At 36.6% G+C, this 72,089-nt stretch overlaps 1 protein-coding gene and 1 long non-coding RNA gene across 2 annotated transcripts; both read right to left on the bottom strand.

The window, feature by feature from the left end:
• Nucleotides 1-3,213: 3,213 nt before the first annotated feature.
• Nucleotides 3,214-3,682, bottom strand: LOC130236690 (uncharacterized). The gene is made up of 3 exons (XR_008838479.1): nt 3,600-3,682; nt 3,381-3,455; nt 3,214-3,287 (listed from the first exon to the last, which is right to left on the bottom strand). It is a non-coding gene; the product is annotated as an uncharacterized LOC130236690 (long non-coding RNA).
• Nucleotides 3,683-5,996: 2,314 nt separating this feature from the next.
• LOC130236769 (HMG box transcription factor BBX-like) lies at nt 5,997-31,413 on the bottom strand. Its single transcript, XM_056467525.1, is given in 8 exon segments — nt 5,997-6,016; nt 9,806-9,874; nt 10,946-11,150; nt 13,238-13,276; nt 13,278-13,496; nt 15,457-15,628; nt 26,349-26,430; nt 31,099-31,413. Coding segments are annotated over 6 exon segments (711 nt in total). The 5' UTR covers nt 15,616-15,628; nt 26,349-26,430; nt 31,099-31,413.
• Between the last annotated feature and the right edge of the window lie 40,676 nt (nt 31,414-72,089).

Raw genomic sequence — 72,089 nt, forward strand, 5'->3', positions numbered from 1 at the left:
TATATATATATATAATATATATATATATATATATATATATATATATATATATAAATATATACATATATATACACACACATATATATACACACATACATATATTATATATTATAATATATATATATATAACACACATACATATATAATATATATATATATATATATATATATATGTTATTTTAATGTAAGAAAATCTAATAATAATTGTAATTATTATCAATAGTTATTTTAACAATCACGTAGTTAGTTACTATATTGTGTTCCATAAATATGATCTGAATCTTCTCGTTCAGTGCAAGTCGATCTGTTTTTTAATCTATGTTGCAGTTTATAACATTGCTCAGTTTTTTTTTTCTTTTTTAAATCATTACAAAATCAAAGTATATATAGCAATAGTGATGTTTGCCCTATTTATAAGCTCTAATAAGTAATTGTCTTTCATTTTTGTAGTATATAAGAAATTAATTTCTTACCGCTGAATTGTAGTTTAGAGGGCCATGAAACAAATACTTGGTTTAAAATCATGTTAGGCCTATTAAATCTATCCAAAATATCTGAGAAACAAAATTAATATATTTCAGTCTATTTAGAAAGTCTAGATGGTGATTGTTTTGTTGAATTGATGGACATTGAAAGTATATAGATTAGACAAATATGTTATTGCTGAATTATTTCATATTATTATTATTATTGTTATTATTATTATTATTATTCATTCATTCATTCATTCATTCATTCATTCATTCATTCATTCGTTCGTTCGTTCATTTTCCTTAGGCTCTCTTTTAGAAGTTGCCACAGCGGAATGAACCACCAACTATTCTAGCATATGTTTTACACAGTGGATGCACTTCCAGCCGCAATCCAGTACGAGGAAAATGTTATTATTATTATAATTTTTTAAAAACATATTCTGGTATTATAAGTTTATATATTATTCTTGGGCGACACAGTGGCGCAGTAGGTAATGCTGTCGCCTCACAGCAGGAAGGTCGCTGGTTCGAGCCTCAACTGGGTCAGTTGGCGTTTCTGTGTGGAGTTTGCATGTTCTCCCTGCGTTCGCGTGGGTTTCCTCCGGGTGCTCCGGTTTCCCCCACAGCCCAAAGACATGCGGTACAGGTGAATTTGGTAGGCTAAATTGTCCGTAATTTATGTGTGTTGCAAGAGTGTATGGATGTTTCACAAAGATGGGTTGCAGTTGGAAGCCGAAAAGAAAATGAATGAATGAATATTATTCTTGTTATATTATTTTTTGCTAAACTGAACATTTTAATCTTTGTTAATTTGTATGAAAATGTTTCAAATAAAAATAGTTTTTGCAAAATTGTAAAATAACAAAAAAATTATAATAATAATATCATGTTTATAAGTTATAGCAAAGATTTTTAGGCGCTGCGTAATATTATTGTGCCCACTGAAGCCATGGTACAGCAGCAAAGATCCTTGGAATTAAAGAATAAAAGTATACTACCTCGCCATATCTAGCATAACTTTTAATTTTGTTCTTAGTACATCACTTAAACTACAAAAGAGTCAAGCTTATAATAGTAAAGTTATCCAAGCTCTTTGGTCATTCTTGAGTGAGGTGCTAATGGTCTAATCCAATTCAATCAACTATGCTAAGCTAAGCTAAAAATACTTCTGCCAGACCCAGAGATCGGCTGAATGGATTAAAAAATGGTAAAGCTCAAACCCTTACCTCTATGGGTATCAAAAAGAGTGTTTCTTTGATACTAGGTGGAAACGATAATGATCACACAATTCCAATTATAAACAGCAAATCTAATTTTGTTATTTTATATTTATTTATTTATTTTTCCAGTTTCATGGCATCTGACTGTATATAGTTTTATTTGTGTGTACGTAGCATAATTTGAATAAATATTGATCCTTAAAAAAGCTACTGGTCAGCTCACGATTCAGCAAACATTTGAAAAACATACACCAAGATCCCAGCATGCTATAGACCTGAACAGTGCAGTTGCTTACTTATATCCAAAGAAAAGAAAGGTATCCAAAGATGCCTTATCAAGTTGTGAAGAAATCTGTGTTGTTGAAACTAACGAAGACAGCAGAAGTCAATTATTTATTTGAATTCTTTAGCCTGACATGTTTACTGTAAATGTTTTAAATGTTCATTTATTTATTTTCCTTTGGCTTAGTCCCTCATTTATTTTGGGTTGCCACAGCGGAATGAACCGCCAACTATTCCGGCAAATGTTTTATGCAGCGGATGCCCTTCCAGTCACAACCCAGTACAGGGAAATGTTTTAAGTGTTTCTTAAATTAAAATCTGTTGTGTTTTTGTTGTTCCTTTTCAAAGATATATACATTAGATATCGCATACGGACCCTGGGCATGCGTCAATAGCGCCGCCACATTTTTACAGTGCTCCCAGGACAAATGTCATTCAACCGCACTAGTCAAGACTAAAGCCAATCTAAAGATGCTGGACTTTAGCGCTGTACAGCACCAACTCGCACTAAATACCAGGTTTATGCTAGTTTTGTTGAATAAAATAAGAAAATAATGTAAATGAAATAAGACGACATGATGCTGCGGTGCTAGAAACTTGAATTTTTGTCAGCTAACGTTAAGTAAATGAGTCGTTAATAACGAGGATTCATTTACTAACGAATCAATCCCTCAGAATTAGAAGTGAAAACAGGAGAGGGGGTGTGTTTCAGGACATGGTTTAGATCAAATTTAAACAGGGAGGGTGGATAATAAATTTCCATGCACACAAACACACACTCTTTGTCGGCAATGCCCATGCACTGACTGATCTATTGATGTAGAAAAGTGATGTAAAATTATAATTTTCGTAATTTAAAAAAATATTTGCATCCTGACCACCGGGAAAACTCACGATCTTATATATAGGTATATATGTGTGTATAGCTATAGCTCTGGATGGCCAGTTATCGACTGCACCTTGGCCCCACGTTCATTTCAAAGGAGCGCTACCCTGTACTAAAATGGCGGCACTACTGTTCCTTCCAATAGACAACAATAGCGTAGGCGACATCTAATGTAAATATCTATGGTTGCTTTTTTACTCAGACATTTTAAAAAGAACATATTTTAGAGCAGTAATCACAATATCGTGAAACCGTTATCATACCATCACAATCTTAAACCCTAATCACAGCTGACCCCTTTTGATTGGATCACAAAAAAACCCATGTTAGTTCAGTTTAGTACTGTACCTCAGCCAGCTGAAACAGGGGTGATTTAACACAACTCTTGGGCAGGTCTGGTGAGCTTGGCTGAGACGGTCCAGAAGCCTAAGGAGGACATTAAAGTGAACATAATCAGTGTTCAGATGTATTGTAAAGAACGAACTAGAAAAACTAAATAACAATTTGACTGTCCCTCACCTCTACATGTGTAAGTGAGCTTGTGTCCTCTGCGTTCTTACTTCCTCCAGCTGACTGTGCTGGACTGGAAGAAATCTGAGAAGAAGAAGTCCAACGAAACACGTTCAGATCATTAAGCAAATCATTTACACGTTCACAGGCAACCATCCGTATCTGAGACATCTCAGCGCTAAGTAGGGTTTTATGAGTCTGACTGACAAGTTTTTTAGGTAATCTCACCTCAGCCAGCTGGAAAAGGGCTGATTTCCCAGTGTGCTTAGCAACATCTGTGCATCCAGTCTGGGAAGAGCTGGAGGAAATCTGAAAGCATTCAAAACAAAAAATGAAATCAGTGGAGTAGAACAAGCCATAAACAAACAATCTTAAATCAACATTCGCCTTGAAGTGACCGCTAACATTTACAACTCAACACCTCCCTCTGTTGACAGTTTGATGGAAAAGCCACAGGTAGAGTCAATAAAATAAAAAATATATATAGCCATCAATTATGTCGTCTAAACAGGAAGTGACAGATAATGTGACTGGAAATGAGCTGTACTTGAAAACTAGGCATCAGCAGTGGAAAAACAGGCGAATAATTATGTCACCATTGTGTTTAATCAAATCCAATGACTTGGGCTATTTTAGTAGTAAAAATTTTAAATAAACGTAATTATAGATTTAATAATTTTCAGATTTATAAAAATATATATTTATAGTTAAGTAAAGTGTCTAGTTCACATGTTTTGACTTATAATGGTCTATCGTAATTCAGTGTCAAACATTTTTAAATAAAAATAAAACAACCTGCTGATTTTGACTTACTAAAATCTATACAGGAAAAAGTGATCAAACTAAATATTCTATTTTAAATTATTGAAATAATTTAGTGGTTTGGAGTATATAAAAAATATACAAATAATTAAAAATAAAATAATATTCAATTCAATTCAATTCATCTTTATTTCTATAGCGCTTTTACAATGTAGATTGTGTAAAAGCAGTTTTAACATAGAAGATTGTAGTAAATTAAAACTGTGTCAGTCCAGTTTTTAGAGTTGAAGTTTAGTTTAGTTTAGTTCAGTCTGGGTTAATTTTCACTACTGAAAGTCCAAACACTGAAGAGCAAATCAATTGATTTTCAAATAGATTTTTTTACATATATATAAATAAAAATTAATTTAAAGTAAAAATTAATTGGTCTTAAGAGCTGCAATAAATATATACTATTATTATATTATTAAATTATTTCTTCTAAATATGTCTAGCAGGATTTTTGGGGATATAAACAATTGCTAGACATTGTTACATGATGCCATTTTAGCAGGAATTTTCAGATACATTATAATGTTAAAAGAAAAGTTAAAACTACTGCCTGTTTTGACTTCTTAAAATATATACAGGAAAATGTGATCAAACCACAAAATTATTTCAATAATTTAAAATAGAATATTTAGCTTGGGAGTATAACAAAATTCACAAATTATTTTAAATAAAATGAGTATATAATAAAAAAATTAATTGGTCTTTACAGCTACCACTTAAATATACAGTTGAAGTCAGAAGTATGAGCCCCCATTTGAATTCTTTTTTCTTTTTAAATATTTTCCAAATGATGTTTAACAGAGCAAAGAATTTTCACAGTATGTCTGATAATCTTTTTTCTTCTGGAGAAAGTTTTATTTGTTTTATTTGGCTAGAATAAAAGCAGTTTTTTAATTTTTTTTTAATTATTTAAAGGTCAAAATTATTAGCCCCTTTAAGCGATATATATTTTTTTCCGAATAGTCTACAGAACAAACCATCATTATAAATATACTGACATGCCTAATCACCCTAACCTGCCTAGTTAACCTAATTAACTAATAAATGTAAGTGTAAGCCTTTAAATGTCACTTTAAGCTGTATAGAAGTGTCTTGACAGATATCTAGTAAAATATTATTTACTGTCATCATGGCAAAGATAAAAGAAATCAGTTATTAGAAATGAGTTATTAAAACTATTATGTTTAGAAATGTGCCTAAAAAAAAATCAGAACCAGCGACCTTCTTGCTTTGAGGCAATCGTGCTACCCACGGTGCCACCGTGACGCCCATATTTATTTATTATTATATCATTAAATTATTTCTTCTAAATATGTCAAACGAAGAATTATGGACATTTAAATAATTGTAATACATAGTTACACAATGACATTTTAGCAGTGAGGTTTTCTGCAATAATAATGACTGATATTTTGCTCAAGACAACCTTATAATGTTTAGGGGAAAATACTAAAAGCTGTATCAGAATGTTATTGTATTGATACTTGAACCATTTCTTTTTGTCTTTGAACTGAACATGGTTTTCAACTATTATATATAGCTTCATAGCGTACAAATTTAAAAACAAAAGCTATACATTGTAGCCCAGGAATAGAAGCTTAACACACGGATTTTGACCTCTTTAAAAATAATTTTTATGTGTTTATTATGAATATAAAAACATAAATCAATTTACTGATATCTGATAAACAATAATCTATATATTTGTCATTTTAAAAAATATATTTATGATATGCTATTTAATTAAATGTACAATTTTTGTTTTCAATTTCAATTTATTTCTTAGTGTAATGTATTCTTGTTATGTCAAAGCTATATCTTCTTCATTACACCTGAAAAGGGAATTGCAATTTTAATAATTTAATGAACTTAAACTGTGAAAACTGGACTGAGACAGTTTAAATTTACTAGAACTTCTATGCGAAGCTGCTTTGATACAATCTACATTGTAAAAAGCGCTAATAAAAAATAAAAATGAATTGAATAATTTAATTATAATATAATTTTTATTGAACCTTTTCAATATACAGTGGTCAGCATAATTGAGTACACCATATTTGAAAATTAACATTTTTATCAATTTCTCAGTGAATATAGGCAATGCATTTTGGTGCATTTAAACAAACAGATTATTTAACAGATATATTTATTAAAATAACATTTTAGTCCACCAAACATATTTAGAAATGAAAGATAATACAATTAAATTCAACCTAAATATTTTTTTTTAAATTACAACCTACAAAATTTCAACAATATTTGATTTTTCCTCCTTTTTTAAATTTGTATTTAATATTTTTCTATAACATATAAATTTGGGTGTACTAGATTTTGGACCATTATGGTAAGTTATTTTGTTAAATCAGCTTCAGATTTAGCTTTAGTACTGACTAATCTAATGTAAATGCACAAATATAATATTGTATAGCTTCCTTTTAAAAATATGAGTATAAAAGATAGATTTGTGAGGGGTGTACTTATATATGCTGAGCATATACATATATATATACATACAACATGTGACATTATTTAACATTATAATGTTTTAGGGTACCTCTATCCTATATAAAAGTCCAACATTGTCTCAACATTGACTTAAACCGTAACATAAGGTTTTCAAAGTAAAAAACACAGCAAATTTTCTTTGTGCACCAATGCCAGGCATGAACCTGTGTGTGAGATAGCATTCAACAACAGAGAGATTCCAAAGATAACTCCTGGTTACACATCACATGCAGCCAACAGGTAAAGCTCCTTTAAACAGATGATGTAATGTGATTTGTCCGCAAAACATGGAGGCGCTGCCTTTTGTTTTGTATAAACCTCCGTGGCCCTCTTCAGTGACAATGCACTGCGCCCAAGGCAATTAGGATCACTTAGTGGCAGGAAATGGAATTTACAGAGGATTAACAGGGGTGAGAGTCTGAGGAACCCGCAGAAACACACACAAACAGCTCAGATCCCTCAATCACACACACATACTGGCACACAAAACGCCTCGAAGCTCCACGATTTATCAAGTATGTGCACCTCCTAATGGCACGCAAACCCAGTTTGGGGCCCAAAAACAGTGGTTTGAGTCTGTTTAGTCACAGGCCGCTGCTGTATCTGTGGAGATGGGCCTGTCACAGTCTATTTACGTGAGCACTGATCATGTGCTCATTATATCAGAGGTCTGCCGTGAGTACAGAATGATGCAGATTTGTCTCAATCACATCCAGATATGAGGACATGGATCTAGACTAATAACTGTTATTCTCATCTGGAGCTCTCTCTGTGTGTTCCTGGCTTTAAAAAAGCCATTTGACTAGAGCGTTGGCTGTGTTCCTGCTGCAAAAATCTACAATTACAAATTAATACATTTGAAATGTTATTTTTGTGGTGTATTTGCAATTTCTAGATGCTGTTCTGATTTTCATTGTAGCTGCAGGAATATTCCAATTTATTATGAATAACTGATTATGGACAATTATACAATAAATACTTTCATATGTCGGCTTCTATTATTGTGTGATTAAATCATTTAAAAATGCACATTTTGAGATTTGATAATTATTTATTTTAACATTGTTTTTATCTTCTCATGAGATTAAACATAATATAACATATGAGAAACAAGTACGGACATGAAATATCCAAAATCATGCAACCTGCAAAGATATTGACCAATACAGACTTTCTAATACCAACAGTCTTTTATGTATTATCTATTCTGTGCTGTTCAGAATAGTCAATATGGCAAATCTAATAGTCATCAAAATTTGGCAATATGTCGCACACAGGGTTCCCACACTTTGGTTATCTTCAAATTCAAGCACTTTCCTGGTCCAGTACCCACAAATTCAAGGACTAAGCGTGCCCTAAAGTTTCTAAACAGACAAAAACTGTTAAAACAAGTCACGTGCGATTAAACTCCCGTCATGCTGACAGTTCCACAGTCCTGCCTCAGCTGTCTTACATCGTCATTTTAATTTATGACGATGAGCAATAACACATTACAAGCGAAAACTGCACTTTCATTTTGAATGGTGACACCCACAGACATAGCCGCCAAATATAAAATCTTTCTCAAAGTCTTAAAGGTAAGACTTTCTCAAAGGTACATAGCTCAAGTTTGTAAAAAATCTATCTATTAAATCAATTAATTTATAAAAAAAAAAACGTTGGCTAGAATTATGCATTATAGGCTTAAATTCTAGAGAGAAATAACAAATGAAGCGAGACTGCAGTCAGATCCTGAAGCTGATCAATGTTTATCTTTCTTTTGAGGTGCCAGTGCAGAAATAAACAAAACAGGCCTAATACAATACTACATTAATACTAATACAATATTATAAGATTAAATAGGGCGACGCGGTGACGCAGTAGGTAGTGTTTGTCGCATTTGCGTGGGTTTCCTCTGGGTGCTCCGGTTTCCCCCACAGTCCAAAGACAAGCGGTATAGGTGAATTGGGTAAGCTAAAATGGTCCGTAGTGTATGTGTGTAAATGAGAGTGTATGGGTGTTTCCCAGTGATGGGTTGCAGCTGGAAGGGCATCCGCTGCGTAAATCATGTGCTGGATAAGTTGGCGGTTCATTCCGCTGTGGCGACCCCAGTTTAATAAAGGGACTAAGCCGGGAAAAAAAAGGAATGAATAAATGAATGAAGATTAAAATATGGCAAAATTATGAGATGGTAATTTCGGTCAATTTTCCTAACGGATAACAGCACTCAGTAATATTTCAACATGCTTTCACTTTCGTTTTAGACATGAATCGCACAATTACAGGTAGGAAAGACATTTCGCCCTACTCATAATTCTTACTTCATAGAGCCGTGTATATGGCTATTACATATCCATAATACACTGTTATATATCCTTGTTCATTAGTTCGTTGGATCGTTTTACTTTCTCACTACAATCGGTCCACTCCAGAGTTTGTTTGAATCGAGCTGATTTAAGTTCATTAAGGCAATCTCAGACCGATTGATTTGGCGTGGATCCGAGAGCGATTGCAGGTTTCATATATGCCAAACAAACCGAGCTAACTGGGCAAACGTGACAGGTTCTGAAACAAACGTCTATGTGTGAAGCACCCTTAATGTGGAACATTTTAAATGTGAGCAAAGTTACATTGTGTTACCTTGTTCGATACATTGTTGCACGTTACACATGTCAAACACAATGGAAAGAAGCTTTTTTTTAAATTTATGTTTGGCCATATCAAACAGTTCTGATATCCTATTTGCCGTCTTATATCTATACTTTGCATACAATTTAATATATGAACAGGCTTTTAAATTTTTATTGCCTCATAGGTTTACATTATCTTAACAAGCAAATGTAACTAATGTAAATCAAGCAAGCTAGTATGCACAGGCCACAAAATGTAGGCAAAAATCACACACATAAGCAGACCGAGGGAACAACGTGGATTTTTTCCCCAGAACCCTTCCTGCTCAAAACTAATTCAATCACTTTAAAGAACCTCTACCTGTGCATGTTCCATTTAAAAAATTTCAAGGGCCTTTTTTTAGATTCACTTAATTTTAAGTACCAAGGACCAGTGGGACCCCTGCACAGTCTTAAGTTTGTATTCAAAAAGGGTGTTTTATATGCATTAAATTGATGTTGCTGTACCTCTCTGGCGGGTCAGTGCGTGTTCCCCAGCTAACAGCAGCATGCTTAGACCACCCATTTTATTGGGATCTATAATCACAGAGAGAAAAAAAGGATTTATAAAGATACAAATAATAAATATTAATTCATCAATCTCTGGCTAAACAAGGTGCCTGCAAAATACTCGCAACAAAAGCAAATACAGAAATTAACACTGCAAATAGCACAGACAACAACGAAAATGTGTCAGGGGACCCCAAAAAGTTTATAGATTGTTTATTCGATTTAAAGAAGGCACTCTCACTGCAGAGTCATCTAAATCAATCTAACATTATACATTTATTCCAAATATAAAAATCTTTCCAGATATTAAGTCATCTGGTGAAATTGTATTCATAAAACAATTTTTTTCACTAAAACAAATATTGCAATGTTAGATTTTTCCAATATTGTGCAAGCCCTAGTAAAAAGCTTAACAAGTCTAGCCTTTTTTACAGAAAATTTAAAGAAATAAATAAAGGATAAAATGTATACTGTTTTAATGTCAAATTCCACATAAACTCACATTTTTTTCTTTGCTATCACAGAAATACATTACATTTTAAAAACATTTTTACAATATTTTAAAGTATTACAGTTTTTCTGTATCTTTAAAATCTTTAAATGAATAAATACAGACTCAGGGGCTATTCACACAGAATGCATCTTGTATTTCAAAACGTGAGACTCTGAGCTTAGGAATGTTTTTTAAAAATTGTCTCCTCCGCCATGTTGCTGTCAATAAAACACTTGTCATGCTAACTTGCTATTGCAAACAGAAGCCTCAAAATGCTTGCCCTGCCTCTGAGTTCTCCTAATGATCCACTGTTTTGGAACTCACATTGAGGACCGGTGCTGTGTGTAAAAGTTTAAATTCTTTTAACTTGACACAGCATCTAAAAAATGTGGTGCTCTTGTGTGAGGCCAAAAGACACAGGCCCATGTCCAACAAGTGTATTTAATTGAAATAACAACAGAATAGCAGCGTATTCAAAACTGAAAAACATGTTCTGCTTGAATTTTCCCTCAGAAATTGAAAAAAAACATTCAAATGTGTACATATATAGATTACGGTACAATTGTTGTGGTTGGGGCAATATTAAGAGCTCGTTTTGTTCCTACCAGCCATGGCGAAGTTGAGCTGAGGTGTGCTGTCCAGTTTTTGGGCTGTTTTTTTGGCAACTGATGGGTCCTTGTTTGGGTTGGAGGGAAGAGACCAGACCTTCTTGCGGGAATTACTAACGGAATGAGAAGGACTCTTTACTGGCTTGTTGGTGGCGGGACACCATTTGTATCCGGGGTTAGCCTTCATGAATGCATCCTTGTACTGTAAAAGACAGAATATAATATCAAACATTGCATTCTTCTAACAGTGTTTCTAACAATTCATTGAATTATTTCCATTTAGCACAGTTTTTCCTCTAGCACCATGCTAAAGTATTTTTTAGCTACAGTCAAACCAAAAATTATTCAGACACCAGGTATAATTTTGGATATTTTTTAAATAGTGGTGCAGGACACTGTGCTTCATGTATGTGAGGATAGCAGATTAAAGTAAACCATGACATAACTAAACATTATTCATACAGTGCAGTGTTCATTTTGTCAAGGAAAATAAGGGGAAAATGTGTTTGGTGATGACCTTTATCCAAAGCTAAGACGAAACGTGGGTGGAACGACATGATATTGTAAGATACTAACAGTGTCTACATCAATATGCAATATTGTTGACGATTAAAGTTAATACTAAAATGTAACCAACATTAAATTTTGTTATAATCTGCTGTGTTGTACAGTTCATTAATTAGATAAGTGGATCACAGTGTGCGCATTTATAGCTTTCTATTACATTACTTGCACAGCAGACCTGTCAAGTTTCTGTTTGTTTCAAGCTAGACTCAAAAATGATGCTTGTTCAAACTACTTATTTAAAATGAGCTGAATCGGCACAATTTTTGAGGGCTTTTTGGGACAACTTAATTGTTTAATTTTCAATCCACATAAGGAATTGTGTGGAACCCAGCATTTTTCAGCCTTTACTTACTTCCTTTTTTACATGACAAATTTAAAAAAGTCCCATGAAAGTTTTATAGATGTTAATATTAAAGACATCTATAAGATTGTGTGCACCAAAACAGTGACAAATTTCTTTTATCTTGCATTAACTAGATATCAACATACGAAGCTTGCAGTGGCTCACTTCCACATAAATGGCTCAACATTTTTTTGACATCACCCTCATACTTCAGTTGTCACCAACTCTTCTGACGAATCAAATACTCTCCAAGTATCTGTCATTTGCTTTTCATATGATGTGCTTGAGTTAATCACTCTCAATGGCAGAGCTGTGATAAAACAAAACGCTATTGGATGGTTTTTAAAAAGGGGATCAGCTGCTATGTGTCCTGCCCCTGTTTTCATTTTTAAGTTGAGATTACATCAAACATCTGATCAAAAACACATTTTTCAAAGCACTTCATGGGACCTTTAACCCTAATACAGTAGACTAAAATCCAAACAGAATTGAAGGATCTGCTGCAGTGAATCTAGAAAAATATTGATGTTCAGTTTTGCATCAATATGGTTTGACAGCAACCCAAGAAACTACAGGCTGTCATTGAGGCTAATGGTGGCACAAAAATTGATAGTTGCGTAAATAGTTGTCTGCATCATTTTTGGTTGACTGTAATCCATTACATACTAGTGGTGGAAATACTATACTTGAACGAAACAACATGCAGCCTTCCACACGAACGCAGGTTCACCGCCGTTTGAACTTTATTTTGTCAAAGAGAGTCAGCCAGTTAGAGCACACCATACAATACTTTTGAGCAGCAATGCTAGCCAATCACATTTACGCAAAACTGGAAAAGCAATGTAACTGGCTATTGTCCTCTGTGATGCGGTGATGCAGACATGTTTTGTGGAATGAACGTTGTAGTAGTACGGAGCCATGATCAATATGTTGACAATGCATTTGTTTTACACTAAAATTAGTCAGTGGTAATATATGTTGCATGGTTTTGCAACGTGTTATGAGCTGTTCGAATAGCATGTGTACATATTTTTCCTGCAAATAAATAGCAAATTGTGGTGTGTTGCAAAATGTTTGCATTTGGTGTTTTATTGATGACGTCACCAGTGACTAGTCAACTTTATTACTAAAAAAGACTTTAAATAATGTAAAATCGTTCAACCCCTATTACATACTGTACCTTTCTATCAAAGTAATCTTACATTATCATTTGTTCTGACAGTTTAACTGCAAAAAATGAGCTCTTGTCATATTCTATTACCATTCTCTAATCTCTAGCAATGACTGTAATAATGTGAGAATGGTGTCAGAATAATTTTTCGTTTCGCTGTATGTTAGCTAATCATTCAATCGAGTCGTGTGTGTTGATTAGTTCTTACCTCCTTGGCCATGTCTGTGTATTTCTGCTTTTCTTTGGGGGTCCAGTACGGCCCACCAGTCGGCCAGGATTTTAGTGGCTCCTCGGTTGTCTAATCGTGGATGTTCCTGACGGACCAGCGAGCGATGGCGTTTGCAGAATAGCAGAAAGGCGTTCATGGGCCGCCGAGCCCGCTGTTCAGAGGAGTATTCTTCACTGTCATCCTCCATCCCGCCACACTCTCCCTCCTGAACACTGCTCTCCGCACATAACACCGGCTCCTGAGGGGAAGATGAGTGTGGAAAGGTGGAAAGAGAAATATGGAGATATAGTCAGTGGAAAAAGCCCCACTCAGAGCAAAACAGGCAAAAAATGTTTAGGTTTATTTGACAGAGAATGCACATTAATAATACAGAATATACAGTGTGTCAGAATTAGTCAATGGCTATTTCTCATATATAAATCTGGAAATATGTGCAAATGACAGTTCATATTTGAATTTCACATATATAAAATATGTCATTTATGCAACATATATTTTAATATATTGCAAAATTGGCCACTTATATCTATATATATATATATAGATACTGATATACAACGTTAACTGTAATTGAAATAGGTGTTCATATATGGCCATTTATAAACATATACTGTATAATTCTACCTAATATATTTAACATATAAATATATTTCAAAATTTTAATACAAGAAGTCTTGTGGTGTAAAGATGAATATACAATTGTGGATGGAAAGCATCGTCAATGCACTGAACTGCATCGAACTGAACTGTATTGATAACTTGATAATCGTAAACGAACAAAACCCAACTGAACAACGTAAGATTACAAACTCACAAACCCCCTGCTGTTGGAAAACCGTAAAATGATGACAGTAATTATTATATAATATAATAATATGTTTGATAAAGACTGGACATTTTCAAAGTGGAACTAAATGGCACTGACCATTTGCCCAACACAGTTTTTGATCAACCTCAGCATGATTTTAGATTTCTGTATGCATGTAGGTCTCGAATAGATGACACTAAAAGAGCATTAAATTGATCGAAAGTAACAATAAAACAATTATGTTACAAAAAAAAAATCTGTTGGAAGCAGATGCTATTGATTTAAACTTTCTGCTTATCAAACAAAACTGATCAAAACACAACTGACAAAAATAAAAAAAAATGTGTTTACAGAAGCAAATCAGCATTTTAGTTTGATTCAATTTCCAAAGAATGTGATCCTGAGACTGACATAACTATGCTAAAAAAAAATCAACTCAAAAAATTATAATTTATTAAATTTGTAACAATTTCTCACAATTGTCCCACACAACTGATTAATCATGAAGATATTAAAGTTAACTCATTAGTTTTTATAAACTTAAGTGGTTTAAACATACTGTAAAACAATTAAATTGTCCCAAAAAACCCCAAGAATTGTGTTGTTTAGATGATTTTTAGTAAGTAGTTTGAACAAACAGCAAACATCACTTTATTGAGTGTACTTCTGTTCTTACAGTATTTTTGATCAAATAATGCCTCCTCTGTGACTAAAACCCCTGAAAAAGCATTCAGACCCCAAACTTTTGAATGATAGCGAAACGTTTAACTCTTCAAAAAGCTAATCCCCAATTAATTATGTAATAATGTAAAGATATTCTGGACATGGTATACAAGAAGAATTTGGTTAAAAGTGTTGTGAGTTTTAACATGTTTGCATGGACTGTTGCCAATTAAGCAAAAGCAAAAATGTGTCGAGTAGTAAAAATTGCCAGTGCAATTGTAGGTTAAGCACAAAGATAACCAAGTGAAATTTATTCAATCGGAATTAAACATTATTGAAGAATGTTCCCATCCCTTCAATATAAAAGTTCAGCTTTTGCCTTTAAAAAGACGTTTTAGGCAACCACAAGTGAAGAAAAATGTGTATCAAATGTCCTTTGTGATGGCTGCCAATAGAATTTTAAATACTGGGTTTTAAATATGTATAGGGTGTAATTGAGTTTTTAATGTAATTTTTGTAATGACATTGAACGTATTTGTGTAGCCTGTTTTTCTGTGACGTGTGATGTGAACGCTGATGTTGTTTGTGTGAATCCAAAGATAATTTCCACTTTACAACATAGAAAGTAAAGTAAAGTAATCTTTATAGGCTTTCAGTCCTTAAACACTCCCGTAATGAACACAACTCTAATGGTAGAGTTACTGCAAAGAACGTATATGACAGTCACCTTCTCCAGCTCCTCTTCGTCCTCCTCCTCCTCTTCCTCAGAGAAGTCTGGAGCTTTCTTGGCCAGCAGCGGGTGCCACTGCAGACACTTGCGTTTGGGTCTCTTCCCGCTGACCTCACCCTCCCCCGGAGGCTCTTTCCCTCCACCTCCACCCTTCATTCTGCTGCTGACCCTGAAGAGGACACAGGCCAGAGGTCAAACACGCCGCTTAATGCTATTTAACATCACATAATAGACTAGAGGAGAGGAAGAGGCTGTGACACATTGATAATTGCACTGCCAAGTAGTTCATTTAAAGGTGAAATGTGTAATTGGTTACAAGGGAAGAAAGAAACAGAATGGCAGCTACAGACCGTGAAGGTAATTTAAAGGGTATTTAGTATCAATAAAATAATCTCTACTTATTTTAAGATAGTCTAACTTGACATAGTTCATTAATTAACATCAGACATATTTAAAAAAAATGAAAAAATTATTAAAAAACGAAATCACGACAAAATAATGAAGCTAATTGACATAGAAAGACAATCAAAAAACAAACTACCTAAACAATACTATCTAAAATCTTTCCATTTGAATTGGGTTATATATAGAAATCTCACATCCTATAGGCTCAACTGATGAGAGATTTCTATATAAAACCGATTCAGAATTTTAATGCAACATTTAAACAATATTCAAAGTCCACAAATGCAAATGTTTATTGCCTTATTTACCATTTTTTCAGCTAGTTGCCAAGTAAATGTTTCATTCATTCATTTTTCTTCGGCTTAGTCCCTTATTCAGGGGTGGCACAGCTCAATGAACCCCCAACTTTTTCGGCATATTTTTAACACTGTGGTGGCTCTTCCAGCCGCAACCCAGTATTGGGAAACACCCATACACTCTCATTCACACACACTCATACACAACGGACAATTTAGATCATCCAATTTACCTATAGCGCATGTCTTTGGACTGTGGGGGAAACCTGAGCACCCAGAGGAAATCCACGTAAACACAGGGGAGAACATGCAAGCTCCACACAGAAATGCAAACTGGCCTAGCCTGGACTCAAACCAACAACCTTCTTGCTGTGAGATGACAGTGCTACCCTGCTGAGCCACCATGCCACCAAGTAAATATTTCATTATTTTTATTTAGTTTAAATTGAAACTGAACATAAACTAAACAAAAATAAATGTTGATAATTACATACATAAACTCTAAATTGGTCCCAAGACATTCAAAGTCCTTAAAAAGAACCAAAAATATTGTCAAAGCATTTACTGTGACTTTAACTGCAATCATATGAAGCTCCAAGAACACTTTTGTGTGCCAGAAAACTGTTAAAAACAACTTTCTTTGCATTTACTATGGCCATTAGAATCAGAATTAGCAGTGCTGCATTGCCCTTCATGAACACACAGTCCAATTTAACGTGGAAGACGTTCATTCATTCATTCACTTATTTTCCTTTGACTTAGTTCCTTATTTATCAGGAGTCGACACAGCTAAATGAACGGCATATGTTTTACGCAGTGAATGCCCTTCCAGTACTGGGAAACGTGGAATATATATGTAAACAAGTTAATTTTCACAGTTGTTTTGGCACAGAAAAGTTTTCTTGGAGCTTTCCATGATTACAGTTGAACCACTGAAGTCACATGAAATGTTTGCAACCCAAGCTCATTGTGGATACGTACACAGGTCTACATTTCTGGGCACCACAAAATATGTAACCAGAGCTACGTCTGCTTGTGGTTTTGTTTTCGCTAATACACCAGATGTTGCTGTGCAGTTTTGATGATCTATAAATATTTCTGTTATCTGTGCATCCTTTTCGTGTACAAATCTCCCAGTGGTCGCAATATAGATTTCAGCCGATCAGCTTGCAGTCGACTGACTGACCTAGCCACACTCTTCCCTGAACCGAACTGATAGTGTTTTCAAAAGCAATCTAGAAAAGAAAAGCTGTCGCAGTGGTGTGATTTTACCAGGTTTTCAGCCTGTTATTTTTTTATTTTGTTTACCTGGTTTCTAAAACCGTTCTTCACCAAACTGGAACCCTTTAGCAGTCCACTCCGTTAAACATCCCAAGTCCAATGTCATACGTGATGAGCTACTGAGCACACTGGTAACACAGGAAGAGCTGTCCATATGGACTCAAGCAGTCAGGGGTAGCGCGAAAAGGAACAAAAGCTGGTCTGCGGCGTCATACTGCCACACAGCATTCATTTTACACATAAAATGCAGCCAGACGTAGCCCGTGTACATATTTGTGGTTTCCCAGAAATGTAAACCTGGGTATGTATCCACAATGAGCCTGTGTTAAATGTTTTTGGTTCCGTTTCTGGACTTTGAACATCTCAGGACCACTGCTGTCTATGGAGGAAGAGAAAGCTCTTGGGTTTCTTCTAAGATATCTTAATTTGTGCTCCAATAATGAAAGAAGGTCTCAGAGGATTGGAACAACATGAAGGTTAGAAATTAATAACAGCGTTTTGATTGAATTAAATCTTTAACGACTACAATTGTGACAACACCATAATAACATATTTATGACAAGGCCATAAATCAAGTGTGGTAAATCTAAGCATCAGCAGCTGTAATGCAGTGAACAAGCAGCCCTAAAACGGAGTTGATTCAGCGCAGAATCAATATCCAGTGCGTATTGTTAGTTTAAGGTAAGTGGTTGTGCTGTGGAGTGCAGTGTTCGCTGAGGGAGTGCAGACAGAGGCTTCCTTGTCCATCTCAGCACTGCTGTCCTGCGTCTGCAGCACCGGTGCAGATCTACTGTACTGTACATGTCACCTTCACACACTGCCCTCCCCTACAGGACCAGAACACACATCACACATACTGTACATACATCCATGCACATTTGCACACATACAGTCACATCACCATGTAATCCTCATTCCCAGCTAAGCTGTTTCAGGACTTATGCCCTTCACTTATTGTGCAGTATATTTTAAATAGGATGTATAGGAAGGATTCTGAATGGATGTGGATTTCGCAGAACAGTGTATGTGGATGCTGAATTAGCAGCAGACATCTTCTGGAAGGTTGTTCATAGCTGGTGTGTGCTGCCCTCTTGCTGTTAATTCAGTTACAGGACTGTTATGAACAAATGCTGCATTTAGATGAGGTCTAGTGTGTTCAGTCATTGTTGTTAACTCAAAAAAGGTTAATAGAAGATGGTAAATGTGAATTTTCATGGCAAGGGTCCAAAATATAAACATTATATAAGAATATGTTTATTCTCATGTTTCATGTTTAAGAGACCACTTGAAAACTCAGTTAAGGAATGAGCTTCGAGATATACTACTAAACTACATATGGAATCTGTACCATCTATCGCTATAAAGTCTGTCTATTTAGAACAGTACACGCGTTTTTTAATGACTGATTAAGGTTTATATTATTTCAAGTATCTTTTTGTGTGTGTTTTTGTGTGTTGTGATATGTTTTTTCTCTGTAACGTTGTCATATGCTGCCTGTCTTGACCAGGATTCCCTAGTAGAAGAGATAATATATCTCAGTAGGACCTTCCTGGTTAAATAAGTAAAAAATAAAATAAAATAAATGTGCTTACTATAGCAATCCCAATTAATTATGCAGAATTACATTAAACTAACTCCAAACCTAACTCGCATTTTAACCCTAATATAGTACGTACAGTTGCAGTCAGAATTATTAGCCCTGCTTTGAAATTTATTTTCTTTTTTTAAATATTTCCCAAATGATGTTTAAGAGAGCAAGGAAATTTTCACAGTATGTCTGACAATAATTTTTCTTCTGGAGAAAGTCTTATTTGTTTCATTTCGACTAGAATAAAAGCAAGTTTTTAATTTTTTAAAAACCATTTTAAGGTGAAAAATATCAGCCCATTTAAGCTATATTTTTCAATAGTCTACAAAACAAACCATCATTATACAATAACTTGCCTAATTACCCTAACCTGCCTATTTAACCTAACTAACCTAGTTAAGCCTTTAAATGTCACTTTAAGCAGTATAGAAGTGTCTTGAAAAATATCTTGTCAAATGTTATTTACTGTCATTATGGCAGATAAAATAAATCTGTTATTAGAAATGAGTTATTAAAACTATTATGCTTAGAAATGTGTTGAAAAAAATCTCTCCGGTAAACAGAAATAAACAGGGGGGCTAATAATTCTGATTGCAACTGCACATGTAATCAATACATTTTACTCAGTAGTTAAATGAACAAGTGCATCTTAAAATAAAGTGTTATAAAAATTATTTGAATTTTTTCCTTTTAAAAAAAACTGTCAAAATAACAAATGTTTGTTTTTTTTATTCCATGTATCAAATATGAATTATTATTGATTTTGTATTGTCTAAAAATGAATATAAATGCATCGCAAAGCATGGAATATTTTTGTTATATTGACCAATAGTCATTTAGTCATTAAAATGATAACAATTACATTTTAAAATGAGAAGAAATGCCATCAGTACTTGGCAGAACAAAACAAAAATTGTTTCTTTTACTTAAACACATGACTATAAATAGTAAATACAGCCAAAATGAGAATTTGCAACAAGTTTTTTTTATCTGTATATCTGTATACAACATAAACCATCAACATTTACAGAAATCATTTTTAATTCTGTAATCATATAATCAGGCGACACGGTGGCTCAGTAGTTAGCACTGTTGCCTCACAGCAAATAGCTCGCTGATCCACTGTGTAAAACATACAGTATAGTGCATGTCTATGGACTGTGGGGAAAACCAGAGCACCCGGAGGAAACCCACACGAACACGGATAGAACAAGAATGGAAAGACTTTCTTGCAACAGTGCTAACTACTGAGTCACCGTGTTGCCCGATTATATGATTACAGATTTTCAAATTATTTTTTAGAATAAAGGTGCTGCAGGTGGAACTATTTGCAGGTCAGCTGAGCAAAACCAATGGGGATTACAGGACAGCAGTTCTCTTTTTATGACTGGTCACTACATGCACTAATGGGGAATCAGTTTGAGTGGTAATAGACCCTCTTAGTGAGTGACAACATAACAAAGAACAATAAAACAGACATTACAGGAGCTTATATTTTCAAAAGAGAATGAATGACACTTTCACATGAAGTGATTGTATTTTCAATTTACAAATTAATAAACCCCACACTTAATCAACCAAAATAGTGTATAATATGTTATAACGGTAACACTTTACAATAAGATTGTGTTAGTTAATGTATTTACTAACATGAACAAACAATGAACAAATCATTTATTACAGTATTTGTTAGAGATGTGAACCTACACTAGTCTTATCGTTTGGTTTGGTTACGATTATCATGCCATCGTTTCGGTTCAATTCAATATCTCGGTGCATTGACGGTGCATTGACGGTGCTTTCCAAACAAAGTTTTATATTTTCTTCACAGCAGCAATTCTTGTATTAAAATGTATACATATATTTATATTTATATACTATTTGTAATACAATTTTGTCCTTTAATACAAACAGTTAGATATATAAACTGTACCTTTAAACAACATGAGGATTTATAGCAAATAAACAAATATAAATATCTCGCTAGCTTTCTGAGCCTTGCCTTGCCAGTTCTTTCTTACACCCCTTTGATTGGTCACGCGCTCAACAGAAAGGGCTGCGATTGGCTCTTACGCGCTGGTGCTCTTCACAGATGAGTGACACTGATAAACGGCAGTGGCGATCACAGTTGATCCATGATAGACACGGTGTGAAAACTCGCTCTGCTGCAGACACGCGCTCGTGTCTGTATCCAGAAGTATCGATGTAACAGCCGAGAGGAGAGGAAAAGTCATGCCAGCAGGTCAAATGGGCCACAGTGAGAGAGAGAAATTGTTTACTTTCATTCTCTCAATCGCAGTGAAATAGGGGCTTCTGCTGTAAGTGTCAGTGAAAGACTGTCCAGCAAACACACACACAGTGAAATTGTTTTTGCGTTTTTAAGTAGTAGGAGCGTTGTAAATACTCGTGCTCGCCTCCCTCACCATAGTAAGCTACCGCGACATAGCACATATGAGATAAATGACGACAGTACACAATAACCGGTTATGATTATTACTGAACCGATACGAATTGTCCGCGTCTGGATCACGGTGCACCGAAAAAACTAATAATTCTGACACCCCTAGTATTTGTTCATGTTAGTTAACGAAAACAAAGTTGTTCATTGTTAGTTCATGTTAACTCACGATGCATTAACTAATGTTAACGAGCATGAATTTGCATTTTAATAATGCATTAGTAAATGTTCAACTATGATTAATAAATGCTGTACAAATATTGTTCATTAGTTTGTTAGTAAATGCATTAACTAATGAAACCTTATTATAAACTGTGGCCGCTCTAACTGTAAGAATTGAAAACTTGAATTGTTTTCAATTGTTAAATGTAATGTAATTGGTTAATTAATTGTTAATTAAAATGTAATTAATTAGATTTTTCAAACTTAATTTATAAAAGTTTTCAGTAACAGGAAGAAATTTAGGTTAATAAAAAAATGTTTTCAGTATATTCATGGATGCACAATGTAATTACCCATTAACACTGCTATTAAAGGAATGTAGTAGCAACCAGTCGATAACCACAGAAAAATTATTTTGGTTTGGCACTGTGGTACGTGAAAAAGATTTCAACAGTCAATGGCTATATTTTTAAAATCTACTGATAATGACACATATGGTTATAAATCGTACAGACATTTGATCATTTACTATTTGATTATAGTTTGAGTAAATTGATTCTACTGTTAGCTATCTTTATGCCTCTCTACTGTAAATACCAATAACATTAGTGTCTAAGAAAATCATGAAAAGTAATAACTTAGTTTGCAGTTCAGTTAAAAGGATTTTCACCCAAAGCTGAAAATTCTGTGATCATTTACTCTCCCTCAAGTTTCACTTTCTGTTTTACTTTCTCTTTTCTGCTGAACATCTTCTTTTCTGTTCAACGAGAGACAGACTCAAACAGGTTTAGAACAAGTTAAGGATGAATAATGGTGAAACATTTGTAATTTTTGGGTGAACTAACTCGTTAACACGGAGAACATAAATCAGACATTTTGAAAAAGACCCTTCCTGCATGTTTTATGTCTGCATAAATTGCATTGCTTATTCTCATGCACATGCATGGGAAAACGAATGTAACAATCTATGTAATTTTATCTATGACTAAACAAATAGGATACAATATCTGAACGCAAGTCTTGTGCAGGGTTTATTCATTCATTTTCCTTCGGCTTAGTTCCTTATTTATCAGAGATCGCCACAGCTGAATGAACCGGCAACTATTCCAGCATACATTTTACGCAGAAGATGCCCTTCCAGCCGCAACCCAGTACTGGGGAGCACCCATACACACACACACACACACACACACACACACAAACACACACAAACACACACACGCACGCACGCACGCACCACACGAACACACGCACCACACGAACACAGGGAAAACATGCAAACTCCACACAGAAATGCCAACTGACCCAGCCGGGACTCGAACCAGCAACCTTCTTGCTGTGAGGTGACAGTGCTACCCACTGACCCACCATGCCACTTGCATGGGATTATTCATAACTTCATCATGAATTTAGCCTAAACTGCTCTATTTGAATAACAAACAGTGCTGATAATGACAAACCGTGCTGATAATGACAAACAGGTATATGCAACTGAGATAAGGAAACTTGTGGCACCAGATCATTCAAGATCAAAAAAATAAAAAAATCATAGTGTAAGGAAGATAAGGCACATAAACAGAATGGTGGAACTTTTACAAATGGGATGTAACATTGTTCCTCATTGAAATGTCTAACTTTCACAATCTGATCTGTCAATTCTTGTTATTCTTACATGTTTTACTAGCAAAAACATTGTAAATTATAGTAAGTAAATTGGCCTTCTTGTAAATCAAACAGTAGAGGATGGTGTTAACAATGCCAAGGTTGAGGGTTCAACTCCGATGGATTTCCAGAAACGATAAAACCAGTAACTTCAATGCAATGTAAGTGGCTTTAGATAAAAGTGTATGCCCAAATTCAGAAACGTAAATATCAATGTAAAAATAAAAAAAAAGGTCATATTTCTTTATAGCAGAGATGCCCAAAACTAGGGCCCGCAGGCCAAAGATGGCCCATGCTAACCTTTTATTTAATTTTTGGTTTGTTTTACTGCTGAGCTACAAAACGCAAACTGAAATTAAGTGTTTCAATTAAATGTTGTAAATGAATCTGATTTATTTTAATGTAAATACTGTCACTCGACTGATAGAGCACAATAGATCAAATCAAGGCAAGGCAGGTTGACTAGTGTATTTAGCATAAAACTCCATTTTTTTATATTGTCCGAACTGCTTAATAGTATTACAATTATTCATATTTTCTTAAATTTACTTAAAAATTAACTACTTTATTTTTGCCATTTTCTATGTCTGTCACATTTTATTACAACTGTTGTGTTCGGATTTAAAACAAACTCTCCATTTTTTAATGGAAATAATTTTGATTTGCTTATAAGTATATGAAAATAGAAAGTAAATCAAAAAATGTATTATATTCTTGTATTAGCTGTATGAACTTTGCACCTTAAAGCCACAGTTTTGATTTTAATAAATGTGATTATTGACCACAAAACCAGGCTTAAGTTGCATTGCACATGTATATTTTTTACCAATAACCAAAAAATAAATTGTATAGGTCAAAAGTATTTTTGTTTTTTTGCCAAAAATCATTAGAATCTTGAGTAAAGATCATGTTTCATGCAGATTTTGTAAATTTCCAGCTATAAATATATCAAAACTCCAACCAAGCCTCATTATTGACATGTACCCCTGTATCCATTTTTGATCGTACAGAGTGCGAAATACGTCCCAGGAGGTACATTTTTTGCAGTTTTTGTTTTCGCGAATTCAACAGAGGTACGCTTTTGGAGATCTCATATTTCTCTCGCGAGTGCCATTCACACCTATTGTTCTCACATAAATCCATCAGAGGCCGCTGTTGACTGACTGACAACTGACTGACCAACCCACCCCCTTCCCTGAACCCAACTGGTAGTGTTTTCAAAAGCCATCGAGAAAAAGAAAAAGCTGCCTGATTTTGACCATGTTTTCAGATCTCACCACATTCTCACTCTTACCATGCTATTTATTTGTTAATTTAATTTTTGGCTTTTGTTTTAGTTTTACCAGCTTTGTGGAACCATTATTTGCTGGACTTGAACCCTCCCACCCCTTATTCTACATCTTGAGTTTGCCGATATACGCAGTGAGCCACTGGGCAAACTGGTAGCAGCAGAAAAGCCATCCACATGGAGGTATAGCGGTCAGCTGGTAGTGCAAAAAGAAACAGAAGCCGTCGGCGGCGTCATGACACCCCGTAGCATTTGTTTGAAGACGAAATACAGTCATACGTACCTCTGGCTAAATATTTCATGCTCTCCAGAAATGTTTACTGAGTACGTGTTCACAATGACCCTCAATTTCTCATTTGTAATATGCATTACTAAAAAAAAAAAAAAAAAAAAAAAAAAAAAAAAAAAAAAAAAAAAAAAAAAAGCGTAAACTGGATACCACAGTATGGGTTAAAAAAATAAATATACTATTGAACTCCAATTGAAAAACAACAAATCATTATTATCTGATTTTGTTTTGATAGCATACAAAACAATTATGATTTTGATTTGATGTTTTGAATGTACTTATAATTAATGTCTTTGAATCCTTAATGTAATTTTAGTATTTATTTTTCTGTTATATTTTTTCTTTTCTACAATTTTCTAGATTCCTTAATTGGGTTGTTTTGTGTATCCAATGTGGAAAACACTATAAACTATACACCTGTATGTAAATTTGGAAACTGCTATAAAAATAACTAAACAAAATAAAGAACTCCACTTGGACATCTTGGATTTTCTAAGTATTTTGTTTTTTTAACCATGACATTTTTCAACATCGTCCTTATCAAAGTGAACATCAATGGAAAGCCTATGTATTCAGCATTTACTATTACTGTTTTATGGCCACAAGGGTCACAAAATAGACAAGTTTTTATCTTTTAAATTACAACATGGGTCAGTGATAGCACGATCGCCTCACTGCAAGAAGGTCACTGGTTCGAGTCCCAGCTGGGTCAGTTGGCATTTCTGTGTGGAGTTTGCGTTGTTTTCCTCCGGGTGCTCCGGATTCCCCCACAGTCCAAAGACATGCGGCATAGGTGAATTGAATCAACTAAATTGGTCGTAGTGTATGAGTGTGAATGAGCGTATGGATGTTTCCCAGTCCTGGGTTGCAGCTGAAAGGGCATCAGCTGTATAAAACATATGCTGGATAAGTTGGCAGTTCATTCCACTGTGGTGACCCCTGATGAATAAAGGGACTAAGCCGAAGGAAAATGAATGAATGAATGAGTCAATGCTATTTATATAGTAATTTTTCATCAATTCTGTTTTTATATATTCATGACAATGTCACAAAGCCTGGCTCACATTTACCAAAGACAATGTGGTATTTTTAGCCTATTCTTCACAGATTACAATGGAAGGGTTAAAAGAATAACATACTATGCATTTCATAATACGCAGTCCTAAGATGATCAAAAATGCAGTTGGTTACCGATGCAGTCATTCAGGAAAGTAGACCGTGTTTGAACAGACTGGCTCTTTGCATGATAAAAGGTTGAAGAATGAATATGTGTTTTATCTGGGATTGAGCACAACCCAATAAGCAGGTGATTATGTACAGGCACAAGCTTAAAATCTGTGATGTAATGAGCATTTGATCCACGATGTTAAGGCATCAGATTCCAATTAGGCTGCAAATTTAAAAGATATAACAACCGATGGAGGGGGAAAACACATGGCATGAAGTGAAGGCGTACTTACAGAGCCACAGAATATGGAAATACGGTATTTGAAAGATGAGGATGGATCTGTCAGTCAGGCTGTATCATGCGATGAAGATGACCTACAAAGTGAAACAAAAAAAAAACACACTGTGCCCTCAGTACAGGAATAAATCGTCAAAAGCAAAGCCAAATGCACCACATTACGCTGTCCCCAGTCTGACCTCTTCGGTCAGTGACATTTTAACTGTGTTTGTGGATTAGTTACTGGCATATGTGCTAACTAAGGTGGCACCTTCAGTAGTGACGAAAAGCAATCAAGTTAAGACATCGCTTCGTTCACAGCATCCAGTGACTTCATTAAAGCCACTTCAGATATGGCAAGCTGTTTTAACATTTATACTTTACCTTAGTTAATGAAATCTATGGTCCCATTCACAAGTTAAAATATGATCATATTTTGATTTTCAGATTATACAGTACAGTTCAATAGTGACAAGCAACTATTAGTGAATAAAACAAAGTAATATTCTTTCTTGCCAAACTTGAAAAATATAATAAAGCTCCACAATATATTGTTTTAGCATCGATATCGCAACATGGACATCTGCAGGAGTCACATCTTCACACGTTTTTTATGATGAGTCTGGATTATAGTTGATTAGCACACATTTCAGAAAACATAAGCTTTGTGGAGTCACTGCAAAGTTTAAGTACAATAGAGTAAAAGTTTATCATTTGCATGTGTTTTTAAGTCCTGTGACTGTACACATTTCAAGAGAGTTCTGAGCATTCAAGCTTTTGAAATGGTACACTTTGTTACTTTATTATAGATTAAATATTAATTAATGTCAGATTTTTCAGGCCTGTCATAATATAATTTTGTTGTACGATATATTGCACTAAAATATATTGTGATGAACGATATTTCATTTCATATTAAGAGCATTTCATGCCACTCAATATATAATGGCAGAATGACAAATATCACCACAATGCAAGTACACTCCTCCAAAAAACACATATTTTTTTCTTAATAATATTTAATTTAGTTATAGTCATTTTAACAATTTAATAATTAGGCATTGGAATCAGAATGTGAAAACTCTTATCCTAAATAAATAATAATAATAAATGTTGCAAGGTCAAAAGTAACAGAGGCTGCAATATCTGCGACCAGAGCTATTGTACTTTCAGTTGTCAGACACCCATATGAAAATATACTAAAGTAATTTAAAGTAAATACTATAGTGTTTTTTTGCCATTCTGACACCTCCAATAGAGATAGAGATGTTGCACAATCAACTAAAACGTTGCTAGACTTGGTTGATATGTACGGGCGATATATAATGAATCACCAAAAATGATTAAGCTCATGTCCATGTGTCGTGCAATAAGTTGATATATTGATTATTGTGACAGGTCTAGCAGTGTGAAACTGAAATTCTTGACCCATAAACTAAACTGTAAGGCATAAATGAGAAATCTTTTGATTGTATTCATTCATATTAACATTAATACATTTTTTTAGGCTTAACCTTTTTTCCCTCGTCACAAACAAAAGCGACTCTGCATTTGTCTGTTCAATTTCTTTTTTAAATACTAGCAGTGCAGATCTTACAAACAGCAGTTTTTCTTTTCATTGTCACCAGTTCCAGGTGACTCCTCACAAGAAAGTTACCTATACAAACAAAACAAATATGATGCATTTGTCTATTTTCTTTTGACTTAGAAAATATAATTGACCTTCTGATACCAGCCAATACCAATTTCTCAATGTCATAACTCTTCTTCTGGTAAAAACAAAAAACAAAACAACAGAATATTTTTAATAACGTATTCTCCAAAAATTCACCTTTGATTCAAATCCCTGCTCTCTCTCTCATATATATATATATATATATATATATATATATATATATATATATATATATATATATATATATATATATATATATATATATATACACCCCCAACACTCAGCAATCCAGAACGAAGGGTGTGTTCACACTTGATTAAAACAAACTGTGGTGTGTAAAAAGCGTCTTACGTCAGTCGCATCCAATCAAATGAAAGCAGAGGCGGGGTTTCCGATGAGGTGACAGTAGTGTTTGTGTTGATAAGACAATTTTAAAAACTCAGATTTTTAAAGATGGGGTAGAGACTAGTGGTCGCTGTTTCAAATTATCCAGAGCAATATGACTTTCCAACAAAAGAGACAGTATCGTGCGCCTCGCATTTTAGGAACATAAAAGCACATTTGGTGTGATTTGCTCCTTTCGCGCCCGACTCACAAGGAGCTTCAACGCTTGACGGAGGGCGTGTCTGAAGTTGGGGCTGATGTGATTGTCATAGCTGCGTCAGCCAATGAAATTAGTCTGCAATTAGCTACTGTCTGTTATTTGCATAAAGCCATCTGATTGGCTGACGCTTCTGTTGGCGCTTAAAATGTTGAGAAATTCAACATGCTGCTGAAGTGGCGCTGACTGATCGACAATTCAGTTCGGCAACGATTGACATCACACATTTAAAGTGAATGTGAAGTGTTGATGCTGACGCTCCGTGTGAATTGGGCATCAGTGAGGTTCAACAAAATAAGTCAGTACTTCGGAGCGCACCAGAAAAGGTTTGACTAAAATGTGAATGCTTAGGGCTGTTCAATATGACAAAATATATTATTTGAGCAAAATACAAAGTCTATCGTTTCATATTATGCTATATCATTTATTTTGTGGTGTCACAAAATACATAGTTTATTGTAATTTTTAATATAAGTCATATGAGCGTAATATTACACACCATTACAGGCATGCAGACAGAAACATGAATAGCCGTGAGAAAATTGGAATCTTGAAAATACAATGTGTAAATTTGGCACTTTATTTCTTTATGTTGGACCTATATTCATTCATTTTTAAAAGTGTTTTATTTTTCAGTTATCTTTAGCTTGTGATTATACATTTTTAAAATATGACCACATATGATCAAGCCAATTTCTGAGTATAAACTTTAAAATGTAAAAAATAAAGTATTAAACTTGTGGTTATTATATATAAACTATTAAAAGATTGAACTTGAAAATACTGTGATATTTAATGTTATCAGGCAATGAGATTTTTCATATTGCCCAGGAATTCCATTATGCACCAACAACATATAACTATCATAAACAGAACATACTAAAAAGTTCCACCACAGAAATGGGAAAGTGCTCAACCATATCCATTTTTCCTCATCATACACTCACAATGTCAACCACTACAGTTCAATACAGGTGTAGAAAAAGAGTCTTGTTGCAGCAATTCTTCATTTGTTTGTGTGAGGATAGAATTTTTAGCATGGTTTTGACTCCTTTACACACACTATACTAAGAGCTCATTCAGTTTGGGTGTTTGGCAGGTTCTGTTGCAAATACACAAAATAAAGCCTTTTTTGTTTAATATCTGAAGGTTTGGTCTTAAAAACTAGTGTGAACACTAACCAGACAAAACTTTAAATGTTCGATTTTCATTACTGATCTGAACCAAGAGAACAAAACTACAAGTGTGAACACAACCTAAATCTATTGGTTTGTTATCTGGATAAGACCAGATAAATCGAACTACAATTGTGAACACAACCTAAATCGGACAGGGTCACAAAATCCCTGTACATCTGATTTCTAGTCAGCGTTCCTACTCTGTAGTCATACTGGTAATCATCTAATCGTGACGCTATTTGTTTGCATAAAATGAAACTCATTTCAACTTTTTTGCACCACATACAATAATAAACACTCATGTCAAATGAATGACTTCCTGTTGCTTTGCCATTACAGAACGCTGTCAATGTAAACAACTGTTTATCTGTGAATGGTCTATCTGGTGAACGGTCATTGGTGAAATGACACAACAAGACCTAATAAATATAAATAAACAAACAAGTTAACAAACAAATGGTACAGAGGCTTGCCATACTTCGGCTCGTTCACGTAGGTCTTATTAAAGCACATCCGACACAGTTTCGTCGAGTGGATGGACGGTATATACACTATTGCAGCGTATAGTTGTCAGGTACAGCCTGAGAGAGGTGCTCTCTCCGTGTGTGAGTGCGAGTGTGTCTCTGCAGAAGTCTCGATCACCGAATCAAGAACTCCACAAAGCAAGATGTCGATGATATCCTCCAATTATTTAAGCCATCGAGCTCATTTCATAACTCATCTGACCCCTTATTTGAACTGTGCTTGGTTTGCATCTCGGTGCAAAATGTCGATCTAGGCTCTGACAAGACAGACAGCCGAGAGTCCATCTTGCTTTGGGGAAGATGAAGTATAAATCTCACTCCTGTCAAACTCCGCCAGGGCATTTTCAGAGAGAGATCCCCCTCCACGAGCTTTCATTACTTAAACTAGGGGTTTTCGGGGCAGACTTTTCGGATGAGACGGTTTTGTGCTCGGGTTTCTCGCTCCGTTTAGTCAGATAGAATAAAAGTAGCTGGCTAGCCTGCTAGCCCCTGTGATGCGAGATTGCTCTAGCTCGCCTGAACGTGTCATTAGCAGACCTATATGTAATAATCGCACGGTAGCTCGTACATGGTTAAACCGTCGTCAATTTCACAGAAACCCTGATGTTCGGTGAGAGCAGGTGTCAAACACGCCGATCGCCAAAGTTGTTTATGCCGAAGCACAGCAAACTGGCATGAATTTCGCACTGTCTACGCGCGAGCTCCCGATCATTCGGAACTCGGGGCTTTTCGCACACAAAATATGTCCAAGTTTTCAGTCATCGCGGCATCTGTGAACGCAAACTTACCCCTGAAATCCGGTCGGAACGCCAGGGCCTTCTCATTCCAGCCTCAAACTTATTGACACATCAGAACAGTTCTGCACTGGCCGTCCGTACAGTAGCCCCACAGACACTTATATTATTTTTACCGGATGCTTGGAAAGGAGCAACAACACCGCAGCGTGAAGTCGACAAAACTACATCGCAATCGCACAGATCGCTCCGAAAACAAATAACGGTGGGGGACGAATGGCACTTGGTAGTGGTACTTTCGTTTCAGGCGAACAATTTTCTCGGTTTGTTTTCTCTCGCAGCCCTCCTCCCCCTCCGCGCGTTCAAGTGTTCCCACTGACTGCTCTGTTATGAAGCCCGTGTGCACAGTGGATGTTCACAGCGCTGGACTCACTGGCCTACCGTGTCACATCACCATCATCATCTTCGTTCAGTCGCTGTCCTGTTAGAAAATGCGCTCTAATACGATGTCTTTGTATGAGAACATGGCAGCTGGCTGATCAGAAATCAGCTTGACCACCTTGTGACGAGCTGGTAGGTGGTTTGCTGCTGGTTTACAAGCTACGACCAGCTAATGACCATTGAGAATCAGCTAAAAACCAGCTACCATGCTCCAAAACACTTTTTAGTTTGTCCAAACTGTGTTGCTGTTTTGGATTGACTTGACTATGTCATCATCATTGTCATCATAATTTGCAGGTTGACCAGTCAACACATTCTGAAAACCAACCTGACCACTTTAGGGTACCTGGTTTGGAGCTGGTTTAATTGTTTGACTAACTTAAAACCAGCTAGAAGCCAGCTCCAATTTTAAACACGTCAACTAAAACCAAATTATTATAATTGGCTGGTTGACCAGTTACTGCTGGTCTACCCGTTAATAGACTTCTCTCTAAGCTTACTTAACAAAATCATTAGCATCATAATTAAATCATTATCATAATAATTATCTGTTTGACCTGAACCACCTCATAACCTGCCAGTATATGGTCTGTTGCAGGTTTACTTCTAGTTTAATTAACTTAAACCAGCTAGAAACCAGCTATGATGCTTTAAAACACAGTTGATTTGTTAACATTGTTTTGAACACTTTTATTAAATCATATTCATCATAATTAGCAGGTTCATCAGTCATGTTAACTAAGTTGACAAGCCCATAGCCTGTTTGTTGGTGGTCTACCCATTAATGACTATGTCAGACCACATAGAAATCAGCAAACATTTTTTTAATTTGAGCATAGTTATAGCTTTTTTGTACGTAAATGACACATTTTTAGCTGGTTGATCAGTCAGCGTGTCAACTAGATGTTTTGTTGCTGGTTTAAAAGCTTAATAATTAGTTTGTTAACAGTGCATGGCTGTTCTTAACTGACTTAAAGAAACATAATGAACTAGTCCAGGGTGACATGGTGACGCAGTGGGTAGCGTTGTTGCCTCACAGCAAGAAGGTCATAGGTTCGAGCCCCAGAGTGGAGTTTGCATGTTCTCCCTGTATTCGTGTGGGTTTCCTCCGGGTGCCAAAGTCCAAAGACATGCATGCCCTACAGGTTGGACGTAGTGTATGTGTGGGTTTGAATGTGTGAGTGTATGGGTGTTTCCCAGAGCTGGGTTGCAGCTGGAAGGGCATCTGCTGTGTTAAACATATGCTGGATAAGTCGGCGATTCAATCCGCTGTGGCGACCCCTGATTAATAAAGGAACTAAGCCAAAAAGAAAATGAATGAATGAATTAACTATATCCCAAAACCAGTCTAGCCAAAAGCAGTTTTGTTGCTAGTCTTGTATTTAATGGCTATCTCAGACCTGCGATAAACAAAGAAAAGTCAGATAACAAGCTACTTATTTATTTTGCACACATTACATGGCTGTTCTGGACTGACTTTACTAAATCATAATCAGCTGGCTAACCAGTCACCATTTTCCAAAAACAAGCCAGACCACCTCACATGACTTGTTGTTGCTGGTTTCCCATTTTTTTGAGAATCTAACTGACTTCCTAGAAATCAACTGACAGGCTATTTGCCAGTCTAATTTGTGCTAATGGCTGTTCTGAATGTAAATCATAATTGTCATAATTCACTGACTGATCTCACATCATATTTCAAATACATGCTTGAGCATCTCATGTCCAGCGGGTTGCTACTTTGTTTTTCTTCCAATAGAATCATCTCAAACTACTTACCGTTTTATAACCATCTGTAACTAGCTTAAAATCAGTTGACAAGCAGTTTTATGTTGTGCACAAGTTTGACTGTCAAACAAATCGTCATAATCCTAATTAGCTGATTGGGCTGTCATGTTTCAGAAACAGGTTTGAGTGGGCTATCTTAAATGACTAGTTTGTTGCTGTTTGTAGTTTTTCTACCAGTTTGATCACATTACACTGGTTGACCATGGTTGGTCATATTAGCTAGAAAATTATTTAGTGTGCTATTTAGTTATGTTGTTCAGAAACAAGCTTCAGCATCTCATATCACCAGTTTGTTGCTGTTTTGTTGTTTTTCTACTAGTTTAAACATATTAAACTGGTTAACCACATAAAAAATATATCTGACTGCCTAGAAATCAAGTTGGGCGTGCTATTAAATTATATTGTACAGTTTAACTTCTCTGAACTTAACTAAATCATAAACATCATAATTGTCTGGTTGACCAGTCATTATGTATCAGAAACAAGCTCAAGCATCTCATATGACCAGTTTGTTGCTGTTTTGTTGTTTTTCTACCAGTTTGATCATATTAAACTGGTTGATCATATTAAAATAATGCCTGATTACTAGCTAGAAATGTATTTGGTATGCTATTTAGTTATGTTGTACAGATTAACTTATCTTAACTTAACTAAATCATAATAACCATAATTAGCTGATTGACCCGTCATAATGTTTCAGAAACAAGCTTGAGCATCTCATATCACCAGTTTGTTGCTGTTTTGTGGTTTTTCTACCAGTTTGATCATTTTAAACTGGTTAACCACATAAAAAATATATCCCACTGCCTAAAAATCAAGTTGGCGTGCTATTAAATTATATTGTACAGTTTAACTTCTCTGAACTTAACTAAATCATAATCATCATAATTGTCTGGTTGACCAGTCATCATGTATCAGAAACAAGCTCAAGCATCTCATATGACCAGTTTGTGGCTGTTTTGTTGTTTTTACACCAGTTTGATCATATTAAACTGGTTGATCATATTAAAATAATGCCTGATTATTAGCTAAAATTGTATTTGGTGTGCTATTTAGTTATGTTGTACGGATTAACTTCTCTTAACTTAACTAAATCATAATAACCATAATTAGCTGATTGACCAGTCATAATGTTTCAGAAACAAGCTCAAGCATCTCATATGACCTGTTTGTTGCTGTTTTGTTGTTTTTCTACTAGTTTGATCATATTAGACTGGTTGACCATGTTAAAATTATATCTGATTAGCTAGAAATCAAGTTGGTGTGTTATTTATATTGGACAGTTTAACTTCTCTGAACTTAACTAAATAATAATCATCCTAATTAGCTGATTGACCAGTCATAATGTTTCAGAAACAAGCTTGAGCATCTCATATCACCAGTTTGTTGCTGTTTTTCTACAAGTTTGATCATATTACACTGGTTGACCATGTTGAAATAATATCTGATCAGCTAGAAATCAAGTTGGCGTGGTATTTAGTTATGCTGTACAGTTTAATTCCTCTGAACTTAACTAAATAATAATCATCATAATTAGCTGGTTCACCAGTCATCATGTTTCAGAAACAAGCTTGAGCATCACATATGACCAGTTTGTTGTTTTTCTACTAGTTTGATCGTATTTAGACTGGTTGACCGTGTTTAAAAATATACCTGGTCGGCGCCAATAGCCTAGTGGTTAATGCGTAGACACATAGCACTGAGGTGCTTGCGGGACCCGAGTTAGATTCCTGGCTTGAGGTCCTTTGCCGATCCTTCCCCTCTCTCTGCTCCCCACATTTTCCTGTCTCTAATCTCCACTGTCCTATCAATAAAGGTGAAAACCCCTAAAAAATAATTATATAACAAAAAATAATAATAATTATATCTGATTAGCTAGAAATCAAGTTGGCATGCTATTAATTTAATAATTGTAGTTATTTTGTACAATTTAACATCTCTTAACTTTACTAAATCATAATCATCATAATTAGCTGGTTGACCAAAACAGGCTTGACCATCTCATATAAACAGTGAGTTGCTTTATTGTTTATTCATTATTTTTACACTAGCTTAATTGATCATCTACCAAACACCATGTTGCAAAACCTGGACGACCACCTTAAGCTGGTATAACTGGCCGATAGCTAGTTCGTCGCTGGTCTATGATAGTCCAGCAGCCACTGTACCTTGATACAAAACACACCTAATGTTAAACAGGATTTCCTGACAGGGTTTACAGTCAACATACTCTGCTTAAACTTTTATGCTGTATTTGAGTTAATTTCATCGCACCTACTTCTAGATGGTGACACCACCATGCTGGGAATGCTTTTCTGATCACAGATCCACTATCTATAGAGCTTCCTGGATGTTGAATATTAGTGTCACATCGGCGTCGCGCTGGTAAAATAAAGTCCAACAGTGCATGTGCGTCGCCACTTACCTGCAACAGGCCACCAAAGTGACTTAACAGGTCCGTTGTCCACCTCTCGCACCCCTTCGATGGTGTCTTTCTCTGTTCACTTTTTTTTGCAACATACAGTCTACTGTACATGCAGTGAGTGAAAATATAGTTTTCATGTAAGGACAGTTGTGATTGGTCACACGCTTGAGTGACAGTCCGAGACAGCCACTCAGAGCGCGTGAAACATCTCGGCACTGTTCCGAGATAGAGAGATTAAAACCACATCTTCATAATGTCCAGGACATCCACATAACCCTCAAAACACACAATAGTTACAGAAGAAGTGTGCACTATCATTCATTAGATCAGCAGGCGGAGTGAAATTATCGATATAAAGACGCCATCGAGAAAAATAGAGCGAGTGACAGCGCTTCAGAACAATCCCAACACACACTGAACAGTCACCGAGTGCAAACACACATTAGTGAACAACATTGATGTGTTTTATATTATATTAACTCTTTTTTCATTCCCGATTTGGTTAAAGGAGGATATAAAGCCATACGTGTGTGTATTAGTGTCACAGACTCTTTCTCTCACATACTGGTGCACCGTTTTCCTGTCTCGGTGCCCTCTTTATGAGAGTTTTTCATGCGATGGCTGTGCGTGCTAACACAACACTGGACATTGCATTTTAATAGCACAACAACTGGAATAGCACAAGCTGTGAACGTCCAGTGTTATTTATGACGTTGGTATTGATGAATGAATGATGAGGAAGAGGAAGAGGGTCAACAACTCATCATACCTGGCCGACGCGATGCTTTTATAACTGCTAAGTTTGTACTTTTCTGCCTATCTTTCGTAAAATACGGACATTAACCATATTCCTGCTGTTATAAACGCCGTATAACAGCAATAATTGGTTTGTTGTTTCCACATGTTGGTCAAGCTAGCCTGCATGCTGGTTTAAAATGGATTTTGCACTCTTTTTTTTTGCTGGTCGTTCGTTTAAATAAGCTTAAGCAGCTGAACACCAGCTTGGGTATATGCTCAGACACCATCTTAAACCAGAAGACAGTCACCCTAACATGTTTTAATTCATTATTTGCAGTATGTTCTATTGCAGAATGGATTTTACCTTGAAAATGTGAATACATCACTGTTATGACAACTGTTATTTCTTTTTTCACAATTTCCATTCTTCTCTGATAGACCATGACGAGTTATAATGTAGCTAATGCTTAGGTGTACAAGGGCGAGTGAAGAATTTGGTGATTAGTTCACTACTTAAATTAAATACATCTGAATCACTTACATGTTTATCATATATTTTAATGAGTTACACAACACAGACCCACGAATGTGAAGCGTGACATTTTGTAAGCAAGCATATGATCATTAGTTGTTGCTTTTATTAATGAATGTGGACTGAACAAATCTACTAGTCAAACTAAAAGGAGTCAGTCTTGGTCAGGGAATCTAATGGGCCAATCATTAACCATTTGGTCAGATAAGTTTGATGAGACATTCTGTTCCCACAAAAGTGAAATCAAATCAGTTGTATTTTGGTGCTCAATCTAAACCACAATATGTGTTGATAGTTGTTTTGTAAAACGGAGCCATTGAGAGACTGAAAGAGAGCCAGTGAGTTCAGGAAAATCACATTAATGACTGATCAGATTATTGCTTTCAATGGAAGGGGCCGAGAAATAAATCAAGGTGTTTGCTTTTGTGGTCTTTATTAACTCTTTAGCACTCCATCGTTTACAGTACTGGGAGTGATAATGCATGCAAAGGGCTTCAGAATTACAGGGTCTTCTATTCAAATGGATCTTTTGTATAGTCCTTAGTCTTTTGAGAGGGATTTATATCCTGTTGTTTAGGACACACATGAAAAAAAGTTAAGTCCGTTATCTTTATTGAATCACTATACAATTCATGACCTATTAAAAGTTGTTTTATTTTTTGTAAATTTTAAATCTTTGTTTTGTGAATTGAATATACATTTAATCTTTACACATTTTGCAATGGCTAACTATTGCTCATATATATTAAGGAAAACTGAATCATTCTCACAAATTGAATCACAGAAATGTCTGAATCTGAATAAAATGTTTATTTAAAAAAAAAAATCCTATATGGTCATGGAAAGGCTGTGGAACACTGTAAAAATGCAGGGTTCCAAACAATTCATTCATGTTGTCCCAACACAAATTGATTAAGTTAACTTAACACTTTTAGCAAATTTATGTGGATTGAGCATAAAAAAATTAAAGGGCACCTGTGGTGAAAAGTCTACTTTTAAAGCTGTTTGGACAGACATGTGTGTATATATAGTGTATAGACAGTCATATTGGGGTGAAATAAACACACCCAGTCCTTTTTTTTCAAATTTAACAACATAAAAACGGTGGACCAATTGGAGCGGTTTTCAGACCGACCGCAACTTGACGTAGGAGTGCGGCCTCTCCGCCCACCAATATTGATTGACAGGCTCGCGTTAACATGTCTCCGTAGTAACGCGCATAATCATATCAACAAGACCAGACGTGCGCAAAGCAACCGGGAATAAAAGGTCTGTTCAGTTTGCTAGGATCATCAATCATCAGTAAATGTGATCAAGAGTGAGTTTTACAAGTTTAAAATGTTTTAAAACAGTGCACGTGTGTAATGAATTACAGCGATTTACTTCAGCTTTACTTCATCAGCACAGCTGCGTGTCAGAACAATTATAAAGGAAGATACCTCAATCCCGGGTTGTGGACATTAAATCAGGTTTATTTTGTACATTAACATAACAGATATCCATACAGCAGTGATTAACCTGTATCCTGTCACATATGCGTGCAAAAAGAGTGCGAAGCTAAACGCGCGCGCGCTGTCTGTGTCTCTCTCTCTGTGTGTGTGCGGGTTGCTGCGCTATGTGTGTGTGTGTGTCCTCGCTGTGTGTGCGCGTGAACTTTGTAACGATCTTGTGTGTGACTCATGGATGCAACTCACAAAAAATGCATCAAATACTCATTGGTAAAGTTCTTAATGTAGTATTTCTCACAAACGCGACGTGAGATCTGGTTCCTGAGGCAGCCGAGGGCGGCGATTGAGGCATGTTGCTGACAGGCACGTGGGAACGGTGGGTGGGGATGGACTAGCCTTAAAGGCCCAGTACAAAAAACAGCAACCAGGTTTTACCGGCTATAATACAGACACTTCAGACAGCTATAACAAACACTCTGATGGTTGTTTTGAGCGAAAACTTTACAGACACATTCTGGGGACACAAAAGAGTTATATTAAATCTGGAAAAAGGGGTAACCAAGGTGCCTTTTAAGTTGTCCCAATGAAATCTCAAGAATTGTGTTGTTTCAGCTCATTTTAAAAAAGTAGTTTGAATGAGCAAAAATAAATATTTTTTGAGTGAAACACAGAGATTAAAAAAGTTACAAATAAGATTTGTAACATATACGATTTGAGTAACATACATGTTGTATTAATACTTAATTTATGGGGCATAAATCTGGGCAACATGATGGCTCAATGGTTAGCATTGTCGCCTCATAGCAGTGTGGAGTTTACATGTTCTCGCTGTGTTGGCGTGGGTTTCCTCTGAGTGCTCCAGTTTCCCCCACAGCCCAAACACATGTGGGATAGGTGAATTGAATAAACTAAATTGGCCAACTAAACGCCCTCTATTAATTTAATAATAAAAAAAAAGAATTAACCCAGGAGCTGTGTTAGTCCCTATTACACCCAGAATTGGGTTGAAATAATCTGGCATTTTTAAGAGTGCAGAGCTGGTCAACCAGCATAGTCAAGTGTTAAAAGATTCCAGGATCAGATCCCGGACGAGCTCCCACTTGTTGCAACCTCGTTCAGGGTCACTACAAATATGAAAAAGACGAGTGCATTTACATTGAAAACATGTATTTATTAACACATCTAACTAAAACAAAACATTATTTATCACACAAGGGACAGGGAGTTCAAAACATGGAGAAATAAAAGACAGGGAGTTTAAAAGATGGAGAAATTAACCAAGGATCTGATCCAGTAAGAGAGCGACTCTATAAAAGGGATGATGTTTCATAAGGAAATACGTCACATACACCTATGTTCCCAATTACCATGCAATCCACTGGACTTGCAACACACATGCACATCAGCAAACAATGACCAAAAGTGTCGTCACATACGTTACTCTAAAGAAATACTGAATCAGTGTAGCTCAGCTATCTTACTTCCGATATGGGTATAAAGAAAACCAGCAGTCAGCAGTCTCTACTGGACCCAGAATCCGAAACTGTATGCTGGTGAGTATACAAATATTCATATTCAGCATGAGTACCAGCTACTGCCTTGATCTATTCAGGTGGTTCCACCAGATACCTACAAGTGCAGTTAATGGCAGAGTTCCACACAATCTGTTCACTGTCTCAAACAATAATTATACACAGGAATTAATTTGATAAAACCACACCTAAGTTGCAGTTTCTGTATAAATGCATACCTTCTTGCTTGACATCTCTACACACTACATCAAGACTGTAGTCTCAGGTTGGAAATATATTAAAGATTATTTTAAGATTCACTCGAAGACCAAACATAATATTTTTGGGTAGCACAATCGCCTCACAGTAAGAATGTTGCTGATTCGAGTCTCGGCTGGGTCAGTTGGGGTTTCTGTGTGGAGTTTGCATGTTCTCCCCGTGTAGTCGTGTGTTTCCTCTGGGTGCTTCGGTTTCCCCCACAGTCCAAAGACATGCACTGTGAATTGGGTAAGCTAAATTGTCCTTAGTGTATGTGTGTGAATGCGTGTGTATGGATGTTTCTCAGTGATGAATTGCAGCTGGAAGGGCATCTGCTGCGTAAAACATATGCTGGATAAGTTGGCGGTTCATTTCGCTGTGGCAACCCCAGATTAATAAAGGGACTAAGCCGAAAAGAAAATGAATGAACTTGCAACTGAAAAAACTCTATCTGCAGATTTGCTGCAGAGATGACTTGAAATATATCAAGTGTGAATTCTTAATACATTCTACACTGATTTTCCAGGAAGGAAATATGGTGCCAGGTTTGCAAAATATTGAATTTTATATTTTCTAAAACATATTGCAAGAGTGGGTGGTGCAGTGGGTAGCGCTGTAGCCTCAAAGCAAGAAGGTTGCTAGTTCGTGCCTCGGCTGGGTCAGTTGGCATTTCTATGTGGAGTTTGCATGTTCTCCCCATGTTCGCTTGGGTTTCCTCCAGGTGATCCGGTTTACCCCACAAGATCAAAAACATGCACTAGAGGTAAATTGGGTAAGCTAATTTGTCTGTAATGCATGTGTGTGAAAGAGAGTGTATGGGCATCCGCTGTGTAAAACATATGCTGAATAAATTTGCAGTTCATTCCGCTATGGTGACCTCTGATTAATGAAGGGACTAAGCCAAAAAGAAAACAAATGAATGAATATTGCAACAGTCCAGAGATTATGAATATTTAAAAAGTGCCTAAGTTGGCACCAATAGCCTAGTGGTTGAGTGCACTGACATATAGCACCAAGGTGCTCATGGAGACCTGAGTTTGATTCCTGGCTTGAGGTCCTTTGCCGATCCTTCTCCTCTCTCTGCTCCCCATGATTTCATGTCAGTTCTCTACACTGTTAACTCCATTAAAGGTTAAAACTTCTAAAAAAATAGTTATTTAAAAAGTGCCTAATAATTATCAACATCAATCAATCCTGCCATGTATATCTGTGAATTTCTTATTATTAAGTCTCATAAGCTGTTCATCGTGCCATTTTATATATATATAACAGCAGTGGGTAGCACAATCGCCTCACAGCAAGAAGGTTGCTGGTTCGAGCCTAGGTCAGTTGGTATTTCTGTGTGGAGTTAGTATGTTCTCCCCATGTTGGCATGGGTTTCCTCAGGGTGCTCCGGTTTGCCCCACAAGTCCAAAAACATAGGTGAATTGGGTAGGCTAAATTGTCTGTAGTGTATGTGTGTGAATGCAAGAGTGTATGGATGTTTCCCAGTAATGGGTTGCGGCTGAAAGGGCATCTGCTGCATAAAACATATGTTGTATAAGTTGGTGGTTCATTCTGCTGTGGCGACCCCAGATTAATAAAGGGACTAAGCTGAAAAGAAAATGAATGAATGAATTCTCATAGTCTGTTCATCGTGCCATTTTATATATTATTATTATTGTTATTTTTTATTTTAATAATCTGTTAATAATTATTATTCATTCATTCAGTTTCCTTCGGGTTAATCCCTTTATTTATCAGAGGTCACCACAACTGAATGAACCGCCAATTTATCCAGCATGCCCTTCCAGCTGCAACCTAGTACTGGGAAACATCCATACACACTCATTCACACACATTAAGGCCAATTTAGTTTATTCAATTCACCTACAACGCATGAGTTTGGACTGTGGGGGAAACTGGAGCACCCAGAAGAAACCCACACAAACATGGGGAGAACATGAAAACTCCACACAGAAATACCAATTGACCCAGCCAGGACTCTAACCAACGGCCTTCTTGCTGTGAGTCGACAGCCATTTTATTATTATCAATAATAATAATAGTAATAATAATAATAGCAATAATAATATAAGGTTTCTCATTGTCTTTTGATACCTCCTTCTATGTTTGCCTATTATCTAATAATGTTTCAGTTCCAGTTTAGGTGTTCATGGGTCAATGTTTTTTTATTATTCTATAACACTTCCTATAGCTTCAATAGCACTTGGCTAGCCGTTTACAACATTATTAAGAATCTCTTATTCTGTGTTATAAAAATAGAAATAAATAGGAACAAGTGGAGGATGAGTAAATGATGACAGAAAATTCCTTTTTGAATGGTCCCACAGTGGCAGATCTTGAGGATTCCTTCTAGTGATCTTTGACCCAGATAAGGAAATTCAAATAATCCTCTGAATTCTGGAGCGTCTGTAGATCAATGGGAAAGAAGCACAAGAGTTGTCCCGGCCTTTGGCCCTTGAAGATAAGCAGAAGGGAATCCATCCATCTTGCATGCCTAACGACCCCAGTGCCGCTTTCTGATGTCTGCGTTCATTACTGAGTCTGATGTATTGTGTATGTTGATATTTACCACGGGTGCCGTTTCCGTGGTACATTAGCACTCTCTAGTGAGGGTTAAAATAACAACGTCTGTGTGATACCGCGAGACATGCTGCCCTCTGCTGTTCACCTGATAAAGCACTTGCAGACATGAGAAATTATGATTTAAATACGAAACAAACCAGTTATAATCTAAACATAATGCATTTTTTGATATCATAATAGAAAACATAAAAATATAATACATTCTGATTAATGGAAAAATAAATCAAAGTAACAGATTAAAAAAACGACGTAGATTCAGAATAGATTGAAATATGAGAAATAGTTTTCAGATAGAATTAGATACGTCAGATTAAGAATTACAGAAGCATTTGGTTCTTTGGACCAAGTTCAGGGCATCACAGGATTCGAATGTAGCTAAAGTCAGCCCATGCTTGAATGTGATTGGCTGGCTGGGGATTTCTAGGTTAGTGCTGTAGGGTAGAGCTGTCTCACTTCTGACGGAGAGAGAGAGAGAGGGAGAGGGAGAGAAAGAGAAAGTATACGTCAGTTCAGTGGAGCTTGAGATGAATAGTTTGCTTCATTAAAGTTCTACAGGTCTTTCCGTTTTGCAGTTTTTAAAGGCGTGGGTCTTTTGATTTAATAACCAATATTGAATGCAAAAGTCTATTCGATTTCATTAGGGTAATTGATTTTGAACAAAAATAGTTAAAACATTTAAAGACAGACCTGTTGCGAGCTCAGATGTTGTTAATCGATTGTATATGTGCATTTATGTTCAAATTTAATCAGTAATTTAAAAATTCTTGATTAATAGCAAAAAAACCCCTACATATTAGGCCTACTCATGATGTATAAAAATGTCTACTTTTAGCTCCGCCCACTCTCATGAAACACTGAATGATGTACAATCGCAAAATATTTACATTTTAAGTAAATATGTACAACCAAGGGCGTCATGGTGGCGCAGTGGGTAGCACAATCATCTCACTGTAAGAAGGTCGCTGGTTCAAGTTTGCGTGATCTCTCTGTGTTCATGTGGGTTTCCTCTTGGTGCTCCGGTTTCCCCACAGTCCAAAGTTATGCGCTATAGGTGAATTGGGTAAGCTGAATTGTCCATAGTGTATGTGTGTGAATGAGTGTGTATGGATGTTGCCCAGTGATGGGTTGCTTGATGGGCATCCGCTGCGTAAAAAAAAGCTGGTGTTGTTGGTTCATTTCTCTGTGGCGACCCCAGATTAATAAATGGACTAAGCCGAAAAGAAAATGAATGAATGTGCAACCAACAGCTTAAATAGTAAAATATTAATAGTTTCTCTGTGGATTTTTCATTTGTTTGTGTCATTCGCCATGAATCATTGGATTGTTGTCCTTTCTGTCTGATTTTCACAAAATCTTCTTTGCTTCAAGTTTTTTAATGTGTCATCGCTGGTTGGTTTGGTTCATAGCTTAGTGATTTAAAAAAGACTTTAAATAATATAGAAAAAAGACCAATACATTAAAAAACAAACAAAAAAAGGAAAATACTCTTAGATTCGAAGTCAAAAAAGTTTTATCATTTGAAAATGTGTTAGATGGGTGTCACGGTGGCGCAGTGAGTAGCACGATCACCCCACAGCAAGAAGATCGCTGGTTTGAGCCTCAGCTGGGTTAGTTTGTATTTCTGTGTGAGGTTTGCATGTACTCTTCGTGTTTGCGAGGGTTTCCTTCGGGTGTTTCGGGTCCCTGCACAAGTCCAAAGACATATGGTCTAGGGGAATTGGGTCCGTAATGTATGGGTGTGTGTGTGGATGTTTCCCAGTGATGTTTTGCAGCTGGAAGGGCATCCGCTTCATAAAACATATGCTGGATAAATTGGCGGTTTATTCCGCTGTGGCGACCTTAATAAAGGGACTAAGCCGAAAAGGAAAATGAATGAATGAATGTGTTAGATAATTAGATGACTACGAAGCTGAGTTAAACGATGGGAGAAACTATGTTTTCGAAACTCTGAATCAATTGTGTCACAAAATTGTTGACTTTTTGGAAGTGTTGAAGTGCAACACACTGGTCAGAAAATACTAATGCACCAAAGACTCAGTTCAAATGTATAAGAATGCATGTTTCACAAACCAGTTACAATTGTTTTTATTAAAACTGTAATGGTGGCACCATGGCTCAGTAGTTAGCTCTAGCTGTCTCCTCACAGCAAGAGGTTGCTGGTTTGAGTCCCTCTGGGTGCTCCCCACTGTCCAAAAACATGCGCTCTAGCTGAATGGGCTATATGCACAACTGGTGTTTTTCAGCCAATGAGCAATTTTCGGTGAAAACTTTACGTAACTTTTCAAATTTTCAAATTTTCAAATTTTCAATTTCATAAAGTTCCTTTTACAGCATCAATGTTGTAATGTAATTTAAATACAACCAGTTAAATAGACTTAAGCATCCATTTGGTTATTAAAATGTAAAAAGAGATGGAAGACATTGAAAATACTGGGGTAAAATTAATTTCGATATTTTAAAGACGGATTTTAGAGAAGGAAAAATATCATTTAATGCAGTGCTTCTTGTTTGGTCTGATACTCACTTTATAGCCAGGCAGTGAAGATCATTTTTTTTTTTAAAGCAATCAGATCTTAAACGTGGCTAATTTGTATGGGATGACAATTAACCGGAAGCCCCGGGGGCTGGCTCATAGAAATTAAAAGTCTGTGTGCATATACCCCATTGGATGGCCATAAAGTATGTTTCCCAGTAGTTGTGGCTGGAAGGGCATCAGCTACATAAAACATATTCAAACGGTTCATTCACCCCTCATAAATAAGGAACTAAGCCAAAGGAAAATGAGTGAATAAATAAAACTAATTTATTAGATGCAATAAACAAATATTAACTGTCTCTGTAATATGCATTATAGATCACACTGTAATTTATTTCAAGTCTTTGTTTTGTTGGCTTTATTGTTAAACTTTGTTTAAAAAGAAATAAAATTCTTAGATAGAAATATGTCATTAAAAATATGTACATATCTAAAGAGATTGATCTGTTTTCGGATGGACACTGCTTTGTTGGTTCAGATAGATCAGCCCATATAGTTGAAAAGTCCATAGAATGGTTTTTCTTCACAGATCGAGTGAAGCCTTAAAGGCAATCATGCAAAAATCACTTAATAAGAGGTTTAAACAGTTGTGTTGCAACAGTGTGTGAATATAGCAAACCTTTAGATTCAATATTTAATTCATTTTCTTTCGGTTTAGTCTCTATTTCAGAGGTCGCCACAGCGGAATGAACCACCAACTATTCCAGCATACGTTTCCAGCATGCCCTTCCAATTGCAACCCAGTATTGGGAAACACACATACACATTCATTCACACACACTCATACACTACAGAAAATTTTGTTTAACCAATTCACCTATACCACATGTTTTTGGACTGTGGGGGAAACCAGAGCACCCAGAGGAAACCCATATAAACACAAGGAATCATGCAAACTCCACACTGAAATGCCAACTGGTCCAGCCAGGACTCAAACAAGTGACCTCCCTGCTGGAAGGCGACAGTGCCGCCCATGGAAAAAAATAATTAATTACATTTTCTATAAACACAATTCATTAAAACAGTCTGCAGAAACACTTTGATTGACATTCTCACTTTGTATGCATAAACAGCCCTGAGTGAGAAGCAGCTGTCGGTCATTAGATTATTGAATCTGCTGTGTAGCTTCATCTTCTTTTGAAAAGAGGCTGGGGGCACAATCTCATTTTAATTTAAAGTGACAGTCACCGAAATGGCACAATTCGGATCAAAGCCTAAAAGGGGCAGTTTCAAAGAGTTATAAAACATTATTTTTGGCGTATTTTTGAGCTGAAACTTCACATACACCCTCTAGTGACATCATAGAATTATTTTACATCTTGTAAAGAGGGGAATGATAGGTCCCCTTTAAATCACTGAAATCACAGTTTGATACATGCACCAAAATCACTGAACATAAAACTGAAACCTTTTTAATATTGTTATTATTTTATTATTATATTATTAATATAATATTTCCACTCATTATATTAATATATTTTCCACTCATTAGATATCATGGAAATTCAACTTTTTATTCAGTGAAAGTCAGGATATGTGACATTTGGTTTAAAGTGGGAACACTGTCTGAAACAATATATAGGAGTGATTTTCTGTACTCTAGGTTCTGTGGGCCTCCCTGCCAGGCGGCCCTCTCATTTAAGCTAATCTCTCTCTCTCTGATGGGTCAAGCAGCGGATGGAAAGACACACTGGGGGTTGCGCTGCTTATTAGCATAAAAAGAGGGATTACACCATAATTGTCCCTGCTGTGAACGCCGTCTAATTTAATGTTTGAGATGGGAGATCCTGGTCCTCCAGTGTACGATTGAATTCATATGATGCCATAGTTGTAGTTAATGACTGTAGCGGGGCCTGTGCAGATAAACACCATTGCTTACAGCAGGGGGCAGCTGGCATTTATGACAGGGGAGGAAAGAGGGGAGAGAGAGCTAGTGGGTAGAGAGATTTGAAATGGAGATTCTCTGTGTGTGAGTCTCTCTTTCTGCTCCCCTGGCGGTCCCGTTTATCTCACACTAACGAGCTTCTGAGCCACTGAAGTAGACACAGTCCCTCTTCACTCACTGCTAGGCCTTCATCTCTCTGACTAGTGTCAAGATCAGTTTCGCTGCAAGAGCACAGGCAGGTTGTTATTTGGCAGTGTTGACGACTACAGTAAAAGAAAAACTATACACTGTAAAAAATTAACCATTGTATCAACTTAAATTTGCAACATAGGTTCATTTTGAAAACGTAGCCCTATATACATTTGTGGAGATCGTGATTTATGTAGCCAGAAGTATGTATGGCTGCATTTCATTTTTTACCTCCATATGGAAAGTTTTCCGGCTGTTACCAGTTTGCCAAGTTAGCTCACCATGGACATCAATGGACTTGAGAAGCAGAGAGGAGATGACCATGATGAGGAAGTTTGAGGCTGGCGAAAAGCGGTTCCAGAAAGTGGACAAAACCAAAAACAGAATCTGAAAAATAAAATAAACATGTAAATAACAGCATGAGATTGTGGTAAAATATGGTAAAAACCAGACTAGGGCTTTTCTTTTTCTGAATTGCTTTTTAAATTTGTTGGTTGGTTTTAGGTAAGTGGGTAGGCGGGTCAATTTGTGCTTTTTAAAATACAATTGGTTGGGTTTAGGGAAGGCGGAGGGTGGGTCAGTCGATTGGTCATTCAGTCAGTCATTCTGTCAGTTAACAGCGTCCTCTGGTGGATTTACGAGAGAACATCAGGCAAAAATGGCACTCCTGAGAGAAATTTGAGAACTCAAAAAGCGTTCAAAGCGGCCTCTGGTGGAATCGCGAAAACAAAAACTGCAAAAGAACATACCTCCTGCGACGTGTTTTACGGTCTCCAGAAATGTAGGTACGTTTTCAGAATGAGCCTGGGTTGTAATTTTATTACTGAAAATCATAATGAATTAAGTTGAAAATACATGTAACAGGTGTATCATGTTGAATAAATTTTCAAGTTTTCTTTTTTACATAAACTGTTAATCATTTTTGTAAATTACACAGTATTCAAATGTAATATGAACTGTATTTTACTGTAGGACAGTTGTACGGTATGCTACTGTATTATAAATTTGCATTGTGAAAATTTATTTATATTTTACAGTAAAGATATTAAATTCTTTTCCCAGAGATGGGTTGCGGCTGGAAGTGCATCCGCTGTGTAAAAACGTGCTGGATAAGTTGGCGGTTCATTCCGCTGTGGTGACCCTGGATTAATAAAGGGACTAAGCCGAAAAGAAAATGAATGAATTTTCAATTCTGAAAATGCATACACAGCAGGAAAAATGGTGCTGTTAATGTAAATACAGTATTTTTGCTGTAATTGAGTTACAGTAAGTTACTGTAGATTTGTAATGTGAAGTGGACACTGGACAATGAAGTGTGGATCCAGATGTATACGGGCAATCTAGAGTCGTGGTCAATAAACAGGCTGAAGGTCAAAAGGCAGGCAGCATACAACAAAAAATCAAACAAACAAAACAAAGCAAGGTTCAAACACGGATAGCAAGGCAAGGAAAATGCGTTGTAATGTTCACAATCAGTATAACAAGACTCAGCAACGTCTGTGTGTTTGAGAGGTGTATAAATAGTCTGTGTAATAAGTCCTGAACAGCTTTAGCTGTGTCTGTTTTAAATCATGAGGATCTAGGCCTGGCGTGTGAGTGGTGGATGACTGGATATGTAGTTCTTTTCCTGGCAGATTTGTAGCTCTCCAGCGATCTGCATGGGCTAGATCACTGGTGAATATGACAAGATTCTACAGGAAATTGTTAACAATGCTTAAGGCTTTTTTGATAACTACAGATAGGTGTGTTGAAGCAGGGCTGGAACTAAACTCTGCAGGGCTCCGGCCCTCCAGGAATTGACTTTGACACCCATGTTCTACAGGAAATTGTGCAGTCCCCCCGCTCACCGAATTGATTGACAGCTGCGCGTATTAACATGTCCCGGTAGTCACATGTATAATCATATCAACAAGACCAGATGTGCGCAAAGCAACCGGGAATAAAAGGTCTGTTCAGTTTGCTAGGATCACCAATCATCATTAAATGTGATCAAGAGTGAGTTTTACATGTTTAAAATGTTTTAAAACAGTGCATGTGTGTAATGAATTACAGCGATTTACTTCAGCTTTACTTCATCACCACACCGCGTGTCAGAACAATTATAAAGTAAGATGCTTCAATCCCGGTTTGTGGACGTTAAATCAGGTTTATTTTGTACATTAACACAACAGATATCCATACAGCAGTGGATATTAACCTGTAGCCTGTCACATTTGCGTGCAAAAAGAGTGCAAAGCTAAATAGGCGCTCTGTCTGTCTGTGTGTGTGTGTGTGTGTGTGTGTGTGTGTGTGTGTGTGTGTGTGTGTGTGTGTGTGTGCATGTGTATCTGTGTGTGTATGTGCGCGCGTGAACTTTGTGTGACTCATCGATATAACTGCACAGCAAATACTCATTGGAAAAGTTCTTACTGTAATATTTCTCACAAACACTACGTGAGATCTGCTTCCTTTTAGTCTGTCTGTTGTCTGACAGGAGGAGATTAAGGCATGCAGAAAGGCACGTAGAAACGGTGGACTAGCCTTAAAGGCGCAGTACGACAAAACAGCCCCCTAGTGAAAAAATTTATAAAATAGAATCTTGCAAAAGGTATAATGAAAAATCTGATGGGTATTTTGAGCTGAAACTTTAGACACATTCTGGAGACGCAAAATACTTATATTAAATGTGAAAAAGGGTTAACCTAGGTGCCCTTTAAATGATTCATTTAAAAACATCCAAATTTCCATATACAATTTTTTTTCTGCTTGTTCAAATAACTTTTTAAAATGAGCTGAAACAACACAATTCTGGAGATTTTTTTGGGACAACTTAATTATTTTATGTTCAATCCTTAATTATTGATGGTTAACTTAATCGATTTGTGTTGGGGCAACATGAATGAGTTGTGTGGAACCCAGCATTTTTATACCACACAATTCCTTCATGTTGTCCCAACATAAATTGATTAAACTAACTTAATTGTGTTGACAAATTTAGGTTGATTAAATATAAAACAATTAAGTTGTCCCAAAAACACCCAAGAATTGTGTTGATTCAGTTCATTTTAAATAAGTAGTTTGAATAACCAGCAAAAATACTTTTTTTGTGCATAGTTTAGGCATTATTCAGTGCTGTTTTTAAAGAAAAGTGCTCGCAAAATTCCAAACAATGCACACATTTAATGGAAAAAACTATTGAAATATGGACACTTCATGCATAGCTTACTCTTCATGCACAATTCATATACTGTACATAGTGCAGAAGTGCACTGCATGCATAGTGCATCATTAAGAACACAGCTACTGATCCATTAAACAACAAGTCTTTAGATAAACTCCATGCTGAATTTAAAACCACATACTAGAATACTCTGCTAATTTTAACAAATCCTGTTTTGATTCAAGCATCTATGTGCAATGGATATCTCATTCATGATTCAACCAATGGTTTTAGTACACTAGCTAGTTTAACCATGTTGTTTGTAGTGAAAGTGTAGTTATACAAACAATAATCAGTCTGCCAAAAACTTTTACTATATTGAATGAATAAATCATTTTCATATGGGGTGTTTACACAGTGTCAAATGGTTTGTTTAAGAACAGGATAACTTTATTATAAACTTCAAGTTTTTAATAATCACAAATTACAAATCGAACATATTTTTCATTCATTCATCTATTCATTCATTTTCCTTCCGCTTAGTGCCTCATATATCAGGGCTTGCCACAGCAGAATGAATTCCGGCATATGTTTTACGTAGCGGATGCCCTTCCAGCCGCAACCCAGTGGGAAACAAAACATATTTCTCAGTACTTCTTAACTATACATGAGTAATTGTATATTTTCGCAAGACCTAATTTAATTTTTTTAAATTAAATCTGTTTGTTTTTTCCATTATTGAATAAAAATGCTTGATAAAACTTTTATACAAATGGACACATATTGTTCATATTCACTAAAATGTATACTAGAATTGGTAGAACATTTCTTTCCACATTAATGGCTATGTATTTGAAATCAATGCATTAATATTATTTAGTTATAGGTAGGGCCTCACAAAATTTGCACCCACAGAATTCTGCAGATTTATTTTTGTTATAGAATCTATTTATTTACTTACATAAATGGATGTAAATATATATTTATTCAATTTATTTATTCATTCATTTATTTTCTTTTCAGCTTAGTCCCTTTATTCATCAGGGGTCAACCCAGCGGAATGAACCACCAACTTATCCAGCATATGTTTTACGCAGCAGATGCCCTTCCAGCTGCAACCCAACACTGGGAAACACCCATACACGCAAACACACAGAAATGCTAACTGACCCTGCTGGAGCTCGAACCAGCAACCTTCATACTGTGAGGCGATTGTGCTACCCACTATGTACAATATAGTTTCATTCATTCATTTTCTTTTCGGCTGAGTCCCTTTATTAATCCAGGGTTGACACAGCGGAATGAACCGCCAACTTATTCAGCACATGTTTTATGCAGCGAATGCCCTTCCAGCTGCAACCCATCTCTGGGAAACATCTATACACACTCATTCACACTCATACACTACAGACAATTCAGCCTACCCAATTCACCTATGCCGCATGTCTTTGGACTGTGGGGGAAACCAGAGCATCCATAGGAATCCTACGTGAACCCAGGGAGAACTCCACACAGAAATGCCAACTGACCCAGCCGAGGCTCAAACCAGCAACCTTCTTGCTGTATTAAATATTAAATATTAAGTTTTTAGTTACTCAGAATCATAAATCTGCAGGTTATTTTATTTATTTAATTCTGCAAAGAAATAATGCAGATTTTGTCTGGTCGTGGTTGTAAGGTTTCAACTGATGCAAAAAACTAAGCCCAATATGTAGACAGACACTTATCTACAGCAGTTTGTACTAATAGACTATGTCCAGCAGGTGGAAGCAAACATTACCTTTTTCACTATGCTTAAAGCATCCGTGGAGATGATGGTAGTAGTATCTTAAACCTGAAACGCCTAATTGTAGAGTTTTAATACGTTGAAACCACATTTAAAAAATTTCACAATGCATACGTGAAGAACCAGCCCATTTTGTTCAAAATAACCTAGGCTTATTTGTACTCAATCCAAGCAACAGATCTGATGGCATCAAGGACAGAAAATCAGGCCTGTGACATTTAGATCAGACAGACTGACACGACCAGACCTCTCAAATCTCTCTCACTGCTTTTTTTTTTCTATAGAGACAGATCGTCTGGCAGACAGCGAAGAGCCCGAGGCCTGATGGAAATGGGGAGATAATGTGTTTAGCATCAGATCTCCTGTAGAGGAAGCACTGCATCAGAGCGATTGGATTAGGCCTTTCCCAAACAATCCTCATTGATCAGCCTCATTATCTTTACTCAGATTTATGTTAACCAACAGGAAACCATTACGTTGGGACAACACAATACATCGGAGAGGACTCAGCGCTGCATCATATCCCATTTCTAATGATGATGAATAGTAAGACAGTTAATGAAAGACGCTGAGAGGGGATGACAATTGTGTTGACCTAATGTATGCGTGTGTTTATTGATCAGAAGGTCATGCTGTATTTAAAGAGCTAGAATGATAATTTACTGGTTGCTGTCCTATGTGATTTATAAAAACGAAAGTCAGAGGCTATAGCAGCACTTTGAGAGTCTAAAAACATAAATAGGCAAAACAAAATGAATACCCAGGAGATAATGAGGTGTTAGGGAGTCTTTTTGCTTAGAATTTTAAACTAATTTACTAATTTGATGGAAAAACACATTTACAGCAATCATTAATTGAGTCTTCATTGTGACATAATCTTTCAGAAATCAGCCTAATTGTCACAATCACCAGCATTCACAATCACTAGCCTATGCAGATCGCTGGAGAACTACACATATGCCACTTTAATGAACTACAACTCCCATCATGCACTTCAGACACACCAGTTCTTGATTTCCCCTGAGTCTTGTTCCCCTGTAACATTTATAAGTGGTTTTCTTGGCTTGTCCTTTGATGGTTTTTGATCTTTGCTTTGTTGATTGTTTTATGTTGTCTTGCCGCTTGTCCCGACCATTCGCATGTTTTGCTGACTATGCTTTTGGATTACCCTCATGTTACTGTTCCTGTTTGACCATTTCCTCCCTGACTATTCTCTTAATAAATCTGCATGTGGATCCTCTACTCTGTTGTCACCTGACTACACTACACTGTTACGCTAATATGAAGATTTGATGCTCAAAAAATGTTTATTATTATCCATGCTGGAAAGTGTTTTACTTTAATTATCTTTAAATATGAATTTTTAAACTTTTTGTGTACAGATAAAACAGTAAATAGAAATATCATTTATTCATTTTCCTTCGGCTTAGTCTCTTATTTATCAGTCGTTGCAGCAGAATGAACAGGCCAACTATTCTGGCATATGTTTTATGCAGCGGATGCACTTCCAGCCGCAACCCAGCACTGGAAAACACCCACACACTCTCGCATTTCACACACACTCATACACTACGGGCAATTTTGTTTACCCAATTTACCTGTACCACATGTCTTTGGACTGTGGGGGAAACCCAAGCACCCGAAGAAAACCCACGCGAACATGGGGAGAACATGCAAACTCCACATAGAAGCGCCACCTAGGTTATCCAGGACTTGAACCAGCGTCATTCTTTCTGTGATGCGACAGTGCTAACCACTGAGCCACCATACCACCCATTTGCTATTCATTTCATTTAATTTAAAATCCACATTTTCTTCAGCAGAACATTTTGAATGGAGCTGTAATACTTGGTGATTCATATAATGAAAAAAGGTCAATGCATTTGGCACTCCAAAAATAAATAACAGGAAAAGCAAAATCAATACCAGTGGTATGATACCTTGAGATTTTATAAAGCGAAATAAGTAGCCTGTGCAAAAAACGAACATAATTGACAACATTTTTTACATTTATCCAAAATCTCTTGAGCGGATACTTTTGCTGGTATTGATTAACTTTGCATTACACTACGATTTCAGCTAAAAATGTTTGCTAATTTTCTACTGAACAAAAAATCTCCATCTTGGATTGGCCTGAGGGTCAATAATGAGCCGCATTTTTGGCCGAACTATCCTATCCTAACTCATTGAAATGCTTCTTGAGCCATCCAGACATTCTGATGTTGAGCTGATTTGATTGTGACATGACATTTGTGAGAAAGTGCCTGTGAGCTGAATATCTGAGTGATTTGTTTAACGTGACATCTCTCAGTATTCCATTACATCTCATTTTCACATCCTGATGAAGTCACTGACTGCAGATCAAGCTAGTGTTTCTTTCGAGATGTGAGACGTTTTTGGATACCGCACCAGGAAGTGGCTTCGCTGAAAATAAGAATACACCAGTTTCGAGAGAAAATGTCCCCTCAAGTGACACCTCGAGCTGTTTGAGGGAATACTGAACATATAAACACAAAGCAGGACGCATCCTACTGCTGAATAAAGGCTTTTGGCGTTTGGCAAACTGATATCTTTCCTTTCCTCTCACATCAGAGATATGGACATGCAAGTCAGCATAATTTGATTTGGGCTGAGAGCCATTTCCCGTGGAAGTGGACACTGTAAGAGAGAGAGTCTGCAAGTCTTATTAGACAGAGTTGAGTCTGATATTGTCATAGAGCCTCTTCTAGCACATGCAAAATGCCTCTCAGGTGTTTCACCGCCAATGCACACATTTACAAAACCTTTTATCAGCTTAAACATGATCTGGAATGGACAGAATTTGACAGTATAATACAGCTATGGAAAAAAAACAAGGCCACTTGACAGTTTTCAGGTTCATTAGATTTACTTGGATTTATTATATTTATTAGTATGGATTTTAACTAAATGTTAATATTTGGGTAACGCTTATTGAATAAAGATTTATTAGTTAATGTTAGTTCATGTATTTACTGACATTAACTTAAGTAAGGATAACTTTGTTAAACTTTTATTAATTATAGTTCCACATTTACTAATGCAACATAAAGGTGTTCCCAAAATTTTCAGGCCGCGACCCCAAGATAACAATGCCAGTGATTCGCAATCTCCAATATCCTCTGTGGTGGTTATAAATATTCAAACCTTGCAAACGCAAAACGGCTCACACAAACCAATAGGCCCAATTCTATTCTTACTTTAATTTTAGAGAACACCATTCAGAGATTATCCTCCATGTTCATTCGTGGCCTGTATTCATGAGTGTACAAGGTGCCTTGAAATCAATCTGCTGCATCTGACCCTATTGCTGTGTCTTTAATCTAACTAACCCATCTTTCGGATGAGATGTTAAACCGAGGTCCTGACTCTCTGTGATCATTTAAAATCCCATGGCATTTCTCGTAAAGAGTAGGGGTGTAACCCCGGTGTCCTGGCCAAATTCCCTCCATCGGCCCTTACAGATCATGGCCTCTCAATCATCCCCATTCACTAAATTGACTCCATCACTGTCTCTCCACTCCACCTATAGCTGGTGTGTGGTGAGTGCACTGACTGCTGTCGCATCATCCAAGTGAATGTTGCACACTGGTGGTGGTGTGGAGAGACCCCCTCATGATTGTGAAGCGCTTTGGGTGTATGGCCATACACGATAAATGCGCTATATAAATACACATTACTTACTTACTAACGTAATGAGACCAGGGGTCGCAATCGAATAGAAATATCAACTACTAATTTTATCTTCTGTATGCTCATATATATCTAATAGTTTAATAAAATTAATTAGATTTTTGGAAATCACCAAGTGACCCCACCCCCCCATTATCCCGCGACCCCCCGAAGGGTCCCGACTCCCACTTTGGGAACCACTGAGTTAATGTGCTGTGAGTTAACATTATTGACAGTTGTTTTTTTTATTGTGATGCAGTTCCTCAAGAAACGGAATGTTAAATGAGAAAACAGTGGGCGTGGCTTATTTTTTTGCTGCAAGCTGAATGGATGTAGTAAAGTAGGCATATTATTCAGAAAGATCAAGAATGGGGTTTTAGAAGAATTATTACAACCTAACAGACTCCTCCTCCAAACCCATTTCTGTTTGTTGTCAAAACTGACAGTTGGAGGGGCGTGGTTAAGTGTTAGCCACATCCAGGGGCGTAGCAACTGGGGGACGGGTGGGATCCGTCCCCCTCACTTTTAGAGACAGACCATTTAGAAACAGGTGATTATTAATTATATGAATGTATGATCTCATACAGCTGTCCCCCCCCCCCCACTTTTCAAATGTCCACTACGTCCCTGGCCACACCCATTACCTCAAAATCATGAAATCTCAGAATAAAACATGAAAAAAGTGCATTTTTAGATTTTAATGTTAAGATCAAGCCATTTTTTTATTAATGACATTAATGACACAGATAAATTTTTCACCACAAAATTATGTGAGCTAACAAAATCATATGAGTAGTTTCGATTTCACTTGTACTTTAACTTAAATAACGTTCACTAATATATAATAAAATATAATAAATGTATTAATAATTGTTTGTTCATTTTAGTAAATCCATTAACTAACATTAACTAATGGACCATTATTTTAAAGTGTTACCAATATTTGTTTTATTTATTTTTTGTTTTAGAACGTTTCTTCCAAAATACAATTAAAATATTGTCATTTAGAGAATGTCTTCTTCAGAAAATTATAAATGGTGAGAATAACAAATGTTTGAACTATTTCTTGGTAATTCCTGCAAATACTGAGTTCTAAAATATTGACAGTGTGTTGGCAACACACAATCAAAAAAAAAATGTTTTTTTGCTTGTTCAAACTACTTATTTAAAATAAGCTGAATCAACACAATTCTTGAGATTTCATTGGGAGCACTTAATTTTTTTATGTTCAATCCACATAAATTTGTTAAAAGTGTTAAGTTAACTTAATCGATTTGTGTTGGGACAACATGAGTGAATTGTGTGGAACCCTGCATTTTTTACAGTGTAGGCTCATTCTGAAAATATAGCCCTATATACATTTCTGGAGATTTTGAATTCTGTAGCCTGAAGTACGTATGTCTGCATTTCGTCTTTAAAATGAACGCTACAGCCGGTATGATATCATTTATTTTCGCGCTATAGCTGACTGCTTACCTCCATATGCACAGCTTTTCTGTTGTTACGTTTGTCCAGTGGCTCGTAGTGTATGTCGGTGGACTTGAGATGCAGAGAGGAGTTGACTGGGAGGATGGTGTTTGAGTCTGGCGAAAAAAAGGTAAAACAAAAGCCAAAAAATAAAATAAACAAGTAAATAACAGGGTGAGAATGTGGAAAAATCTGAAAACATGGTAAAAATCAGGGGACTTTTTCTGGACTGCTTTTCAAAATACTGTTGGTTGGGTTTAGGAAGGAGGTGGGAGGGGTTCGTGGTTGGTTGGTCAGTCATTCAGTCAGTCAGTTGAGAGTGTCCTCTGGTGGATTTACGCACGAACAGCACGTACGAATGGCACTCACGAGAGAAATTTTAAATCTCAAAAAGCATACACAACAGCCTCTGGCAGATTCGTGAAAACAAAAACTGCAAAAAACAACAAAAAAAAAAAAAAAACAAACAAACAAAACGTAGCTCTTGGGACATATTTGGTGCTCTACAGAAATGTATATAGAGCTAAGTTTCAGAATGAGTCTATAAACATCTTAAAACAGAGCACCTTTTTTGTTATTTTGTGAAAAAAAAGCCCTGAATGTCAACATTTTAATGTAAAATTTGAGAAACTAACATTAGTAGTTTCCAAAATAAAACAAAAACTTATGTTTTACTCAAACACATAGATCCAAAGGTAATTAGACATATGAAGTACAGCAGTCTCTTAATTTTTACCATATGTTTTAAAAAGTAACCCAATAATGACATTTTCGTTATGGTCTCAGTTTTTTTTGTTCCCACTGTACTTTATTTAAACAGACAATGGTCTCGGATGACTGACAGTGAAAGAAAGGAAATCTGTTATAGTAGAACGGTGTGAAAAGTCCAGGTCAGGGGGGGTCGATGGGTTTGTAAAGATTTGGGTGTAATGAGGGTCTGTGTATGTTTGACTCATTCCTTACTCACAGCGCTTGACTTTGATAACTGACAGGCGTTGTGTGAGCTGCACAGGAAATGCACAGGAAAAGAGAATCCTTTGTTGTGCTTCATCAGTAGGGCAGGCTGAGTCACGTCGAAGCGTTAAGAAGTCCCCTGGGACACACACACACACACTCACTCAGACTTTTTTGTGTGTCCGGAGATGTCAGGTTGTAATCTGTGAGGGAATTCTGCTCCCAGCTGCACGGACAATGCAGATTGACTGGCAGATGGGGAGAAAAAAAAGTCATATTCTTACTCTTAAACTGATTCTCTTACAGTCTTTTCATCCTGACAGTTACACCTCATGATTTTAAAACAACGACATGTACTTTTTTGTAGTTCAGTTTTGTAGTTCTGAAGACAAAAGGTCCAACCCAGTAGTAGAAAACTGTACCTATAAAGTTTCTATTGTGTGCGTTTGTATATATATATACATACAGTCAAGGTTAAAATGATTCATACTCCAGAGGTTTGAATAATTTTGGGCTTGACTCTATATGTAGTTCTGTCTGGTTCTTGAATCTTGGTTCTTGACGTGTCCCCACTAATATCCACCAACTATTGAAATGTCCTCACTAATAATTTAATTCACTTAAAAAATATCATGCTGTCAGTATTAACCTAGACACGCAGAAAGGGTTAAATCCAACACAATCTCACAGCAATTCGTAACTTTTAGATTTAGTGGCTAATTCGTACGAATTCGTATGATCTAATTCATATAATTTAGTACGATTTGCTCATCCGCCAATGACGGTTGGGTTTAGGGGTGGGGTTGGGTGCCACGTCTCCTTTTTAAAATCGTACAATTTCGTACGACTGAACTCGTACGAATTTGTACGAATTAGCCACTAAACTGTCAAAACGTAAAATACTTACGTTTTCTCGTGAGATCAGGCTGGTTAAATCATGTTCTCTTCTCGAGTCGCACCGCCCCCCAAACACAGATGAACATTGTGATTGGCTGTGCCTTTTCCTGCTGTCATGTGAGAGGCTGTAGCTGCATTCAGATACAAGCAGCGCCAAAACAGCATGGTAATTTCCAGTTTAAGAATAAGGTGTGTGAAGTGTGTGACACACAAGTGAAGATGAATTTATTTTATTTTATTTCATTTAACATTGACAATGCTCATTAATCAACAGTAAAAACTATAAATAAGCCAGAGTTAGCCACAAGGGCTAATTTTCATCTGTTGCCCCCTGCCATATACAAAAAAGCCTGTCTACAAAGACTGCCTACTGGTCAATTGTTTTGAACAGCATGTATTCGCTCCCCAATTAATACACTTATATCACTGACAAGTCATGTTGTGCTGTTAGACTCTAAAGTAGGAGCTTAATTAGATCCCTCAAAAGGAACTCATATAACAAATATAACCGATATCCAATAACTGTAGCACAAACACGGCAGAAAGCGAGCACCTCTGTCAATATTTTTAGAAACTATGAAAAGAAATCAAATGAAATATTGCACAAAGGCCTACTGTATCTTAAAAGCACACCTTTCCTTCATACTGTAGCAGATTTAAACCCACATCCTTCCAGTTAACAGCCCAGCTCGACCATTGGCCTTTGTGTATCAGCAGACTGTGGTGTGTCTCCCACCTCAATAAAGAGATGCAAGATATATCATTTGCACACCCAGCTTAGCCCTTTGAAAGACAGCAGAGGACCAGCCGTGCCCCTTTGTGTCTTGCCCAGCTGGGGAGAGTTAGTGCGTCCTGGGACGTTCAGAGGCACAGTGACACATGGGCTGTTTGAGGATGAAAGAAGCTAAAGAACAGACTGAAGCTAAAAAACACTGCACATATGGTTTAACAACCCTGTCTGTTTCCTATCAAGATATATTTATGCAGTGATGGACATAGGCATTGTTAAAAGTTTAAAGGTGCAGTCACATTCACTAATTCCCCAGTAAAATGATTGTTTCAAGTGAGGCTGAAATATTTCAGCATATGTATTTTGTTCATTTTTAGGTTGGTCTCCTCTTTTGACCAATAGAAAGTGGCTTGTTTAAATATAAATTTTATGCAAGCACTGATACATTCATCTCTTCACTACAGATTAAAGACTTTTTTCATCTTTGAATTTTTTCCAGCACTGTTATTGGGTTGCTACTGTATATATTTCAATGTGGTTGCTAGAAGGTTTAAGGTTGTTGTTATGTTCTGTCCCAAGTCAAAATATCTCTCCTCTAATTCTTTTTTTCCTGGACCTCCAGGCCTCTCTGCAACTGGATTTTTAAAAATAGTTTCCAACCCAGGCTCATTCTGAAAACATACCCCTATATACATTTCTGGAGAGCGCCAAATACATCCCAGAAGCTACGCTTTTTGCAGTTTTTGTTTTCGTAAATCTACTATAGGCCGCTGTGTACACTTTTTGAGATCTTAAATTTCTCTCGCGGGTGCCTTTCGCACCTGCTGTTCTCGTGTAAATTCACCAGAGGTTGCTGTCGACTGACTGACTGACTGATCGATCGATTGACCCACCCTCTTCCTTCCTTAAACCCAATAGTGTTTTCAAAAGCACAGATTGACCTGGCCACCCACTTTGCTAAATCCAACCAACAGTTTTAAAAAGCAATCCAGAAAAAGAAAAAGCTTTCAAAAGAAAACATTCTCACCCTGTTATTTACTTGTTTATTTTATCTTTATATACACATGCTGCTGATGATGTGACAATAAAAGTGATTTGATTTGATTTTTGGCTTCTGTTTTTGTCTTACCCGCTTTCTGGAACCAGTTTTCAGCAGACACGAACCCCGTCATTGTGGTCAGCTCCTCTCTGCGTCTTAAGTCTGCAAACATACATGGCGAGCTACTGAGCAAACTGGTAACAGCGGGGAAGCAGTAAACACGTAGGTAAGCAGTCAGCTGGTAAGAGCGAAAAAGAACAGCATCATACCACCCTGTATCATTCATTTTAAAGACAAAATGTAGTCACACGTACTTCAGGCTACATAATTTGCACTCTTCAGAAATGTATATATGAGGATGAGCCTATGTCGATAGTTTCTATTTTATTTTTATTAGTGCATCAGGCAGTATTGATCAGATAAATATACAATAGGCGATCTCTCTTCTTCACTATAAAAAATACTGGGTCATCATAATCCAATGTTAAGTCAAATATAGAAAATCCCAACTGTTTGATCAAAAGGTCTAATTGAAATTAAATAATAATAATAATAAAAAGTTTTGTTTGTCCATATTTGACCGAACATATTGGTTATGACAACCAATTTATTTAGAGCTATAAATATTATCAGTCATGTTTTAAACATGAATGTATCAGCAATAAAGCAAGCATAATAACTATATGTGAGTGGGCTTGACAAACCACCAGTAGAAACACTCTTCTCTCTTATGCACTTGACTTAATAATGGAAACAATGTTTGCTATATATGTACCACAATCATGTTGCACTGCTTGCTTCAACCTAAAATACCTCTATAGCACAATATTCACATTTAATACCTTTCTAGCACAATATCCTGCTCAACATTGTTCAGTCTCGTGTAAAAGTACTTGTGTAGCCTGTCTTATTTATAAGTATCTTATAGTATATGTTAGTTATGCATAGGTTTATAAGAGCTCTTATGTCCAGTGTTGTGTTTGTATTTATGATTAATTTATGTAGCACCATTGTCCTGCAATACACGACATTTCGTTCCACACATGGCAATAAAGCTTGACTTGACTTGATAAATATGAATGTTGTTGATGCAATAACAAGAATGGCCTATAGGTGTCACTGTTGTAAAAGTGTAAAAATACTTTAAATTACACATTCACACAAACGAACATCTGATGGCACATTGTAATCACACTACATAAGTGTGCTAAGTGTACTTTTCACAGCCTTCCTCATGTTCTGTCTTCAAGACGTCATGCAGCGCTCCATTGGTATGGCCCTCATTTCTAGCGGCGAGACGTGTGAGAAAAGAAGAAGAAAGAGACAGAAATGAAAGGCAGAAGGGGCCAGAGTGAAACTGTCCTTTGTGATCAGATATCAGAGGGCTCTGTTATTAGCCTTCTTCTCTTCAAGCCCGCAGGCTGCTTTCATCTCCACTGAGTGTCAGTAGTAAAAGCTGGAGGTCATCTGGAGCGCTATACCTGCGCTAGTGCGTGTGCTTCTGTGCTTTCAGCTTTACCGAGGTCAGCTCACAGCCATGTCAACACTGCCATTTAACAAAAGACTACTGACAGGAGATCAGACACTCACCCCAGAAAAGATCATTTACATGGTCCGGCATGACATTTACACTGATGAAAAACACAGGGTGTTCAGAGTCACATTTGATTAACATGATACCCAGATGGTCTTTTAAGACCCCTGTTTAGTGAACTGAGAAGCTTTGTGATAGTAAATCTGAATAGGATGTTCTCACAGGTACCCTGAGCAAAAATTATCTCTCAACAGTGTAAAGCCTTTTTTTCGGAATTTCGGTTTTTGAGGGTCCACTAGCGTGTGCTTGTACCTGAGATGGGCTGTATCTGGAATTGGATACAATAGGTGAAAACCCTATGTGACAAAAGGAAGCATATAATCTACCTCATCCGGAGAGATTTTGGAGAGTGCATATGATGGACACTTCACTATCAATGAGGCCATGGAAGTAGAAGGAAGTGAGGGAAAAAGAAGGAGACAGAAATATTGGACCCATACTTGGAGGGGCCCATATGGAGGTCAGGGGGGACTTGGAATGTGATTTTTACAGATGGGAATCCCCCCCTACACTGTTAGACTTTGCAGCAATTTTATAGTTAATTACCGCAAAAATGCCCAGTAAAATACCACATATATTCTTTACAGTTTCCTACTGTAATACGCACTGCATTGTGAGTCACTTTAAAACTTTTACAGTAACTTACTGCATATTAGGGATTTGCGGTATTCTACTGTAATAAGTACTGCTACTGTAGTTGAAGACAAAAAAAAGACAATTAGTTTAAAAGTTATTACATATAATAGTATTTACTAAATATAAAGGGTTTTGCACTGCTAGTGTAAAATGTAAATAAATGACAGTCAAAAACTGTAAAATGTCATAAAGTAAAACTAATATGTTATAAACAGCATTTTACCATAAAAAAGTTGTGGTAAGGCTATTTTACTGTAAAATGAAAATGCAGTAGGGTCCTGCTATACAGTAAACAGGTGCTGCCAGTAAGTTACCACTAAAATATAATAAAATGTCGAACAGAGTACCCACCCATCCACTGCCACCTGATGGAATGAGCCCAGATATCTGCAAAAGGCCCAGAATATCTGTAGATTCTCCGCTGTAGAAGAGGATTTAATAGCAGTGAAGCAAACTTATACTGGTAGGTCATGTAATAATGACAAGATGACCAGTGTAGTATGGACATGCAGTTACATTAATACAGTTGCATCCCTAACTTTTGCACTATACCAATCCTGGCAAGACACAGTCCTGCAGGATTTTACTCCAACCTTGAAAACACACCTGAAGAAGGTAGCCAAGATCTGAAGCAGGGGTGTCAAACTCAGTTCCTGGATGGCAACTCTGCTTTAACACACTTACCTGTACCTTTTACTCCCAGAACATGAGCTGGCAACCCTTCAAATATTTTATGCCATTTAGAGAGCTGGTAGCGTGTTCACACTGACAATTACACAAAGAAAAAAAGCACTATGAATGCCCAGATGATGCACTTAAAGTAAGATTTTTGTTGAATGAGGAATGTTGGGCACATGCTCTCAGTTGATTCAGCTTTAATTATATACTAGGGGCTCTCAGACTACTGGATAACTATATTTCAGTCATGACAACTTGGAGTAGTTTGTAACACACTTTTAATAATTGGAAAGTTAAATACAACTATGTTTGGTTGGCAGACTAGATCTGCTGCACATCTGCTGGTGTGTCGGCTGATTGTAAAAGCGTTTGAAAAAATGGCTGCAATATTTATAGAGGATTTTTAAAGGTGGTGATTTTTATTATAAATAGGATAGAGACTTAATCATATCATAACATTACTGAATTTCTGCTGAAGATGTGAGACAGTTAAATCACAGTTTGCTGATACCAGCAGAATGTAAAAAAGAAAAAATGTTGTTGTTTTTTTAGCTGTAAAAAACTCAATCCAATGCTTTTTTGTTTAATGATATACACGTTCCCATCTGTTAAGCGATTAAATGATCAGCTGTTTCCCACACAAAAGCAGTTTACTCAGTTTAGTGAAGCTTCTCCTGCAAGGACATTCATATAAAAAAATAGATTCTGGTCTTCTTACCTGAACATTACACAACTCCGCTTTGTTTGCTAACCTTGGAGATCTTAAAGTGGCTTTACTTGTATTTTTTGCACTGCTATATTTTTTTAGCACACAATTGTTGAACACACTCTATGGTATGGATAAACTTTGAAAAGATGTATTCATAAATGCTAATTTTAAGATAAAAAACAAAAGATGCCTATTTGTTCCTGCTCTTGCTTTGTAGGTTAGTGTGCATGACGAAATCTGAAGTGAAGGCCACTGTCAAGAGTGTACTTAGCTGTGTTAGCCAGTCATCAGAAAGGTCAGATTAAAAAAAAAGGTCACCTTGCAGAATATCTGAGAGGTCACTGTGAATGTCCCACACTGGTAATAAGTTTTAGGACATGCATAAAAATGAGAATTTATGACCAGAAAATATGAAATTCTGGATATAAAGTTGAAATGATGGCAATGCAGTGGCGCAGTAGGTAGTGCTGTTGCCTCAAAGCAAGAAGGCTGCTGGTTCGAGCCTCGGCTGGGTCAGTTTGCATTTTTGTGTGGAGTTTGCATGTTCTCCCTGCGTTCGCATGGTTTTCCTCCGGGTGAATTGGGTAAGCTAAATTGTCCGTAGTGTATGAGTGTGTGTGGATGTTTTCCAGAGATGGGTTGTGGCTGGAAAGGCATCCGCTGCATAAAAACGTGCTGGATAAGTTGGCAGTTCATTCCGCTGTGGCGACCCCGGATTAATGAATGAGCCGAAAAGAAAATGAATGAATGAATGAAGTTGAAATGATGACATGCGTTAAATTATGGTGCAAAATGGAAATCATAAGATTAAAAAAACCAACAGGTGGTACATGTCAATTTGTGCTAATATCAATTCTGACACCATTCAGACAAGAATTTCATAATAACCATGTAATAACCATGTTTATAACACTCCTAAATCATATTTTGTTCAAAGTTTTTGCGCTGGGTCAGTAAGTCAAAATGTTGACCCTTTACATTCCTAATTTAGACTTTCAAATTTCAACATTTTAATTATTTTTGCAGTTTCCTTAGACATTATTTTGACCTTTAATGTAACTAATTAAACTTTTTCAGGTTTTTGACTTATGACTTGAACAGTAGACGTGAATGGCACTTGCGAGAGAAATTTAGCATCTCAAAAAGTGTACACAGCGGCCTTTGGTGGATTCACAAAAACTGCAAAAAAAATGTAGCTCCTGGGACGTATTTAGCGCACTCCAGTAAAGGATTATAGGGGTGCGTTTTCAGAATGAGCCTGAGTTTAAAATGTACACACACACACACACACACACACACACACACACACACGCACACGCACACACACACACACACACACACACACAAACACACACACACAGTTCTGTTCATATTTTTTTTCATTCTCTTAGCTATTGCATTAACCACAGTTAATGTTAATGTTCAGTCATTTCAGACTGATCTCATTTGATGCAGCAAGGTCATCGTTTAAAGAAGAGATCTGCTGATATTTTGAAAGGACCTTGAATTGCTAATGACCTTATTAATACAATGGCCATAATTCAACTGCTCTATCTACTTGTCACACACAGCACCATCATCATTTCACCACCAGAATCAGAGATCAGCTCATGTGCAAAAGAGAAGCAGGTTACATTGTGTTCGCACCCCATCAGGATCTGCAGATCTAGTAAATGATAGTCTGTGGTTAAGAGCTTTAGATTTTACAACACATTGTTGGAGTGAAGCAGCTTTTCATTTGCCAAGTGGGAATCGCTTGCATATGGTATCAGGGAAAGTCTGGGTTAGGAAGCATCTTTGAACAAAACACTTGTGAAACATTAAAAGATTGTGTAGGACATTCTTGAAAGGTCTGGATTTAACTTACACAATTTAGGCCATAATTACATTGCATTAATCTTCAGTAAAAGTAAATATTTCTGTCTTTTGTGTCACGGATTATTAGGCTTGTCTGCTAAAGTGTCTGAGGATGGATTGCAGAGCAGCATAAAGAAAGTGATGTTCGTCCATGGCTTCAGTTGAACAAGAGGAAGCTTTAGTTTTTTGAAAACTATTTTAGGTTTAGGGGCGGCTCAGTGGTTAGCACTGTGACCTCACAGCAAGAAGGTCACTGGTTCGAGTCCCTGCTGGGTCAGTTGGCATTTCTGTGTGGAGTTTGCATGTTCTCCCCATGTTCGCATCAGTTTCTTCTGGGCACTTTGGTTTCCCCTACAGTCCAAAGACATTCAGTACAGGTGAATTGAATAAATAAATTGGCCGTAGTGTGTGAGAATGTAGAAGTGTATGGGTGTTTCCCAGTACTGGGTTGCAGATGGAAGGGCATCGCTGTGTAAAACATATGCTGGATAAGTTGGCGGTTCATTCCGCTGTGGCTACCTCTGATGAATAATAGGACTAAACCGAAGGAAAATTAATGAATGAATTTTAGTTTTAAGCTACAAGTAGCTGCTTATTAACATGGTTATTATAGTTAACCTGTTACTTGAAATAAACTATTATTATTTAAATTTGTATAGTTTAGTTCATAGTTTAGTTTAGTTTATTATTTTGTTTTTGTTTTGTGTTTTATGTTTTGTTTTGTTTTTAGTTTTTTGCTTGTTTTGTTTTGTTTTTTCCAGTTAGTTGTCAAATAAATATTTATGTCACGATCACAAAAGGAAGACAAAGGAGGATAAAAGTTCAACGCCGTTTATTCAAACGTAGCAACAACAACGGATAGGTGAAGCAGATGAATGGTGTTGTAGAGGGTGAGCGATCTCACACACAAACAGTTCAATGGGTAAGCTCAGTCATGTGATTGAACGCCAACATAAGAATAGTCATTTCCCTTAAATTGGTGCACTTCTGGGCAGGAGAACATTCACGGAGAAGCACAGGAAATATCAGGAGAGAAGACGAGGAGGACCATGCGTCTACGATTCCAGCCGATGACTGAGTGAGTGACGTGAGTATATATAGTGTGTGGTGATTGCAGGTGCAGGTGATCAGTAATCAGGTGAGGGTTCACGGGTGTGGTGTGTGGTGGATGGTGAGTGAGAGCGGTGACTAGGACTCCAGGAACGAGCTGAGGGTGTGACATAATCATTTTCATTTAGTTTACATAAATAAAATAAATAAAAACATACCCTAAATAATGAAAATACAATAAATAAGAGCTAAAAACTCAACAAATATATTTTCTAAAACAAAAACTAATAAATAAATTATAACATTATACTCAAAAATGAAACAACACTGTTCAAGTATTTGCTTACTTGTTATTTAATTATCAAGGATATCACTGCTAATTACACATTTATGTTATATTATTATTATTATTATTATTATTATTATTATTATTATTATTATTATTTTATTATTATTATTATTATATCAGCCCCGTAGTCAGGGGGTTCGGGTGGTTTAAAAGACCTAACCCTCCCTGAAGATCCAAAATTTGTCCCATACATGAGCTCATTCATCCTAGACTGCTACGCCATCATAAATAGTGAAAATAATCCATCAAAAAAGGCTTTAAGCCCAAGTGGAATCCTCTGTTGGCTGTTGCTCTGGTGTGATTTCAGCTAATCAGTGTTGATTAATGCGAACAATTATTTTTCATGACTCCAACGTCCAGCTGTGCAAGAAAACACACAATCTGATGTCAGAGAAGTCATCTTTCGCTACTGTATTGTTTATATATTTTTTTTTATTATTCAAATGATGACTGAAGAAAAGTTGAATGTGCTGGCCAATTTGTTTTTTGCCTAATAAATGACAATAAGCCACAATTTTTAATTTAAATCTTTAACAAATTCCTATTTTTTTTTCTAATGATATATGCCATAATAAATTTGTATTTTAAAAATAAGTATATTCACATTTCATTATTCTAAATCTTCTAAATCAAAAAGGTCCCCATTTTGAGAAAAAAGAACCACCCCTTTCACCAGGCTGGCTACAAGCCTATATATTATATATTGTTGTTGTATGTTGATGACAATAGACTAGGGAAGAACAATTTGTGTCATAACCTTTGCCAAGTTACTGTAAATGTTGTCAGACAACTTTAATTTTAGTTTTAACACATTGCACTGAAGATAATACTGTAAATCAAATGCAGTACACACCGTACAACAGTAGAAAAAAACCCAGCAGAGCCTAATAACAGCAGCATCGATTCATACTGTATAACAAAATTATTAAAATAAGCATGCTTGCAAAGCTGTTCCACAAATGAAAGTTCAATGCGATCATCAAGTTCACAGAGTTCAAGCGTCGCAACATCTGACATTTGATTCGCAATCATCCGTCTGCTTTAATTTTCTGTCTCGCGAATCGAACAAAGGTGACATTATCTCCAAGCCTGACTTTCATTTAAATCGAAGAAGCCATTTCAGCGGTCGAGAGCAATTGGACAATTTACCAAGGAGCAGCATCGCACACAAATCAAAAGCTAATGAAATGCAAAGGTTTTGTTTTAGAGCCCCTTGGATACATTACAGTCAGGCGTTTGTCATCGCTTAGAGTTCCCAAAAACTCTCTGCGCTCCACGTTTAATCCAAACAAAGCCCACATACACTCAACATGCCAAGATTGCTCTCAGCTGGAAAGGTGCTTATTCATGACAAACATTAATCACCGCATCCCACTCAACTGCCACTCGACTCTGGAAATTCATGTTCAGTCGGTGTCAAAAGTTGGGTATCTTATGAGTTCAATGTATGGACCTGAAGGAGTTGTTTTTGTGAAGACAGAAGCTGTCAAGAACAGAAGAATTCAGTGGTTTTGGAGTAAGTCAACACGTGTGGATCAGGGGTGGATTATGAGGTTGGCATGCCCTGGGCATGGATGGGCCGTATTTACAGGACATGCGCTTGCTTTCAAAACAGATGGAGCGCAACATAACCAAACAGAAGGTGCATTTAAATGGGGTATTAACTTTCATACACTGTTGCAAATGTAACACTCAAGATGTTTGTCCAGTGTGATTCACTGTGACAGGCAAAGATATGCATCTAGCTTCGCGTTTAAAGGTTTGGAGTCAGACTTTTTGACTTTTCAGACCCTTCTCTGTTTGTTTTTTAAGAAGTGGTGTAGGAAAAAACATGTCTTTGGTTAAATTGGATTTGTATTGAAGTGGTACAGAACTTACAGAACTACACAGATCCATGTATACATGCTTTTGCCAGAAGATGGACAATATTTGATGGCGATGCGAATTTCTGTATGTGTGTGTATGAGTCAATGTGTCCTTCTCAGACATAAAATCTTACCAGTTAAGGACCACGTGGTTGTGTGCTCATAGGAACCGGACCAAATTTTTTTTGTTTGCATTCTCTCCCCAGTTCTGTCCTTATCCAGAGGTGCGGCTTGAGTAGACTACAGTCTCAGGGATACCCTGACCTGTGAGGGAATCAGCAGAATCACTGACCATGAATGCTCAAGTATGCACTGCTGGAAGAGCTTGGTGGGTACTATCTATGAGGATTCATTGTTTGCCAAATGTATAGGTCTATTGCTGTCCACTAGTCCATTATAATGGAGAGGAGCAGGAAGAGTCATGTCGGGCATCCAAGCGGATCTGCCCCAGCCACTAGGCACTATGAGTGAATGTATTTTAGCTAGTTGAGAACCAAACAGCAATGAGATTGAGGAACCCAACCAAGAACTTCACGAAATTTCTCAGGTTTCAAATTTTTTTAAGTTCTGTAGCTTCTTCGTGGGACTTAAAAAATGATTTTTGCTGCTTGTTCAAACTACTTATTTATATTCAGCTGAAACAACTCAATTCTTGAGATTTTTTTGGCACAACTTAAATTTGTTATTTTAACTTAATTTGTGTTGGGACAACATGAAGGAATTATGTGGAACACTGCATTTTAGGGTTCCACAAAAATTCATTCATGTTTTCCCAACACAAATTGATTAAGTTAACTAAATTGTTTTTACAAATTTAAGTTTATTGAACATAAAACAATTAAGTTGTCACCCACCCTAAAAAAGAATTGTGTTGATTCAGCTCATTTTTAATAAGTAGCTTGAACAAGCAGCAAAAAAAGGAGTGCAGATTGGTGTGGCACTCACTAAAGGGGGTCACACACCAGAAGCGCTGCGTAGCGCCACGCAGCGTTATACATTTCAGAATTCTAAACATAGGTTTCTATCAGGGTACACACACCGGCTGTCTGCGGCTGTAATATTTAATTAAATTTTCTGTGGGGGGCAGCACGGTGGTGCAGTGGGTAGCACGATTGCCTCACAGCAAGAAGGTCACTGGTTCGAGCCCCGGCTGGGCCAGTTGGCATTTCTGTGTGGAGTTTGCATGTTCTCTTCGTGTTGGCGTGAGTTTCTTCCAGGTGCTTCGGTTTCCCCCACAATCCAAAGACATGCGCTATAGGTGAATTGAATAAGCTAAATTGGTCTAAAGCTAAATTAATAAAGGGACTAAGCCGAAAATGAATGAATGAATGAATCATTTTCTATGGCAACATTTCTTAGTTTTTTTAATCTAATTCCTAATATTTAATCTAACATTCATGTATATTTTCTTTTAAGAAAATAATAGTGTGGCAGTGGAAGTGTGGCAAATAAGATAACGTGGCTAATGCACACATATGCGTCCCACATCATTTTAGTGTAATCCAGTACGGTAATCACTCTTTAAATACACTTGAATAAACTATAATTTCCTCAATGACAGACTGGATGGGGCGCTTGGCCTCCACAGCAGCCTTATTATCTTTGACAGCTTCAATCTATAGTATTAATAGCCCATTTCTGCGAGCTAGCCGCAGGTTTGCTGCAATTTCCCATACTGAGGTTTGAACTCTTTCCTTGATGTTCAAACAGTCTTCTGTAACTCTGACAAGATTTTTTCAGGCGCTGTAGGCGTCGTGCAGCATGAAGGCTAAAAGCTAAAGCTAGCATGACTGTGAAAGGTATCGCTGTGGTTTTGAAGAGGAGTTGAAAATTACATGGGCTACTATGTAATTTGAACACAAGGAGACATTTGTCTGCTCATTTTGCTACTGGTGGAGCGTCTTGGCTTTGCACGCACCTGTTGAGTGGGCTCTGTTTTGGATGAAACAAGTCCAACATTTTTGACGTTGAAGTTAATTTACCTCAGCTTGACCGAAAGAATGTCAACTGATGCGGCTATTTATACAACTAGAACAATCAAACCCTGTCACGTCGTGGTACAACACAGTTCACACGCTTCCGTTTCAGCATTCACTTTGTGCTGTGTGAATGAACATCTACTGGCAAATTTAACAAGCGTGACTATTTCTAAAACGGAGAAATAAAGATTTCAAGGTCCACATCCTTCTTCCTTTTTCTTTGAAAAGGCACACAGAAAGAGCGGTTTGTGCACATACTCTGTGCCTTCCAGCTCTCCCCTCCTTC

Source organism: Danio aesculapii, chromosome 10, assembly GCF_903798145.1.
Source record: "Danio aesculapii chromosome 10, fDanAes4.1, whole genome shotgun sequence".
Lineage (NCBI taxonomy): Eukaryota > Metazoa > Chordata > Actinopteri > Cypriniformes > Danionidae > Danio > Danio aesculapii.